The sequence below is a fragment of the Adiantum capillus-veneris genome, chromosome 24 (genome assembly GCF_014529385.1).
Source record: "Adiantum capillus-veneris isolate H3 chromosome 24, ASM1452938v2, whole genome shotgun sequence".
Classification (NCBI taxonomy): domain Eukaryota; kingdom Viridiplantae; phylum Streptophyta; class Polypodiopsida; order Polypodiales; family Pteridaceae; genus Adiantum; species Adiantum capillus-veneris.
The window spans coordinates 51,843,254-51,915,342 of record NC_140954.1 but is presented as its reverse complement, the minus strand read 5'-3'; the positions used below and the strand labels follow the sequence as shown (position 1 = coordinate 51,915,342).

Here is a 72,089-nt window from a genome sequence, read left to right as displayed (position 1 = left end):
CAAAGGAGAAGAGGGCAAGAAGAAGGAGAAGGGTTTTCACATGGGTTCTCCCTCTCCCACTTTGAATTAAGGGAAAGAGGGGAAGAATAATGTAAGAGGCTATTCTCGTGGTCTCATCGTGTTTTGTCATTGGTAGAAGCAGGGTGTTGACCATTTTGGGTCGTGCAAGTTTAGCAAGGTTGGAATAGATCGGATTTGGGAGTCTATTTGAAGCCAATTGTTCAATTATTGGTTGGGAATGTGCAATCAAAGGATAAATTGACATACCATGTTTATGGGTGTTTTGTATTATTTGGGTATGTGAAAATCATCAATTAGAATCTTTTATTGGCTTCCCTTTTCATATAGATATCTCTCTAATAGGTATCAAATCACACTTATTTTGTGCAAGTAGCTATTATTATCTACGTCTACATTGTTTCCTCTATGTTCCCCCCCTCTTGCATTTCTCTCACAATCCTAAACGTCCCACCTACCTAGTCACCCTTGGAGAACCGCATACTCCAACATTGTGTAAAAATAAGAGACATGGGAGCATACATAGCATGTGTGGGTACAATATGCTGCATCTCTTTTTGGTTTTTCATTTTTATATATATATCTATATCTTTATATCTATCTATATATATATATATATGGGAGAATAGTACGATACCTGTAAAAAGGTATATTCACACATGTATAGGGTGAAAGTATGGTGACCTTTATTTCGAAAAACTCTACGTGCGAGACGAAAATCTTCAACATGCCAAAGCTTATAGAGATTTCATCATTGATCTTCCCAATGGTCTTTAGAATATAGCTGTTGTCTTCAAGGTTTAGTATGTTCTAGGACTCAGGGAAACTCTCATATCTGTTTGTGAGCTTACTTCTATAGGAATCGAAGTGACATTTAATCTCTCTCTCTCTCTCTCTCTCTCTCTTAAGTAAACTGAGGTGCTCGAGAGATTAAGATTTCAATGAAAAAGGATCCAAAGTACAAGATGTACACAAAACGGAGGCCAAGGCCAAGATCAAGGCCACGAGGCACCGACCAATTAGTCAGCAAAGACAGTACTCAGTAGCACATGGATCTCAAAATGCCACATAAAAAAATGTTTGCTTGTAAGCTCTAACGGTAGGGGTGAGTGTGGTGGTACTTTCGCCCGGTCACACGGCTATGGCTGCTCGTAGAGGCTCAATGATTGTGGAGGCCGTGACGAGGACGATGATGGCCTGCAATATCGTGATGACGAGGGGCATGTGCTTTGTTGGGATGATGATTATGATGATCGTCATCATGATGGCGGTGGTGATCATGACCATGATGATGATGCCCATCATCATCATGATGGCGGCGGTGATCATGACCATGATGATGATGAGGATGAGGGGCAGGTGCATGCTCCATATGGCCGTGGTGGTGATGGGACATATAACCGTGGTGGTCCATATGGTCGTGGTGATGCTCACGGTCCATATGCTCCTGATGATCATGGCCGTGGTGACGATTATGGGCCTGGGCGTGCTGATGGGGAGGATAAGCGTTCATGTCGCCGTGGGGATGGCGCTTCTCATCTGCATGAGCAACGGCTCCGTCCATAACCAGAGAAGCAGCAGAGATGAGGAGGAGTAGAAATAGGGAACCATAAATCTTGCTGCTGCTGCAGGTGGCCATGCGGCCCAGAGCGATGGTGATAGACGAGACTGTGCGATGCTATGTACTTTGTATTATAAGGGTGATTCTCTTGAAGTCGGCACTCGAGACACTTAATGCCCACTTTTTGTGAATCCTTAAAGCCACCACGTGTCATTGAATTTAAATTTTACAAAAACCATCGCTGCCATGAAAAGCTCTAAATAAAAAAAAACTCCATGAGAAAAGCTACCAAGTGAATAAAATAAAACAAGCACGCTGCGTTGGTCCCTTGTTCTCAAAGCAGTTCAATATTCTCCACAAGCAATTCCAAGGCAGCTCAGAGCTTTTAGCAGAGAGTGTGAGGGGATTAGTGGCAGAAATCTCAATGTCGAGGGAAAAGCATTGGGGATTATTGTCACTAGTGCTAGTCATGGTTTGATAAGCCGTTGGCTTCAGTAGCACTCCTTGTCCAACTTTGTTGATAGCAAATCTGAAAATTGATGAGGCAAGCATTTTCGAACTATCTGTAGACAAATAGAAACATCTCTCATGACCAATTCAACATAGAATATGGTGTCTGTGGGAGTTGATTAATGTGCATCTCCAAGGAGACGCAGCAACATTGCAGTGAAGGTCAAGTAGTCAATCATGTAGGTGCCTATGCTGTCGACCAGGATCAAAAGAATAGTCAAAGAGTAAAAGCAGAAGCTAATTCTCTTTTTCACACAAAGAGATTTGATGATGGAGAAGCCGAAGAACACGGACTGCGGAGTAATGGCATTATGCGGGTGCAGCTGAGATTAGCAACAACAATATACTGCATCGTTTCTCTTGAGCAGCTACATACGAAGCAGGGAATGCTGGTGGTGTGGATCTGAACGCCCAACAATTATAACTGCTTCGGAGCTCCCTTCTTGCAAATAACCATGATTTGGTGGTGGATCCTATGAGCAAAGGTCCATGTACACAATAGCTATCATATCAAGTTCAGATGGCTGCAAATGGCAGCCATCAGTTTGGTATTGTAGCCAACACAAACCCTCATTTTCCCTTGGAGGAAATTAGCAACTCCAAGGTAGGCAGGGAATATCTATTCACATATTCTCAAAGGTCTTTTGTGTAGCAAGCACTACAAGAGGCTATTCATATTAGCGAGGCTCACACAGCGACGCTCAAAAAAAAAAATTCCCGGCGTCTCTATGAGCGTCGCAAATTTACAAGTAAATTTGTGACGCTCATAGCGACGCCGGCTGGGGTAAAAAAAATAACAGAGAGCGCCCAAAAACTCAGATCTCAGATCTGAGTTTTTCGGCGCCCTCAAGCAAGGAGCAGGTAACGCTCTCCCTCTCTCTCTCTCTCTCTCTTTCTTCTCCACACACACACACACACGAGGAGAGGAAGGAGAGTCAGGTATGCTCCTTCCCTCTCCTCACTCTCATGTTCCCTTCCCCTCTTTCTCTCTCCCTCTCACACACACACACACACACACACACATAGTGTTTTTGAGAGAGAGAAGAGAGAGAGAGAGAGAGAGAGAGAGAGAGAGAGAGAGAGAGAGAGAGAGTACAAACATAAACAAAAACGCACACACACATACATAAACAAAGAATGCACACACACATTGAGAGAGGAAAAGAGAGAGAGAGAGCATGCATAAACAAGAAACGCACACATTGAGAGAGGAAAAGAGAGAGAGAACATGCATAAACAAAAAACGCACACATTGAGAGAGGAAAAGAGAGAGAAAATATGCATAAACAAAAAAACGCACACACATTGAGAGAGAAAGAGAGTGAAACTAATTTAACGTCGTAGGAAACTAATTAAAATTAAAAGACCTAAAGATCTAGCCAACGAGGAGTTGAACTCAAGACCTATTATTCAAGAGGGAAATGGCATAACCAATCTATCATACTTGGCATGGGTGATAGAAAGGTTATACCATTTATCTCTTTTTATTGGCACACACATCCACACACGCACACACACACAAGAAGAAGAGAGTTATAACATCGTAGGAAACTATCCTAAAAGACGTTAAAGATTAGGTTAGATGTAGACTTACGTTAAATTAGATTTAGGTTTATTTAAGTTAAATTAGATTAGATTTAGGTTTATTTTTAGTTAGATTTACGTTTATTTACGCTAGATTTAGATTTACGTTATATTAGATTAGATTTAGGTCTCCATAGACTGCGATGCCTGCATGAAGCGGGTGAAGAAAGCCCTCAATGGAATATAGGGTATTGCTGCCTTCACTCATGGTGGGCTCCGTCGATCCAAAAGTACAGGTGAAATGTCTTCAGAAGATAGGGAAGAAGGTGGATCTTCAGGGCGGCAAGAGTCACTACATCCCCGACAATGACCATCTAGACAACCTCTAGTCATTCAACAACAACTTCAAAGTTAGTAACAAGAGCAAGAACGGTCCAAAGGGCCAATTGCTGTCGTCAGATGTGGATGGAGATGAGGCAGCGTCACCGCCGGAAGTTAACTCTCACATCTTTAGTGATGAGAATGCCAACTCTTGCCGAGTTATGTGAAAAATTATGTGTTAAATCAGTTTTAAGGTTCTTATAATCCCTGTTAGTTTAGTTCTTTGTTTTTAATATAACATAATTAATTTATGTTAGATTTAGATTTATGTTATATTAGATTAGACTTAGGTTTATTTAGGTTTACCCCACACACACACACACACACACACAAGAAGAAGAGAGTTTTAACGTCGTAGGAAACTATCCCAAAAGACGTTAAAGATTAGGTTAGATGTAGACTTACGTTAAATTAGATTTAGGTTTATTTTTAGTTAGATTTACGTTTATTTAGATTTACGCTTATTTATGTTAGATCGAGTCCACGCAAGAATTACTTACGGTTTAGGGTTAAGAGTTAGACGAACAGTGAAAAGATCTACTGTGAAAAGATGTTAAGATGCTGTGAAGTGCTACAGCTAGATAAGAGGCAAAGGGGTTTTGTCCACTACATGCAGTATCATGTAGACGTGGGTCTGTAGATTTCTTGTACCCACAAATATAGGTATTGACCAATAAAGACATTACGTCATTACGTCATTGTATTTAATGGTCTTTGCGTCATTGTCTACTCTATTCATTCAATATTAAGTTTAAATATTCGTGTGTTTAATGCATGTATGGATGATGAGGAGTTTCTTTCTTCTTTGTCACCGCAGCGTTCCTACTCCATCCGCATCTCCCTCTCTTTCGGAGCATTCGGCGCGCTCCGAAGCTTCGGTGTCGACGAGACGATCTTCACACTCGTCTAGACACCGGCGCTCTAATGGTGGCGGTGGCGGTTGTTGTGGGGATTCTGCCGCCGATGCCTCCACACCGCCTCGTGTTCGACGAGGCTCTTTACCCTCCCCTTCTTTGCCTGCCCCCACACCAGCCACAGCATCGTCATCTACGCCAGGTTTCGTGCGGCTGACTGTTCCTAGCAGCTACACACCTCTGCCTACTCCGCCAGGAGCCACCCCACTCGACACTCCTCGCTTCGGGGCCCAGACGCCGGTGGAGACACCTGACGTCCGTACCCCCATCGACACGCCGCTAGAGACCCCTGCCACGACACCCAGGTTCATGCGTCACCGGCCAGAGGGCTTGCCTTACTCCGTCGACTTCAGCGGCGGCATCATCATGGATGATGACGGCAAGAAGGTGATCTCGCACATGCGTGGTCTTTGCTCTCAGCTGTTTAGACACTACATACTAAACAAATGGAGTGAAGTACCAAGTGATTTAAAAGCCAGAGTCATCAGCATACTTCATGATGAGTTTCCCGTTCCAACACGGGATCAGCGCTTCAATGAAGACCTGATGAAGATTCGAATGCGTTCCGAAGTGCAAAAAGCAATCAAGCATGGGTGGAACAGGCCAAATTGGATGGCCAAAGAAGATTGGAAGAATGCGAAGAAAGCAGCGCGCGAGAATCCCGACAAGTGGAAGCAACAAAAGGATGCAGCCAGAGCGCGAGTAGAGGCAGGAAGCTCGCACCACTTGGGGAGCGGTGGATGGGCATCATTTGAGGCCGATTTTGTAAGTGTTTTCGCATTGCTCTTTATGTTTGATAGTTTAGGGTTTATGAGTTTTTTAATTCTAACATAATGAAATCTTTGTATGTTTTGACAGTGGCCGATGACAGGACGTGATCCCACACCGTACGAGCGCGAGTACGCAGGCAGGAAGGGCTTAAACGCCCTGATGGACATTCTCAGTTCTCACGGCGGCATGGTTAGTATTAGGGTTTACTCTTTTCTATTTTTTGTATTGTTTTATAAATGTCGTTATATGTTTATACTTACTGAAAGTTGTCTTATTGTCTTTTTTTGCAGAATCCGACAGATACGCTGCTTGGACGCGATGAGACGTCTGACTAGACGACGCCACTTTAGCCGTAGCTAGATAGCATTAGTTTAGGGTTTCTCATAGCTTATGTATCATGAGACGGATTTATACGTCTTTTTGAACCATGTATATTATTACATTTGTCACCACACTTCATTTTGCCAATCAATTCTTTATGCCTATGATGTTGTACAATTGTCATTATTACATTTGCCAATCAATTCATTTTGCCTATGATGTGTACAATTGTCAATTTTGCAAACAATGTGTCTTGTGGGTGACTATATTGGGTCTATTATCTACCCTTGCACTTTTTAAAAAAAGTGAATCAAGTACAATATGGTTGATGGGTGGCAGGGCATTCAATGCCATGTCACCAAAAAAAATTCTCTCGGGCGTTGCTATAACTGTCGCTATTTATGGCTCTGTAGCATCTCTATGAGCATCGCTATAGACTTCTGTGTAAACGTCGCTATAACCATCACTATGAGCGTCGCTATATAGCGACGCATATAGCGACGCTCTCGTAGCGACGCTATTAGCGACGCCGGGGGTTATAAAAACCCAGTGTATTTCCGTCGCTAACAGCGTCACAAGAGCACACAACCTCTTGTAGTGAAGCGATCGAGGTAGAGACTCCATGTAGCAGGTAAAGTATGCCGAACAGGCCGAGTGCAATTATTGCCAACAAGACTCTGAGATCGATAACTCCTCTAGCACTTTGCATTTGTATAAGACCTTCCTGAATTTCCTCCTGATCTTTGTAATACACTAGTATGTAGGCTTTTTTCCCAAAAACATTTCCACTTGAAGCCCAAGTGACATGAAGTCTGTTGTGGTTAATCCTCTAGCCTTTGGATGCATTGTTCTATCATTACTACACTATCACCTTCAGGCGGTGTTGAAGAGAATTGCTACTTGATTGAGACCTTGATTAAAACCTCTTGGAAATAACACGCATCAAACGAAATTACAAATCTGACTTGTGTTTCCTTCAATCGCAGGTTGATGTGTTGAGAAGTATAACATGGGGCATTTACAAGTCCTACTTAGTCATAGCTTGCCACAATGCCTAGTAGGCAGTTGCATGCAAGGCAGTATGGGATTCATAACTGCTAAATATGAAAAGGTCCCCGCCACTTTTTGGCTTTGTTTTGAAGGCGAATGAAATCGAGTAGAATGCCACCCGTACTAATGTCCATGAGTGTCAGATAATAGTAGTTTTCCAAATGCGTGCTTGGATTATTGATGAACGGATTGAATATAGTACCTTCTGTGATGGGGATGCCAATCTAAATATGCCCATTATCATGTGCAGTTAGAAAACACAATACATAATGTTGGTTAGTCAGCAAGGAGGTAAGAAGACATAATTGATGCCCAACGCAGCTTAAGGGGGGGGAGAGAGAGAGAGAGAGAGAGAGAGAGAGAGAGAGAGAGAGAGAGAGAGAGAGAGAGAGAGAGAGAGGAGAGAGGAGGAGGGAGGGAGGGAGAGAAGGTAATACTTTTCAAAGGACATCGCACATAAAGTTACATCTATGTGTTTTGTGTATGGCAGGGAGGACATATATTCACAGCATTGCAAAGTTCCAATTGCACAAGCATGACTCTAGCTCGACAACACTACACGGTCCGTTATTTGCATCCAGTTTTCCATGCGCAAGTGTTTTCTTGGCGCAACACATAAATCCTACAGGGCAGGGGATGGATTTCGTTTCTTATAATTTTTGGAGAGACCACAATGCGAACTCTCCAACATACTTTTGTATGGAACCTTTGTATGAGGTGAATTGTATACTTTGCATTTTCAATCTATGACGTTTCATTGCAAGATATATGATATGTTTCACTATTCACATTGCTTTTTTGAAGCTTAACTCAAATATCGGCCTATAGAGTGGAGAACCGAAAAGCATCGCTACAACATTGCACGTCAGTAAAACACATCATTTATTGTTGCAGTCCACTCATGCTTTATCTATTTGCTTGTTTTAGAATTTTCCGCATTACTTCCTTTGCTTCAGTTTATTTGGATCTCATTGAAGGAACTATACACTCGATGTGGTCTATTGCAATAGTGAATTCCCCTTGTGCATGTTTACTTTAGCTCTAAATAATCGATACCATACTAGGTGTCTAAATAATTGATGCCATATTGTATATGTCTTCATTTCTCCTGTACTAGGTTTCAATATGAAGTTCTCAAGACCTAGAAGATTATAGTCCAAGCGTCAATAAGCTAGCGAGAAAATTGCAACCAACTTGAAACTAGCTTATCGTCCATATGCTAGGTCATGGTTTGAAATTACCGGATAGTATAAATATTGGAGCATGTAATGTGATATCTTTGCTCACAATCTACAAAATATGTCCCTCATGCACTATAGCAATAAACAAGGTTGACATACAAATAAAATAGACACTCCTACTGCCCTCACTTCTATATTATTGTCAGGTGCTTTGCCATCGGCGCGAAAACAACAAGACTTAGCAACATTGCATCTACAATCCATTACCAGTTCAAGATACCAACCACAAATCAACAATATCCCCTCTCAATTCATGAGATTGATGAGCAGTATTTGGACATTAAAGAAGCAAATATTATAATTATAGATGAGCTATACATGTTAACCCAAACAACTTTTGACCTTATCGTAAGACAAAATGGCAATGTAACAAGCAGTACATTGGCATATTCCTTCAACAAAAAACGTCCTCTCTTGCTCAATGATCTTGCCCAACTATCCCCAATTTGTACTTACGCACGAGAGCTTTGTAACACATGCCATATCACAAGCTCGGTCCACTGGCTACATGAAACTTTGAACAAGATGTCATGTTCTATACGACATGCAACGGACCCTGAATTGCTTTAGTTCTGGACCATTGTTTGTGAAACAAAACCAACGGTAGATGAGATCAATTGTACCTTGTGTGCATGTATTATAGATGAAGCGCATGCGAATGACTACATCATCAACTCTACTACGATGACTTGTACTCATAGATCAGATGTCCAACAATTTAAGAACCTTGCCTTGAATAAGTTGTACAATCAAACTGACATTACAAAAGGTGAAATGAAGACGAACACCAGTACCATAAATGTCCTTTCGTCATGGATGCTTGAGAGTCATCGTTGGTATCATCGTCTGCATCATCGCCTATGCCATCATTTGCATCGTCTCTAGAAGACTCTAGAAGAATCTAGAAGGATCTAGAAGATTCTAGAAGTATCAAGGAGATTCTAGAAGCTTGGAGAATATTCTAAAAGAATCTATAAGTTTTTGGAAAGCTCTAGAAAGTTGAAGAAGGATCTAGACGGTTCTAGAAGGTAGTGTGTCTTTAACCTCCACACTTAATTCTTCTCTATTGAGTGATGAACTGTAGAGATGGAATAATTTTTCCATTGATAATGGATACCTACTCCACAAGGGGACAGCTTGTGTACCGAGATGGACACAGACATTCGGCACAAAATTCTTTATGAATGTCACAATAGTCCAAGCACAGGGCACCCAGGCATGAAGAAGACTTATGCTCTCATAAAAGGACAATTTTACTAGCGACGTTTGCACGGCTATGTCCAAGACTATGTCTTGGATTTGCCAGAAATGTCAAGTATATAAAGTAGAGTGCCTGAAGGTAGGTCTCTTGCATCCATCAGAGATTCAGAATGGTAAATGGGAAAGTATCTCTATGGATTTCACTGTCGGTTTTCCAACCATTGTACAAGGCCATGAATTGGTATGGGTGGTCATATATCGATTGACTAAACTATTCGAGTTTATTCCAACCAAGTCAACAATTAAGACTCTAGAGTTACCTAAGTTATTTGTGGAGAATTCGTACATGTTGTATGGATTGCCAAGTAGCATTGTCAATGATTGTGATCCCAAATTTAACAATCATTTTTGATGGCCTTGTTAAACCAACCTAAGTATAGAAGATCATCTTAAAATGAATGATTGCACTGAAAGAGTCAATCAGATGCTAGAGGATATACTACAAACATACATTAACAAGAAGCAATCAGACTGGGAAGACTATCTACCTATTCTTGAGTTTGCTTACAACATTTCTAAGCCTGTAAGAACTAGATTTAGTCCTTTCATGCTAATGTACAATTATTATTTACAATGGTGTTGGTGGCTGAAAATCTCCAACAAGTCAAGGATTTTATGGAAGACCATATGGATATGCTAAAACTGGCTCCTCAAAATTTTTGACAAGTACAGGATTGGTATACACTGATGAGAATCATTGGCAAGTTACCTTCACGGAAGGAGAAGAGGTATTTTTTTGTGTGCCAGAGCATTCAAAAATTCTAAAGACTAGGCCAACACCTAAATTATCTCCACAATACTACGGGCCTTTCAAGATACTCAAGCAAGTTGGTGACCAAGCCTACAAACTCTCATTACCTATACACTCTCGTATTTATCCGGTACTTCATGTAAGTTGTTTACATAAACGCTTGCATGGGGATGATAATGTCATTGAACAACAGAGTTTGGTTGATTTTGTTGAACCTCCTCCCAGCCGCATGAACCCAAGAAAATCTTAGACTACCATGATTTACGCATGCATCATCATGTACGCTGACAAGATTAAGTCAAGTAGAAAGATCAACCTGAAGAAGGCGCCACCTAGAAAAACATTAGTGTTCTTAAGAAGAAGTTTCCCACTTTTTTTTTAAAAGAGGGAGTCACTTCTCCAAGGGGGGAGTAATGTCATGCCCAGAGAAAACCTAGGGGGTCAAGGACCTGGGCCAAGGGTCGACTACTAAGCTGGGTAGGGAGCCTTAGAAGGCTAAGGGATATATAAAGGGCAATAGGGAAGATGGTTCTCTATAGCAATTCCCACGGATCCTTCAGCTTGAGGATTAAGCGTAACATGCATGCTGATCGAGGTATCAATGATCTTAAGGCTGCCAGCAAACTAGGAGAAAGGTACACAAGAAGAACATCTAGAGCATGAAGAAGGTGGCCGTTGAGCCTACAAGGAAAGGTGGGTCATGAACTACACCGGTTAGCCATCCATGCTTTGACCACAAAAGGTGCTTTCCACATCAACTTGTGAACCTACACTCTTCTTTTTGAGTGGTGGACTAGAGCTATTGTGCTTGTGCTAAGAGACAAGCTCATGAGATGAGTTGTGAGGGGCAACTTGAAGGCCATGTTTGGAAGGTAACTAAGAGGTAGGTGAAGAATTTTAGTATTAAGATGTCAAGCCTTATTTTCAAAAATAAGGGATGCATGTGCGCACATATGAGCAGAAAATAGAAAGGATGATTTATTGGGTTTTTTGGCCTTAAAGAAGAAAATTAAGATGAACTAAAAGGGAACCAAAAAATAAAGGTCACTAGGCCTATGGAATTTAGAGATTTGGTGCCATGATGGAATTGGAGGGTAGCATTCATTGTGCAAAGAGAGATAGAGAGAAAGTATATAGACTCAAAGATACAAAGAAACACTAGTGTTGAATTATGACTCATATACATTGTAGAGTAGCATTCATTGTGGAAAGAGAGATATAGAGAAACTATATAGACTCAAAGATACAAAGAAACACTACAGTTGCATTATGTCTCATATACAATGGAGGAGCCATCGATATAGGCCTTGAGGATTCCTTACATCAGCTAGTGCATTATGGAGGTGCATGATTAAGTTTAGGAGACTGTTTAGGCCTTCAATGCGAAGGATAATCAACATTGACCATACCATGGAATCATAATTCATAGATTGTGATGTGACTTGAGTCAATATTAGGGGTAATAATATCGGTTTAAGCACAATGGAGAGTTTTATCTTGAAAATTTGCAAGGCCAAGACTTCAAAAAGCATATGAAAAAATTTATTCATCAAATGCATATTGGTTTAATTCGTTGAAGAACCTTGATCCACAACATGCATGGTACATCAAGGCTGCAAAACACATACTCTTTAAAAATTCCTTATGTGAGCACTTCACATCACAATGGTTGGAAAGGAAAACAAAGAAGTTTTTGAATGAGCTCTAATTATGTGGGTTTTATGACTGCAATAAATCAAGGAAGTGTGAAAATTTGATACGATGGTTGACGGTTTTTCCAATTTGTGGGCTAATTTTGGTGCTTTCGTGATGTACGACAAATTCGGGGCTAGATGGCTCTTTTTGGTCCAAATCAGTCAAAAAACGATGAAGATATATGGAATTTATGCGGTTTTGATGTTATGGGATGTGTGTCATTTGATGCAGCGCTTGGTGGAAGTGGGTAATTGTAGAACAAATTTAGTAATCAGGTTGTTAGCAACAAGTTCAAGAAGTTTTTGGGCTTTTATGGGATTAGTATTTTGGGCTCTAAGAGAGTAGGTTATGGCCAATGGACCTATTTTATGCCAAATGCAGTGCTCAGGTTGTGGGAAACAATTTCACCATTTTTTTGCGCTTTTCTAGGGTTTAGTTTGGGATTTGGGAGAGGAGGTTATGGCCAATGGACATATTTCAAGGTCACTTGTATGGTTGTTATTGGGAGCTCAAATGGGAGAGTGCTTGGAGTTCACTGCATGTCACTCTAGAAAATCCACATGCAAAACATTGCATAAGAACACACTATATGTTGTGGAGAAGGCACTTTCCATCGGCATCACAAACTGTGAGGCATTCTTGGAGAGCTCACAAGGCTTTCAGCTATGGTAAACGAAGCCCATGCGTGCAGAGCTAGGTTTTTTTCGTGGCTATGCCAAATGGAATTCCCGAGAAGTGGTCAGAGGCCACCAGCACTGATGGTAGTTGAAGTCGCCCCTTTGGGGCTTGATCATACGCAAGCAGCCCAAAAAGGGCCAGCTCTTTATGCCATGAGATGGGGAATATTCATGTAAGGTATAAAAAGGGGGAGGGGTCTTGACACAACATCGTGACGACCCACCCTAACAAGGTTGATGGATGTTGTGGTTGCGACAGCTTGAGAGGCTAAAAATTTAAAAGGGGCAAAATGCTTTTTTCTGTGCTATTTTGGGAGAAATTTTTTGTGCTTAAAAGGGTCTTGTGGCATAGTTGGGGAGATATTTTTTTTGAGAGGCAATGCTTTGACGAGGATGAAGGAGGTCAAGTGTGTGGGTGAAAGGGAGGGGCAATATCTCTCTCTCTCTCTCTCTCTCTCTCTCTCTCTCTCTCTCTCTCCTCGCTTAAAGCACAATGGAGAGTTTGATCTTGAAAATGTGCAAGGCCAAGACTTCAAAAATCATATGAAAAAATTTATTTATCAAATCCATATTGGTTTAATTCGTTGAAGAACCTTGATCCACAACCTTGATCCACAACATGCATGGCTGCAATACACATACTCTTTAAAAATCCCTTTTGTGAGCATTTCACATCACAATTGTTGGAAAGGAAAACAAAGAAGTTTTTGAATAAGCTCTAATTATGTGGGTTTTATGACTTCAAGAAATCAAGGAAGTTTGAAAATTTGGTTCACGGTTTTTCCAATTTGTGGGCTAATTTGGTGCTTTCGTGATGTACGACAAATTCGGGGCCAAATGGCTTTTTTTGGTCCAAATCAGGCAAAAAACGATGAAGATATATGGAATTTATAGGGTTCTGATGTTATGGGATGTGTGTCATTTGATGCAACGCTTGGTGGAAGTGGGTAGTTTTAGAACAAATTTAGTGATCAGGTTGTGAGCAACAAGTTCAAGAAGTTTTTGGGCTTTTATGGGGTTAGTATTTTGGGCTCTAAGAGGTTAGGTTATGGCCAATGGACCTATTTTAGGCCAAATGTAGTGCTTAGGTTGTGGGCAAGAATTTTACGATGTTTTTGGGCTTTTCTAGGGTTAGTTTGGGATTTGGGAGAGGAGGTTATGGCCAATGGACCTATTTCAAGGTCACTTGTATGGTTGTTTTGGGAGCTCAAAGGGGAGAGTTCTTGGAGGTCACCGCATGTCACTGTAGAAAATCCACATGCAAAACATTGCATAAGAACACAATATATGTTGTGGAGAAGGCACTTTCCATCGGCCTCACAAACTGTGAGGCCTTAAGCTATGGTGCACGAAGCCCATGCGTTCGGAGCTAGGTGTTTTTCCTGGCTATGCCAAATGTCACTCTTGAGAAGTGGTCACAGGCCACTAGCACTAATGGTAGTTGAAGTCGCCCCTTTGGGGCTTGATCATATGCAAGCAGCCCAAAAAGGGCCAACTCTTTATGCCATGAGATGGGGAATATTCATGTAAGGTATAAAAAGGGGGAGGGGTCTTGACACAACACCGTGACGACCCACCCTAACAAGGTTGAATGGATGTTGTGGTTGCGACAGCTTGAGAGGCTAAAAATTGAAAAGGGCAAAACGCTTTTTTCTCTGCTATTTTGGGAGAGATGGCCACAAGCAAGCAAGGAGGAGAAAAGAGGTCTTGTGGCATAGTTGGGGAGAATTTTTTTTTGGCAAGCAATGCTTTCACGAGGATGAAGGAGGTGAAGTGTGAGGGTGAAAGGGAGGGGAAATATCTCTCTCTCTCTTCTCTCTCTCTCTCTCTCCCCCACCCCCCCCCCCCCCCCCCCCCCCTCCCCCCCCCCCAATGAAGGGGAGTAGGGTTCTTGCTATGTCAACAAAGGAGAAGAGGGCAAGAAGAAGGAGAATGGTTTTCACATGGGTTCTTGCTCTCTGAATTAAGGGAAAGAGGGGAAGAAGAAAATAAGAGGCTTTTCTCATGGTCTCATGGAGTTTTGTCAGTGGTAGAAGCAGGGTGTTGACCATTTTGGGTTGTGCAAGTTTACCAAGGTTGGAATAGATCGGATTTGGGAGTCTATTTGAAGCCAATTGTTGAACTATTGGTGGTTTCTTATTGGTGGGGAATGTGAAATCAGAGCATAACTTGACATACCATGTTTATGGGTGTTTTGTATTATTTCGGTGTGTGAAAATCATCAATTAGAATCTTTTATTGGCTTCCCTTTTCATATAGATATCTCTCTAATATGTATCAAATCACAGTTATTTTGTGCAAGTAGCTGTTATTATCTACATCTACATTGTTTCCTATATGTTCCCCCCCTCTTGCATTTCTCTCACAATCCTAAACGTCCCACCTACCTAGTAGCCCTTGGAGAACCGCATACTCCAACATTGTGCAAAAATAAGAGACATGGGAGCATACATAGCATGTGTGGGTACACTATGCTACATCTCTTTTTGGTTTTTCATTTTTATATATATGTCTATATATATATATATATATATATATATATATATATATATATATATATATATATATATATATATATATGTATCTATATCTATATCTATATCTATCTCTATATACATATATATATATATATATATATATATATATGTATCTATATCTATATACATATATATATATACATATATATATATATATATGTATATAGATATATATATATATATATATATATATGTATCTATATCTATATCTATATACATATATATATATATATATATATATATATATATGTATCTATATCTATATCTATATCTATCTCTCTCTCTCTCTCTATATATATATATATATACATGGGAGAATAGTACAATACCTGTAAAAAGGCATACTCACACATGTATAGGGTGAATGTATGGTGACCTTTATTCCCAAAAACTCTACGTGCGAGATGACAATGTTCAACATGCCAAAGCTTATAGAGATTTCATCATTGATCTTCCCAATGGTCTTTAGAATATAGCTGCTGCCTTCAAGGTTTACTATGTTCCACGACTAGGGAAACTCTCATATCTGTTAGTGAGCTTACTTCTATATATATATATATATATATATATATATACATGGGAGAATAGTACGATACCTGTAAAAAGGTGTATTCACACATGTATAGGGTGAATGTATGGTGACCTTTATTCCCAAAAACTCTACGTGCAAGATGACAATGTTCAACATGCGAAAGCTTATAGAGATTTCATCATTGATCTTCCCAATGGTCTTTAGAATATAGCTGCTGCCTTCAAGGTTTACTATGTTCCAGGACTAGGGAAACTCTCATATCTGTTAGTGATCTTACTTCTATAGGAATCGAAGCGACATTTAATCTCTCTCTCTCTCTCTCTCTCTCTCTCTCTCTCTCTCTCTCTCTCTCTCTCTCTCTCTCTCTCTCCCCTTAAGTAAACTGAGGTGCTCGAGAGATTAAGATTTCAATGAAAAAGGATCCAAAGTACAAGATGTACACAAAACGGAGGCCAAGGCCAAGATCAAGGCCGCGAGGCACCGACCAATTAGTCAGCAAAGACAGTACTCAGTAGCACATGGATCTCAAAATGCCACATAAAAAAATGTTTGCTTGTAAGCTCTAACGGTAGGGGTGAGTGTGGTGGTACTTTCGCCCGGTCACACGGCTATGGCTGCTCGTAGAGGCTCAATGATGGTGGAGGCCGTGACGAGGACGATGATGGCCTGCAATATCGTGATGACGAGGGGCATGTGCTTTGTTGGGATGATGATTATGATGATCGTCATCATGATGGCGGTGGTGATCATGACCATGATGATGATGCCCATCATCATCATGATGGCGGCGGTGATCATGACCATGATGATGATGATGATGATTATCACCATGATGAGGATGAGGGGCAGGTGCATGCTCCATATGGCCGTGGTGGTGATGGGACATATAACCGTGGTGGTCCATATGGTCGTGGTGATGGTCACCGTCCACATGCTCCTGATGATCATGGCCGTGGTGACGATTATAGGCGTGGGCGTGCTGATGGGGAGGATCAGTGTTCATGTTACCGTGGGGATGGCGCTTCTCATCTGCATGAGCGACGGCTCCGTCCATAACCAGAGAAGCAGCAGAGATGAGGAGGAGTAGAAATAGGGAATCATAAATCTTGCTGCTGCTGCAGGTGGCCATGATGCTCAGCAGAGACAATGGAGAGTCTAATGCTGTGGCCCAGAGCAATGGTGATAGACGAGACTATGCTACGCTATGTACTTTGTATTATAAGGGTGATTCTCTTGAAGTCAGCACTCGGGACACTTAATGCCCACTTTTTGTGAATCTTTATTACTTGGTGAGCCAAAGGCTCTTTTGAAGCCACCACGTGTCATTGAACTTAATTTTTTTTCAAAACATCGCTGCCATGAAAAGCTCTAAATAAAAAAAACTCCAGAACAAAAGTTACCAAGTGATTAAAGTAAAAAAAAGCACTCTGCGTTGGTCCTTTGCTCTCAAAGCAGTTCGATATTCTCCACAAGCAGTTCGAAGGCAGCTCAGAGCTTTTAGCATAGAGTGTGAGGGGATTAGTGGCAGACATCTCAATGTCGAGGGAAAAGCATTGGGGATTATTGTCACCAGAGCTAGTCATGGTTTGATGAGCACTCCTTGTCCAACTTTGTTGATAGCCTATCTGAAAATTGGATGAGGCAAGCATTTTGCAACTATCTGTAGACAAATAGAAACATCTCTCATGACCAATTCAACACAGAATATGGTGTCCGTGGGAGTTGATTAACGTGCATCTCCAAGGAGACGCAGCAACATTATTGTCGAAGGTCAAGTAGTCAATCATGTAGGTGCCTATGCTGTCGACCAGGATCAAAAGAATAGTCAAGGAGTAAAAGCGGAAGCTTATTCTCTTTTTGACACAAAGAGATTTGATGATGGAGAAGCCGAAGAACACGGACTGCAGAGTAATGGCATTATGCGGGTGCATCTGAGATTAACAACAATAATATCTACAGCGCTTCTCTTCAGCAGCTACATACAAAGTAGGGAATGTTGGTGGTGTGGATCTGAACGCCCAACATTTATAACTCCTTCAGAGCCCCCTTCTTGCAAATAACCATGATTTGGTGGTGGATCTTATGAGCAAAGGTCCATGTACACAAAAGCTATCAGATCAAGTTCAGATGGCTGCAAATGGCAGACATCACTTTGGTATTGTAGCCAACACAAACCCTCATTTTCTCTTGGAGGAAATTAGCTACTCCAAGGCGGGCAGTGAAAATCTATTCACATCTTCTCAAAGGTCTTTTGTGTAGCAGGCCATCGAGGTAGAAACTCCATGTAGCAGCTAAAGTATCCCAACAGGCCGAGTGCAATTGTTGCCAACAAGACTCTGAGATCCATAACTCCTCTAGCACTTTGCATTTGTATAAGACCTTCCTGAATTTCCTCTTGATCTTTGTGATATACTAGTATGTAGGCTTTTTTCCCAAAAACATTTCCACTTGAAGCCCAAATGACATGAAGTCTGCTGTGGTTAATTCTGTAGCATTTGGATGCATTGTTCTATCATTACTACACTATCACCTTCGGGCGGTGTTGAAGAGAATTGCTACTTGATTGAGACCTTGATTAAAACCTCTTCGAAATAACATACATCAAACGAACTTACAAATATGACATTGTCTTTCCTTCAATCGCAGGTTGATGTGTTGAGAAGTATAACATGGGGCATTTACAAGTCCTAGTTGGTCGTAGCATGCCACAATGCCTAGTATGCACTTGCATGCAAGGCAGTATGGGATTCATAACTGCTAAATATGAGAACGTCCCTGCCACTCTTTCGCTTTGTTTTGAAGGCGAATGAAATCGAGTAGAATGCCACCCGTACTAATGCCCATGAGTGTCACGTAATAGTAATACTGCTCAAAGGACATTGCACATAAAGTTACATCTGTGTGTTTTGTGTAGGGCAGGGAGGACATATATTCACAGCATTCCAAAGTTCCAATTGCACAAGCATGACTCTAGCGTGACAGCACTACAAGGTCAGTTATCTGCATCCAGTTTTCCATGCGCAAGTGTTTTGTTGGCGCAACACATAAATGCTACAGGGCAGGGGATGGCTTTAGTTTCTTATAATTTTTGGAGAGACCACAATGCGAACTCTCTAGCATACTTTTGTATGGAACCTTTGTATGAGGTGAACTCTATACTTTGCATATTCAATCTATGATGCTTCATTGCAAGATATATGATATGTTTCACTATTCACATTGCTTTTTTGTACCTTAACTCAAATATCGGCCTATAGAGTGGAGAACCAAAAAGCATCACTACAACATTGCACGTCAGTAAAACACATCATTTACTGTTGCAGTCCACTCATGCTTTATCTATTTGCTTGTTTTAGAATTTTCCGCATTACTTCCTTTGCTTCTGTTTATTTGGATCTCATTTAAGGAACTATACACTCGATGTGGATCAACATCTGCACATGTTAGTTACACATGCAACTCTTTGCAGATGGTTGCTAGCCAATGCATGTGATGTTTTATAGTAGTGAATACACAAGTAGTGAGTGCATATGGTGTATTGCAATAGTGAATTCACCTTGTGCATGTTTACTTTAGCTCTAAATAATCGATACCGTACTAGGTGTCTAAATAATTGATGCCATATTGTATATGTCTTCATTTCTAATGTACTAGGTCTCAATATGAAGTTCTCAAGACCTAGAAGATTATAGTCCAAGCGTGAATAAGCTAGGGAGAAAATTGCAACCAACTTGAAACTAGCTTATCGTCCATATGCTAGGTCATGGTTTGAAATTAGCGGATTGTATAAAGATTGGAGCATGTAATGTGATATCTTTGCTCACAATCTAGAAATATGTCCCTCATGCACTTTAACAATAAACAAGGTTGACATACAAATAAAATAGACACTCCTACTGCCCTCACTTGTATATTATTGTCGTGTGCTTTGCCATCGGAGCGGAAACAACAAGACTTAGCAGCATTGCATCTACAATCCATTACTAGTTCAACTCAACAATATCCCCTCTCAATTCATGAGATTGATGAGCAGTATTTGGACATTAAAGAAGCAAATATTATAATTATAGATGAGCTATATATACATGTTAACCCAAACAACTTTTGACCTTATCGTAATACAAAATGGCAATGTAACAAGCAGTACATTGGCATATTCCTTCAACAAAAAACGTCCTCTCTTGCTCAATGATCTTGCCCAACTATCCCCAACCATCCTTGATTGGGAGACACCCACCTCAGTAAGAGATGTCCAAAGTTTCCTTAGATTTGCAAATTTTTATGGTATCTTTATCCATGGACACACCAAGGTGGTTACATAACTCACAAGGTTGACAGGTCATAATAAGTTTTTTTGGGACTCGGAGACCGTGACAACTTTTTAGACTCTCAACAAAGCTTTCACGACCGCACCCATTCTAATTCACGTACATCCTTCAAAGCCTTTCATCCTAGAACCAGACGCTTCAAATTTTTCCCTTGGTGTAATTCTATCCCAAGTAGGTGAGGACGGTAGAGTACATCCACTGTATTTTCATTCCCGCAAGCTCTCAGCTGTAGAAATCAATTATGAAATCCATGAAGAAGATCTCTTAGCAATCATCGACTCCTTTGACACTTGGTGTCACCTACTTGAAGGAGCTCCTCATAAGATCACTGTCTATACAGATCACAAGAATTTGGAATACTTCATGGAATCCCGTGTCTTGAATCATCACCAATCTAGGTGGAGTGGTATCCTATCAAGGTTTGATTTTCTTATCTCTTATAGGCCTCGCCGTCAACAAGGTAAGCTAGATGCATTATCAAGAAGATCCTTCCTTGCACCTAGTGAAGGCGACCCAGCATTTGATCAACAAGAGACAATGATTTTAAAACCGGAGCAGCTTAAGCTAAACGCCACCATAAGCCAAGCTCATGAAGATTCTACTTTTCTTTCTAAGGTGAAGACGCAAATTGCCAAGGACCCACTTTCTTACAATATTAGACAACAACTACAAGGACAAGGGGTTTAATGAGGACTTTCAATAAATTTATGGACTAATTTACTATAAGGGTCTTCTCTATATTCCGACAGAATCTACACGCTTGGAGGTACTTCAGCAGCAACATGATCTTCCATCAGTAGGACATTTTGGGGTTAATAAGACAATTGAGCTTCGTGACTTTTGGTGGCCTTAAATGTGGAAGCTTGTCAAGGAGTATGTAGGCACTTGTGACACTTGCAATAGGTCAAAGGCCCCTCGTCATCATCCTCATGGGTTACCCCATCCCTTGCCCATCCCAAGCAAACCATGGTCATCCATCTCCATGGATTTCATTGTAGAGATACTCTTGTCACAAGGATGTGACTCCATTTTAGTAGTCGTGGATCGGTTTAGAATAATGGCACACTTCATTCCAACCACAAAAACCATCATTGGTGAAGGTATAACCAAACTCTTTCTACAACACATCTATGGTTATCACGGATTATCAGATGACATAGTTTCTGATCAAGGCCCACAATTTATCTCTAGCTTCTGGAAAAGCTTATTCAAGCTACTCGGATTACAAATCAGCCTCTCCTCCAATCACCCACAAAGTGATAGACAAACAAAGAGAGTAAATCAAGTTTTGGAGCAGTATCTCCATTGTACTATCAACTATCACCAAGACAACTGGGTTGAGCTCCTACCGCTAGAGGAATTCTCCTATAATAACAATTTCCATGCCTCCACCCATCACACTCCATTCTTTGCTAATTATGGTTTACATCCCAAACAGGATATCCACAGGCACCATCAAGTCAAGAATCCAGCTGCTATTCATCTTGCACAACAGTTATCTGCAATTCACAAAGAACTTACAATTCATATCAAAGAAGCTCAATCCAAGTATAAGGAAAGTGCATATCTACATCGCCTCCAACATCCAAAATACAAAGAGGGGGATACAACATGGATCGTTCGGCGTCATCTGCGTTCATCCCGTCCCTATCAAAAGCTCGATTATTAAAGCCTTGGCCCATTTAAGATTATCCGTCAAGTCAATCTAGTCACCTATCGACTCTAGTTGCCCTCATCCATGAAAATCCATCCGGACTTTCATGTCTCATCCTAGAACCTTGTAACACATCTAACATCCTAGAAAGAGTCCTACAACCACCTCCTCCAATTGGGATTCAAGGACATGACGAATATGAGGTCGATAAAGTCCTAGATTCTCGAGTTTTGTTTGGCATGTTACAGTACTTAGTGCAATGGAAAGGCTATGATGTTAGTGAATGAACCTGGGAACCAGCACACAATCTTCAACATGCACTTATCAAAGTCCAAGAGTTCCATCAAGAGCATCCATAAAAGCCCTAGCCAAGGAACACCACCGCTCCTTATAGAACTCGTTTCTAGAGGAGGGGGTAATGTCATGGATGCTTGAGAGTCATCGTTGATGTCATCATCTACATCATCTCCTATGTCATCATCGTCCGTATCGTCATTAGAAGACTCTATAAGAATCTAGAAGGATCTAGAAGATTCTAGAAGCTTGGAGAAGATTCCAAAAGAATTTAGATGTTTTTGAAAAGCTCTAGAAAGTTGAAGAAGGATCTAGAAGGTTCTAGAAGAACAAGAAGGAACAAGAAGGTTCTAGAATCTTGGAGAAAATTCCGAAAGAATCTAGAAGTTTCTAGAAAGCTCTAGAAAGTTGAAGAAGATTCTAGAAGAACTAGAAGGAACAGGAAGGTTCTAGAAGATTCTAACCTCCTCAAGCACTAGTATAAATAGGGGTCTTGGTCCACAAGCCCCTTTATCTTTCCACCAACAGTTGTGAGGCTCCTATGAGGAATGCCCTTCTAGTTCTTGTCTTATGTTCAAGTATTGTCCTTGCAATCAAACCTTGTCTTGTAATCAAAGTCTTGTATCTAGCTCTCTTAATAAAGTATTAAGTCTTGTAATCAGGATTAAGCTTATCATCAAGTCCCAAATTTTTGTAGATTGTGAGCGCCTCCTCTTGCTCTCTTCTAGCTCTATAACTGCTCATAAAACCTTTAGTAGTGGCTCCTAGACCCTAAGTTCAACGAGATGGATTTGATCAAAATTAGCGTACACTACATGATCACTGAAAACATCGACTTGAAAATTGGTGTGGAAAACGGTGCAATGATGCCATAACACAGAACACAAAAGGTGAAGTTACATGTATCACTTTTCTCATTCATTGTATCGGGAATAACTACAAAAGAAGAAAGGTAAAACTCAAATAACTACAAAAGAAGAAAGACAAAACACACTCAATATCCACCTTCAAAAGTGCGAGCCGACATTCTATGCTACCAATCATTCGATAAAAAAATTCTTTTTGAAATACTTTCCGTTTGCGAGAATTTACAAGTAGCATGAATACTAGGAAAAACATTTATCATTAGACATAGTGGTGCAACCTTGCTTGGATATAATCTCAACTGTAACCATCCCTATAATCTCTAATAGTTGATGCACTTAACTTTGTCTCCTCCCATAAACATTATGGAATTTTTCAAATGTATGGCCCTTTCATGCAGTGCTGCCCTTTCCAAATTAGTCATTCTCTTCTTCCCTTAATTGCTAGATGCTAAATGTCAATTTTAATGTCTTGCTATATTCTATAGATACTTTATAGAAAGGCCCACGAAGCAAGATTAGTTTTGTCGATAAGTAGACTATTCGCTACAGAAAGGTTTGAAAATTGAGCTACTACTTTCCCATTGTTTGTGTGATATGAAGGGCATACTCGTAAAGTTTTTGTTGTCCAAAAGTTTGTGCAAGTATGGCATCGATTTCTCAAAACAAATAGTTTCTTTTTCTCAAATACTAGACATGAGAACACTTTTACCTCCTAGGTTAGTGGCTACCTAGACCATCTCGTTGAGCTACATGTGCTTAATATACTTTCTCAATGTCATCAGAAGGTTCCCATACTTGGCATGTTGGTTCCCTTTTAGGCTTAGATCTCTCTTGTGCATGGAGAGATCATTAATGTTGTTGTGTTGGGCGATGGCAATGAAAGAGAATGTAGAGTATTGTGCTACTTAAAAGGGTGCTTGTCCCACAGTGAGCACATTGCTCCATAGCATATATGGGTCCCACGAAAAAACATGCAAAACAAAAAACCTATCGTTAAAAAAAACTGGTTTCTAAAGTGGTTGTTGGGTCTACCTTAAAATATGTAGCTATAACTCCTAGACTCATCAAAAGGGTTTTAAAAAAAAGTAATAGGTTGACATCGACATAAGAGGTTTTAAGAATAACCTTTCATTGTAAAATAATCTACAGGTTTTTAAAGAATAAGGTCATTCATTTCATAAAATATGCATGTGAAGAGGGGTCACTTCAATGCTCGTTGAATGCATGTGCAAAAGAGGGTCACTTAAATACTCATTGAATGCATGTGCAATAGAGGGTTTTCTAATAGTGGAGGCCACGCGATCAAGTAAATGCAATTTCTACTTCTGTGATTTGTAAAGAAAGATTTCAAATACTTGTCCACTTTTCTCTATTCTCATGGTCATTGTCTACTATCAAGAACATTGCTTTGCCTTTTTGTGTGTTCTAAACTAGTGTATGTAGAAGTAAGAAACCGTCCTGATCATAAAACGATGAAAGTTTTATAAATAAGAAAAAAACATATTCTCAACATGTTAACTGGTTTTAATGATTCAAACTACACACTCCTTTAGTCTTCAACTAAAATTCAGCCACATTTGCAGGTTCTTAAGTCCCTTGCTATTTACATTGAGACTTCACCAGATGTGTAAGATTGTCAATTCCAAAGTTTGACACACTTTTGAGAGTGTTTAACACACTTTGGTCGATAATGATGCATATAATCCTCATTATTGGGTTGATGAAAATCTTTTGCATCATGCCTGAATTCACGATATTTAGGTCAATTTTTGGTCTTCTTCCATTGTTGATGAGGATTCCAAGGTTGTTGATGATTATGTGGCTTCTTTTCAAAGTTTTTTTTGTGATTTCTAGTTGCAAATAGGACCCATGGACTCTTGAGAATCAGAGTCGTATTCTCTAAGAGTTTCCTATTGCTTAATCTTAGCCACAAGATTCTACAGGTTCAATTTTCAACTATTTCTTGAGTAGTTATAAATGTTCTCCAAGGTACAAGGAGAGATGCTAATAAAAGCATAGGTTTCATCTGCTTTGAGATAGCTAGTCCAAATATAAGGACTTCATCAAGTAAAACCTATCAAGTTTCCAAGAACTTCAAGGATGATTGACCTTCTGACATAGTAGTGCTAACCAGCTTCTTGATAAGGTTAACATGGCAAACAAGGTCAATATGATTATAGCATTTCTTAAAGAATATCCAAATAGCATGAGCAGTAGGAAGGGTTCTTACCATTTGAACCTCCCAATCTCACTTTTCTAATATACGAGTGTGTTGAAATGGAGGGAGAGAGAGCAGGTAGATGAGAAGAAAGAGAGACGACTCCACAATCTGCAAGCCACAAAGTGTGTGTAGAGCACACACTAAGTACACATATATAGTGGGGACTGTTAGCTATATATAGAATAGGGGTTGATATATATATAGCTCCAACACCCCCACTGAAATAGGAGTCCCTAAGTATGGATGAAAAAACCCTTGGGAAAAACCCACAACACCATATACATGCATTGTTATATTAACAATCCAAAGTTTACAAAATTCATTTTTCAGGAGCTACATCACTCCATATTATACAATGTGCGCTTTTAAGAATCTTTGGGCCGCTGCAATATCTTTGAGCCCATATACACACTTCTTCACGTGCCTTTCATCTTGTAAACAAAATCAACTCAAGAAACATATCAAGACCTGAAGGTTAGAAATAACCACATCACATTGTCCTTAGAGATGGTTCACGACGCTGCTCTAGAGACGAAATAGCAACAAACATAATGCCAATGCAATCACATGTGAAGATGACATAAAAACAATTGTAACATCAATGTAACCACATCTGCACACATATATACAAATCTAGCATGTAAAAAACACATTGGGGCCCCCAAGATATCAACTGATAGTTGTCATCATCATGGCTTTACATACCATGAAATCAAAGACCATGCAAAAAACATTTGAAATAGGAATAATCATCATGGATTTACGTACCAAGGGATCGAAGACGCTTTAAACAAATAAAACATTTGAAATAGCAATAATTATCATGGATTTACGTACAATGACATCAAGACGTTTCAACGCATCAAATAAAATAGCTCCAACAGTTTCAACAAATCAAAGAAAAGAAATCATCATCATGGATTTACATCCCATGGCATTGTGGTTCTCACCATGGTAGTCCCAAAGTCATTCTACCATTTGCTAGACATCTTCGACCACTGCAAGAATTAGTAGGCTGTCACATAATAATCAATTATAAACAGATGACTCCATGGAACAATTGATTCATAAGGCAAACCTCTTAGACAAATAAACAATCGTCTTAAATTAGCTAATATAGACATTCACAACCTCTTAGAAGAAAAATATATGGTCACTTACGATTGGTTCTTATCCATAGCCGGTGAAAATAATAAAAACTTGAGATTCTCTCGGTTTTTAGGTCAAAATTTGAAGCTTTTGCACTAAAACTTGTGAAAAACTCTTGAAGCGAAGAGCAAAGTGTGAACGACTGCACAATATGTGCCAATCACAAATTTGGGGTAGTATTTTTGGGCTATGATTTATCGTAGTGCTTATAGAACATCCGAGAAAATAATATCTAGCTAGCACTTCTCTATTTTGTGCCGGGAAAATCTCACAGCTTTGTGCAGCCCCCAACCTTCTGTGTAACTTCCCCCACCCACATGCGTCCGAGGCCAATCTATATTCCACCCATAGTACTACTAGCCACTCAAATTTATAGGTAAACAAATAAAGTACACACTCACAGGTTGTTGTTGTCTCATCGACACACACAGTTCTTGTAATTGTATCACAAATCAGTTGAAGGGATAGGTGCTCTTCACAGTCTCCTGGTGCCACCCATAAGGGTATTCCTACAATATGGCTACTCTCTAGAACCCAAAAATACCAGGGGTTGGTATATATAGCTCCAACAAAATGAACCCATCCTCCATTATTTTGTCGATGGGTAGACTACTGACGTCGTTGGTCCTACAATACTAAACTACACAAATGCCTAAAAATTGAGCTACTACTTTCCCATTGTTTGTGTGATATTGAGGGCATACTCATATTTTTTGCTAGACACGACTTTGTGAAAATACGGCATGGATTTCCCAAAATGAACAATTTTTTTTTGCTCAAACACTATACATGAGAACACTTTTACCGCCTAGGTTAGTGGCTACGTAGACCATCTCATTGAGCTACATGTGCTTGGTGTGCTTTCTCAATGTCATTATACGGCTCCCATACTTGGCATGTTGGTTCCCTTTTAGGCTTAGATCTCTCTTGTGCATGGAGAGATTATCAACGTTGGTACAGCTAAGTTATGCCGGTCCAGAATAATGACTATAGCCTCGCTATGGAATCATGCAGATACAGGTCAAAACGGTGGAGTCGGTGCCATATGTCGGTAGCGACAAGCCTGATCATGATGTGTATGCCAGATGTGGCAATTAGCAGGTCAAGTATTGGTTTTTGGTCACTAATGGTCGAAGTGCTTGCAGATGCATGAACATGGTCTTCAGCTCCTCTATGGTTCGACCATTGGCTTGTCAATTTGAAGGTTTTTGCAGATCCATTTCACGTTAAAGCTAGGATGAGGCCATCTACCATGATTACATTTAGGGTCGAAGCATCCAATGCTTGTAGTGGCAATATCTACGAACATTAACGAGATGGTTTGGTTCTAGAACGCCAATGGTTATCTTCTTGAGGCCGTAAAAGCCGGGTTGTCTTCAAATGATGGTAAAAGTTTCAAAGCTTTTGGAGGTAATCGGTATCCGGTGGGAATGGCAGCTAAGTTGCGAGTTAAGTTTTTTTTAAAGCTTGCCATGCTAAAAAAAAAAAACGAGGGCGTGCTGCAGTTCATGAAGAGAGGGCTGCCAGTTGCATGGAAGAAGGGTGCATGCAGTGGAGGGGAAGGCCAGGTCGTAGTTCCAAGAGGGGAGGGCGCCATCTGTGGCATGCAGGGCGTGAGCACTGAAGAAGAGAGAGAAGGGTCGTTTGTAGGAGGGGGCCCGAGTGCTGCAGAGGAGGAGGACCTCCATGAGGAACGGGACCAACTGGAGGGCCGGAGCTGGGGTATAGCGCATGAGGGGAGGTTGGAAAGGGAGGATTTGGTTAGGCTTAGCAGACAGGAGGGCACTACTCTCGGGGCTTGCAGTTGGTGGGAGGAACATAGGGTCTGCAGAGCTGAGGGATGGCCATGGGTATGAAGCAAGAAGGTGGCAAGGGAGACAGTTTGGAGGAGCATTCAAGGGCGTGAACAAGACAGTATGGTGCTGCAAAGAAGAGAGAGAAGGGTTGCAGGCTTCAAGGGTTACACATCAAGGGAGTCAAGAGGCAAAAACAAGGAAGAAAAGGGCGGCCTGATGAGGTTCATAGAGCTACAGAAGGGGGCTATGTGACGTAGGAGGAAGGGGCCGCCAGGGCTTGCGAAGGTCAGCATGCAGAGGAGTTTGCCATGGTTGAAAGCGGGTCACTCATGTAGAGGTCGCAACGGCATATAGCAACAGATTCTGAATTTCTTGATGAGGGTAAGGCCGTTTGGGGTATGCAGAGCCGCCAACCGAGGGGGATAAGCTAGAAGGGATCATAAGCACAGGGTCTCAGAGGGGCTTGGAGAGCTACAAAAGGTACTGCAAGTCGAGAAGGATAGAGCAGCTAAGTGGACTGAAGTTTTGCCAAGCAAGAGAAGCCGTCGAGGACCAAGTACAAGGAGGATCAAGCAGCACGAAGCATCACGCTATGAAGTCATGGACTATTGAATTTGCCATCATTGTATTTGATCAAGTTATGTGATACATAGTTGGGTTGTGGTTTTTTGTCGAGTTTGCCGCCAATATTATCTTCCTCGTGTTTTTTGCCGTATGCCTGTGGTAGCGGTGGCTCCGGGATTGTGTGTATGTGAGCAAAGAGGGAGGTAGAGAGATCGTGCGGGCAGCTTGTATGTGTGGTTGAGGCGTGTGTCGCCTCCCTGGGTGAGTGCATTTACAAATTGGGCAGTTGTATGCATCCATTGGTGTCGGGTTATGATGGTTTGTTGATGGGTTTCTTGTACTGAAGTGCTCATGTGTGAGTGTGTGTAGTTGTGACTGCTCGAAGGCGGTCTATATTGTGAGGGTCGGTATAAAGTGTGCGTGTGTGCGTGATTCTGTGTGGGTTATAGGGGTGCGGACTATTACCTTGGGCTATAGAGAGGCAGTGGATTGTGTACCGGGTGTTGTTCCCATTTCCCCCATCCCAATGTTGTTGTGTTGGGCGATGGCAATGAAAGAGAATGCAAAGTATTGTGCTACTTAAAAGTGTTCTTGTCCCATAATCAACACATTGTTTCATAGCATGGGTCCCATAAATTGCTACCATATTGATTTGCTACTTCAAACATCCACAAACTTCTAGTAGGCACTTATGAAATGGAGAAAACATGCAAAAATCAAATACCTAGTGTTGAGAAAAACTCAAGTTCTAAAGTGCTCATTGGGAGCACATTTGCTAAAAAAAACTCAGTTTCTAATGTACTCATTGGATCGGTCTTAAAATATATAACTATAGCACCTCGGTTCATCAACATGAATTTTTAATTTTATGAAAGTAAGAGGTTTACATTGACATAAGATGTTTTAAGAATCACCTTTGGAAAAAAGTCTACAAGTTTTGAAGGAATAAGGTCACTTATTTCATAAAAATAGAAGGTTTTATTCTAAGTGAATGCCGTGAGCTTAAGTAAATGCATTTTCTACCTATGTGTTTTGCAAATAAAATTTTCCAATACTTCTCTATATTTCTCTATTTTCATGGTCATTGTCTACTATCAAGAACATTGCTTTGCCTTTTGGTACGTTCTTAACAAAATGTCTGTAGAAGGAACTGTCTTGACCTTAAAATGAAGAAAGTTCTATAATTAAAGACATCACATAAACTCCACATGTTAACTAGTTTTGGTGATTCAATTTTTCCTCCTTCATGATTGTGTAAAATTTAATGGCACTCCTCGAGTCTTTAACCTAAAATTCAACAACACTTGCACACTCAAGTCCCTTGCTATTTACGTTGAAATTTCACCAAGAGTATAAGTTTATTGATTCCAAAGTTTGACACACTTTAAGAGTGTTTAAATACCGAAGTAGCTAAGAAGAAGCTAATTCTAGAATCTAATCAAAAGGGTGTAAAAAACACCAAGGATTTAGAGACTAAGGCACAAAGTAAATGAAGAAAATCAAGCATCAACAATTTCAAGAAGAAAAAAGGCTTCATGAGGCCACCCATAAGAGGTGTAACTATCACACCTTCTCAATAGAAGGATATTTCGTGACTTCAAGAATTGTCACATTTTTATCTATACACGGTTATCATTTAATGAATTTCAATAGAATATGTACAAACTAAAAAAAAAGGTTCTCTATCATTGCAAAAAACTCACAAGGGAGGGATTTAAATACCCCTAGAATGCATGGGGTATAGCAATTTAAGATATTGAAGTTTCCGTCGTATAGCATATTAAAGATGGGGTCTCTTAAAATGTGGGTGTTCCCAAACAAAATTGAATGATTAAGACCAGAGTGGGAATCTAAAGCAAGTCAATGTTGGCACAATTAGAGTTATCTTTGCATCACCAATTGTGTGCTAGAGAGAGAAGCTATGAAGGAATCCTACAACTTCTTAGATAGGTTCTTTGGCTATAAACAAGAGTGAAGTGTGATGCAACCATAGTTGCGTGTCTTTGTTTTAACCTACATCACAAGCATGTAGACCACTTGTAGGCTAAAGAAGTTATCTAATGTCATGTATATAGAATTTCACATTGCACATGCCAAAACCACACCTACTCAAAGCAAAACCAAATTAGCAGAAAGGCTTTTACTTAGAGGATTAATTTCATGACAAAGACTTTCTTGAATGTGACATGGTCAAATGTGCATCAAATCACCCCACCAGTAGCATTGCACTGTGTTGGAATGCCACTAAACAGTAGAATAGAAAATCTCGTAGTTGGCATGCATTTAAGAAAAACTTATTTTTATTCCATTTTTTACCCACATAGTATAAAGCTAAATCACTCCACAAATGGGATTTAATTCATCAAGGTATAAATGAAGTTGTACATGCCTACACTAATCGTTTTTGTTAATGTCTCATCCATCTTACAAGCAATTGACCATGTTAGCCGCAAGAAACAAAAGTGTAAGTACATATCTAGGCTTTAAAATATTTGTGCTTTCACTTGTGCAATGTGATTTTGTGAATTCAAGGTGATTTGTATCTTCAAGTTGTGTGAGTTATACTTGTTTGTGAAAGCGGTTTATTGTGTCTTTCATTGCCAAGTTCTTGTTCATTGTAAGAGGGAATGGTGTTGAGAGGTGCCCCGCCACAATCCTTAGATAATATGTGTGATATGGCAAATGTTAGAGCTCACTAAATATGGCTTTCGTTTTGAGCAAGCTCTGCAATAGCATTGTATCAAACAATCTCCATTTGCAAGTTGCAAACTAGGTATTACATAAAATTCCTTCCTCCCTCCCTTTTATCTGCATCATTCTTGGTCCACTTGTTGTGCATCTTTGTGTGAATCACTTGTCTGTGATTTTTTCTGCCTTTCTTAGTCATGAAAAACGTCTCTTGCGTCCTTATTCACATCCGTAACCTGGTTGTGCCCCTTTTCTTGTTTGGGTTTTGTTGTTGTTTTGTTATTTTCTTGTGTGCTTACGGTTGCTCCAACACCAATTGAACATCATGGGAGCCTTGAGGAGTGCTTAGTGCTTCTCTTGTTGCCCGCCCCAAACTGCCTTAATTTTTGTGCCCCCACTAAGAAGGGCTTTTGTGTAAGTTATTGTTTCATATTGCATGAATACTTATCCTTTAGCGTTCAAGTAGCCTTTAGCGTAATCAAATAGGTTGCATGAATCACAAATGATGGATTCATTCCTATTGCAAGGGTAAAGGTACACTTAATTGTTAGCACAAAGCTACAATTCCAACATGTAATTCATAGAATTTTAGGTCCTCATAGGCTAGTTGAAATAACGCATCAGTGAATCCTTTCAGCTAGGTGCAATATCAATTTAATGTTTATATATTTGTTCTATTGTAAGGATTAGGTCATGCATAGATCATGGATAATGGGCCAAAAAGATAGATTTATCCTTTTCATTTTACACCATAGATTAGTATAAACATTGTAATTAATATGAAGATCCAATTTTAACAACGTTAAGATTTTTAAAACTAAAAAATCCATGTAGATCCTCATCGTTCATATCGTGCCTCTAAAGAGGTACAACATCCACTTCCTATTACCCTACACATCCTCTGGTGTGTGCAAACTTCAGCAAATTTTCAATCATAAATTTGTAAACACATAATCACTGTCCCACAATAACCATACCATATAGCTAGAGAAAGTTTCAATCTACTGTTATTTGAGAACGATGGGATCCAAGTATTTACAAAAATGATCTAGATTGCGTTGATGTGCCTAACTATAAAGAGGGTTGCAAGAAAATTCAAGCTAAGCTTGAAGCTTTTGTAGATGAGTGCTGCCTCGAGAATGATCACAAGATATTATAGGTTAAAGATGATGAAGAAGTTTTCAGATCTTTCTATGCAAATGTTAGAATTGTGGATCATTTGCCTGGCTGAAGTTGATGACTTACAAGGTCTAAAAATGCATGACAATTTAAAGAGCTTGGACAATTCCAATGCTTGAGGGGGTGAAGTTGCATTACCAATGTTGCTACGTGTAATAGAATTCTACATCAGTTGAGCAAGTTGCATATGGAATATGGCAATATCCAAAGTTACTTGATGCTATAGGGGATTTGGTGATTTTGATGCTATATGGAATTTGATGTTTCTTGATATTATAGACGAACTAGTGCTATGCTTTGATCCAAGAGGATATCGTGGTGCTTATGATTTATGCCAATGTTCTGTATGCCATTTGTTTTGGGAGGAGATAGATATGAACATGTTCTGGGGTGGTTGATTTAAATGCCATATGATCTAGGTGGTGTTCATGATGGTTTATGGGTTAATGGATGCTTATGTTCTACGTACTAATGGAATTTTTTGGTGTTTTTCCTATGATCCTATAGGAGGGTATGCTCACATGAAGTTGCAGATTGGGAGATTGTAGATGGTATGCTTATAGTAGGGCAATGATTATGTGCTTACAAATTTATTCTTTAAAATTTTTTGAAGTTTGCATATACTAGAGGATGTGCAGGTTTAGAGGGATTGAATGTTGTACCTCTTTATAGGCACAAGATAAACCACAAGGATCTATGTGCATTTTTGGGTTTTGAAAATCTTAACGTTGTTGAAAATGGATCTTTCTATAAATTACAAAGTTTATACTAATCTGTGGTGTAAAATGAAAAGAATTTATCTCTATTTTTGGCCCATTAACCATGGTCTATGCATGAAATAATGCTTTAAATAGAACAAAGATATACACATCCAAATTGATATTGTACCTAGATAAAAGGACTCACTCATGCGTTATTTCAGTTAAGCACGAGGACCTAAATTCTATGAATTACACGTTGGAATTGTAGATTTGTGCTAAAAATTAAGTGCACCTTTTGCATTGTGCAATTAGAATGAAAGGGTCATCTGTGATTCATGCAACCTACTTGATTACGCTAAAGGCTACTTGAACGCTAAAGGATATGTATTCATGCAATATGAAACAATAAATTACACAAAGCCCTTCTTAGTGGGGCACCAAAATTGAGGCAATTCGGGGCGGGAAACAAGAGAATCACTAAGAACTCCTCAAGGCTCCCATGCTGCTCAATTGGGGATGGAGAAATCATAAGAACACAAGAAAACAACAAACCCAAATAAGAAAAGAGGCACCACCTAGCTATGGGTGCAAACTAGGATGCAAGAGAGTCTTTTCATGACCAAGAAAGGCACAACAAATCACACACAAGTGATTCACACAAAGATGCACAAAAAGTGGACCAAGAATGACGTAGAGAAAAGGTAGGGAGAAAGGAATGAAGTTTATGAAATACGTAGTTTGCAACTTGCAAATGGAGGTTGTTTGATACAATGCTATCGCAAATCTTTCTCAAAACTAAATCAATATTTAGTGAATTCTAACCATTTCCATATCACACATATTATGTTAGGGTTGTAGAGGGCACCTCTCAACACCATACCCTATTACAATGAGCAAGAACTTGGCAATGAAAGACACATTAAACTGCTTTCACAAAACAAGCTTAATTTACACAAATTGAAGTTACAAATCACGTTGAATTCACAGAAACACATTGTACAAGTGAAATGATAAATATGCTAAAGCCAAAACATTTCTATGAAGCACCAAAACCTCAACTTGTTGATAGTAAAGAGCAAGTACAATAGTGGTTTGAGATATGATGTCATTGAATCATTATTTTACTATTTATTGTAGTAGCTGACATGTGGAAAAGGCTTGACTGATCTAGGCCTATGAAAACGGAAATGTATATTATGTACATTTCATTATTCAAGTGCTCTTTTATGAGCTTTGGCCATTTATAAAACTGGCCAGGCAGTTTGTACTCACATTGACCATTCAAAAAATCTATAGATCAAATATGTGCAAGAGTAAAATGGTCACTCTTGCACGGGGGGAGATTACACCCAGCGTCCGTCTTATTATTCTCTCCTCTCCTCTCTTCTCTCTCGCCATGCCGACATAGTACTGCACTCTAGGAGGTGCATTTGCACGTGCTCTTTCGCTTTCTCCCTCTATATTTCTGTATGTTCGTGTACGATTGATTATATGCTCACAGGAGGTATTTGAGGTATTTTGTTGGGATGTCGTGCTTCCGTTTGTAGCAGTGGTATCAGAGCTGTAGGAAACACTCTTGCATGTTGTGGAGAGAAACAAAGGAAGATGTAGGATCCAACTTATGGCTATGGAGATGGTTAACACATCCATTTATCAAAGCTAAGTGCACTCACGATATCATTATTGATGTACATATTTTTCCTTTATCATTTCTAGATAGGTTGCATCTTTTTATCAAGTTTCATGTTTGTGTACGATTTAGTAGTTCATATTTAGGCATAGTTATTTAAATCAAATCATTTTATTATGAGAATTTTCTATTCTTGATATGTTAGTAAGGATTTCAATAGTGAAATTGTGAGTGCGCGAATGTGGTGCATGTACAGAGAGTGAGAAGAAGAGAGAGAGAGAGAGAGAGAGTACACAGGATGTGGGTGGAGCTCCCAAATCTCACTATATGAGCACTATGTGAGAATGAGTGAGAGCTCCTTATTCTTTGTATGTATAAAGAATAAGGAATAAATGTGGACAGCCGGACGCTGGCCGGCGGACATGGGCTATCATAAAATATATCTAACTTTACCAAATGATTTTCTCATATTAAAATTTTCATCTAATGTGGGAGAATAAACGGAAACAAGAGTTAGAATAGAGACATCTGCTTCTAGACCTATCTCAACACGAGACCAAAAGGAGAGATGGTTGCATCTCAATAGGGGTCCAAAAAGAGATGGTCTACCAAAGAGCAATGTGCAATAAGTGCTTCTAGAATTATCTCAGCAGGGGACCAAAAGGAGAGATGGTTGCATCTCAATACGGGTCCAAATGGAGGTAGTCTATCAAAGAGCAATGCGCATCTACTGAAGCTTAAAAGACCTTAGGGTTAGTTTCATTAAAGACCTCCAATAGTTAGAGTTAAAATTCCTTTGACCTTAGGCAAGCTAGGGCTGAGCATGAGGTGGGAACCCAACCCAAGCTTGAGGTTCTTGTCGTGCTTGATGACTAAGGTGCGTGCTTGATGACTAAGGTCCTTGAGATGATTGTCATGCTTGATGACTAAGGTACTTGAGGTGCTTGTCATACTTAATGAGGAAGATTCTTGAGAATCTTCCTATGCATGAGGAGTAAGGTGCTTGAGTCAACAAGAGACCCCACAAACTTAATGAGGAAGGTGCTTGAGAAGCTTCCCATGCATGAAGGGTAAGGTGCTTGAGTCAAAAAGAGACCCTACAAACTTAATGAGCAAGGTTCTTGAGAAGCTTCCTATGCATGGGGGGTAAGATTCTTGAGTCAAAAAGAGCCCCTACAAACTTAATGAGGAAGGTTCTTGAGAAGCTTCTTATGCATGAAAGTCCCAAATTTAGAAGAATCTTTGACTGAACCTTCCACTCACCCAAAGGGCACCCCTTTTCTCAAAGGGTACATGGGACACTTGTCAGACTCTCCCTATGCTTAACCACATGGTGTGCTTGAATGCTATTGGTTGGGCTAAAGAGGGATCCAATGAGCTTCTAGTTCCACCCAAAAAATATCTAGATATTTTCAAGCTCTCTCTCTCTAAGGGGTAAGGAGGACACTTTTCCAAAGACTACCCATGTACTTGAATGCATGCTGCATGTGATTGGCTAGGGGGGAAGAGGTATCCAATGACCTTGAAACATGTGTAAAAGCTACAGCTCTCCCCAAGCAAGCAAGGGGGGTTTTGGGGGGATATACACCACATACATACTCATTTTGTGGATTCATTCTCACTTGGTGAAAGTTGAGGAACTCCACCTCCTTCTCCAAGATTGTGAGAAGTGAGAGTCTACACCAACCTTCTTGGCTATGGAATTCAAATCCAGCCAAGATCCATCCTTCAATGATTAAGCTTGTCATCTTCTCCATTTTCATTACTATGGTATTATGTATGCTAGCAAGAAGAGTGATAAGAAGTGAGGAACGATTTCTTTCTCCTATGGAATGTTTCTTCTTCCTCTTCCCTATCCTCATTCTCCGCTAGGTCTCTCCACCTTCGAAGGTGTTTGAGGCCTTGGGATTGAGGATTGGGATAGTTAATGCTTTCTACAAATTTTATGTTATGTTTGTGATGCATGAAGCTTTCCATCTTCATTGAATCACCTAGGTCACAAGGAACACAAAGATTGTATTGTACCAAGTCTCTCTTGATGGGAGAAACTATAATACAAATGCCTATTTGAGGGGGAATGGCTCCATATGAATCAGGTCCTCAACTATTGTCATGTTCTCTAAACTCTCTCTCTCTCTCTTGAAAAAGTTTTGTTCATGCCAATTTAACTAAGTACCATGTTTATGTTTCTACCATCAATTAAATTCACCCGCTATGCTCACAAAGTAATCTCACAAAGTGCTTCACCTAATTTCCTAATTTCGCTACTCTCAAAGTTCATAGGCCATTTCCATTACATTGCTATCATAACATTTGGTTTCTCTTTTCTTGCTTAAGAAGAGAGGTCCTTAAGTATCCTATTAATGGTTGAATTTGTTAATTATATTAGGGTAAGTGGGGCTGGGATCTATTATTGGTTTTGTTGAGCCCACTATGTGGGTTATGGTGCACACCTTGGGAGCTTTGGTCTTAATAATGGAGTCTTTTTAGACTTTCCTATTGCTTTACCATTATTGAGCCATAAGAAGTCCGAAAGGAGCTATCCCTCCGCAACTTCGCTATGTTAGACTCACTCCACTACTCTCTATAATTAACCAATTCGAGCCGTGTGTGTAGATACTTAAGTGCCTATTTTCAAAGTCTAAGACGAGTAGAAACTAAGGTTTTGAATTTCCAAAGCATACACTAAGTAAACACATAAGTTTAATTAACATGGCTGACAATAACTATGAGAGTAGAATGAACATTGATAACTTTGATTTTTCACATGAAGTTTCTAATGATGATTCCCCCATGTTTGTTAATTATCTTGTTCCTAGGTTGCAACAAGCTATGGGCAACCCCGCTTTGGAAGACGAAGTTACTCAACAACTTCATGCTTATGGGACCTCCTTTCCTCTCAAAGAGGAGAGAGAGATTAGGAGGACTCTTGATGAGACCCCCAAAAGAAGACTCTCTCCGTACGAGAGGAGGAATCCACAGAACAAGAAAATAAATGATTTCTAAGTTCCTTCGAAGATGTGGCTCCACAAAGACGGAGGACTAAATGATCGCCAACTCCTCCCAAGAGGAAACAGTTAACCCATAGTCCTTCTCCTCATCACTTCAAAAAGGGAAGAGAGGAAACAAAGGAAGAAAAGGACAAGAAACAGGTGTACAATATAATGATTTGAGGTTTGCATATTTGAATTTAGGTGGTATAATGATATCTTTTTGTGGTAAACTTGAATTTAAAATCAATTTCGCGTGGAATATTTTAAATTTAAGTGGTAAAATTTAAATTTTTATAAAAAGGTTTGAATTTTAAAATTTGGGCGGGATATTTTAAAATTTAGGCGGGATATTTAAAATTTGGGAGGGATATTTTAAATTTAGGCAATTAGATTTTGAATTTTAAATTTAGGCGGGAAGGTTTTGAATTTATAGCGAGATCTCCCTTACATAAGAGAGTATAGGTTGGACAAGTGGTGCACCTTAAAGCTACAGCATCCATGCTACTGGACATGATAGGTAGGGAATCTAGTTGAATATTGTATGTATAATATATATGTAATAGATCTAGCTTGGACAAGTGGTGGACCTTGGAGCAAAACCCCATGTAAAACATATCATGCACATTCCAAGTGGTGAGAAAAAATATCATTTAAGATATAGCCTTATAGGTTGGACAACTGGTGGACCTTAACACCAAGATATTCTTAATGTAATGACATAGAGTGGAAAACTGCATGCTGAATCTTGAGACCAAACCATGCTACTAGTGATAATAGCTTGGATAAGTGGTGGACCTTGAAAGTAATCCCCCATCTACGAAATATCGTGGGTTTAAGGTATTTTGATGGAGCCTAGCATCTTGGAGACATGGTGCAGCTTGCTTCTCTTCATGTTTTATTGGAGCCTATCTTGGACAAATGGTGGAGCATCCTTCTCTCCATGTTTCAATGGAGCCTAGCTTGGACAAGTGGTGGACCTTAACACCCAAATATTCTTAATATAATGACATAGAGTGAAAAAGTGGTGAATCTTGAGACAAAACCACTCATGCTACTAGTGATAATAGCTTGGACAACTGGTGGACCTTGAACGTAAACCCCCCATGTTTCAATAGACTTAGCTTCGACAAATGGTGGAGCATCGTTCTCTCCATGTTTCCATGGAGCCTAGCTTGGACAAGTGGTGGACGTTTGTTTCTCTCTATGTTTCAATAGAGTTAGCTTGGACAAGTGGTGGACCTTGGAACCAAACCCCCATGTAAAACCTATCATGGTCATTCCAAGTGGTGAGAAAGAATAACCGTAATGATATATCCTTATAGGTTGGACAAGTGGTGGACCTTAACACCCAGATATTCTTAATATAATGGCATAGAGTGGAAAAGTGGTGAATCTTGAGACCAAACCACTCAAGCTACTACCAATAATAGCTTGGACAAGTGTTGGACCTTGAATGTAAACCCCTCATCTACGACATATCGTGGGTTTCATGTTTTTCGATGGAGCCTAGCATCTTGGAGACATGGTGCAACTTGCTTCTCGTCATGTTTCAATGGAGCCTATCTTGGACAAATGGTGGAGCATCTTTCTTTCCATGTTTCAATGGAACCTAGCTTGGACAAGTGGTGGACCTTTGCTTCTCTCTCTGTTTCAATAGATTTAGCTTGGACAAGTGGCGGACCTTGGAACCAAATCCCCATGTAAAACCTATCATGGTCACTCCAAGTGGTAAGAGAGAATAACCTTTAAGATATAGACTTATAGGTTGGACAAGTGGTGGACCTTAACACCTACATATTCTTAATATAATGACGTAGAGTGGAAAAGTGGTGAATCTTGAGACCAAACCACTCATGCTACTAGCGATAATAGCTTGGACAAGTGGTGGTACTTGAATGTATACCCCCCATGTACATAATATCGTGGGTTTAAGGTATTTCGATGAAGCCTAGCATCTTGGAGACATGGTGCAGCCTACTTCTCTTCATGTTTCAATGGAGTCTATCTTGGACAAATCGTGGAGCATCCTTCTCTCCATGTTTCAATGGACCCTAGCTTGGACAAGTGGTGGACCTTTGCTAATCTCTATGATTCAATAGAGTTAGCTTGGACAAGTGGTGGACCTTGGAACCAAACCCCCATGTAAAACCTATCATGGTTAGTCCAAGTGGTGAGAAAGAATAACCTTTAAGATATACCCTTATAGGTTGGACAAGTGGTGGACCTTAATACCCAACTATTCTTAATATAATGACATAGAGTGAAAAAGTGGTGAATCTGGAGATAAAACCACTCATGCTACTAGCGATAATAGCTTCGATAAGTGGTGGACCTTGAAGGTAAACCCCCCATGTTTCGATAGACTTAGCTTCGACAAATGGTGGAGCATCGTTCTCTCCATCTTTCAATGGAGCCTAGCTTGGACAAGTGGTCGACCTTTGTTTCTCTCTATGTTTCAATAGAGTTAGCTTGGACAAGTGGTGAAACTTGGAACCAAAACCCCATGTAAAACCTATCATGGTCACTCCAAGTGGAAAGAAAGAATAACCTTTAAGATGTAGCCTTATAGGTTGGACAAGTGGTGGCCCTTCACACCCACATATTCTTAATAAAAGTGGTGAATCTTAAAACCAAACCACTCAGGCTACTAGCAATAATAGCCTAGACAAGTGGTGGACGTTGAATGTAAACCCCTCATCTATGAAATATCGTGGGTTTAATGTATTTCGATGGAGCGTAGCATCTTGGAGACATGGTGCACCTTGCTTCTCGTCATGTTTCAATGGAGCCTATCTTGGACAAATGGTGGAGCATCCTTCTCTCCATGTTTCAATGGACCCTAGCTTGGACAAGTGGTGGACCTTTGTTTCTCTCTATGTTTCAATAGAGTTAGCTTGGACAAGTGGTGTACCTTGGAACCAAACCCCCATGTAAAACCTATCATGGTCACTCCAAGTGGTAAGAAAGAATAACGTTTAAGATGTAGCCTTATAGGTTGGACAAGTGGTGGACCTTAGCACCCACATATTCTTAATAAAAGTGGTGAATCTTGAGACCAAACCACTTAGGCTACTAGCAATAATAGGTTGGACAAGTGGTGGACCTTTAATGTAAACCCCCCATCTACGAAATATGGTGGGTTTAAGGTATTTAGATGGAGTCTAGAATCTTGGAGACATGGTGCACCTTGCTTCTCTTCATGTTTCAAAGGAGCCTATCTTGGACAAATGGTGGAGCATCCTTCTCTCCATGTTTCAATGGACCCTAGCTTGGACAAGTGGTGGTCCTTTGCTTCTCTCTCTGTTTCAATAGAGTTAGCTTGAACCAGTGGTGGAGCTTGGAACCAAACCCCCATGTAAAACCTATCATGGTTACTCTAAGTGGTAAGAAAGAATAACCTTTAAGATATAGACTTATAGGTTGGACAAGTGGTGGACCTTAACACCCAAATATTCTTAATATAATGACATAGAGTGAAAAAGTGGTGAATCTTGAGACAAAACCACTCATGCTACTAGCGATAATAGCTTGGACAAGTGGTGGAACTTGAACGTAAACCCCCCATGTTTCAATAGACTTAGCTTCGACAAATGGTGGAGCATCGTTCTCTCAATCTTTCAATGGAGCCTTGCTTGGACAAGTGGTGGACGTTTGTTTCTCTCTATGTTTCAATAGAGTTAGCTTGGACAAGTGGTGGACCTTGGAACCAAACCCCAATGTAAAACCTATCATGGTCACTCCACGTCGTGAGAAAGAATAACCTTTAAGATATAGCCTTATAGGCTGGACAAGTGGTGGACCTTAACACCCAGATATCCTTAATATAATGACATAGAGTGATAAAGTGGTGAATCTGTTCAGTATGGAGCCTGATTTACCCTTGTAATTGTCTGTGGTAAAAGCGCACATTTGTAAGGCCCCCATTATGAGGAGAAGCCATCGTGCGTGAAGGAAAATCACTCACCGGAAACCAAAATTTTCACGGACAAGAATCAGGGGCAAGAAATTTTCACGGACAAGAATCACCGGAATATTCCTTTTCGCCGGAATATTATGGCCGGACGGCGTTCGGAAAGTGGTCGGAAAACAACCGGTCGGTTGGGCGGTGGCCGGTAGTCAATGGCCAATGGCCGGTGGCCGGTGGTCGGAAGTCAATGGCCGGTGGCCGGTGGCCGAATTCAATGGCCGGTGGCCGAATTCAGAAGCGGACTTGTCTTCTCAAGGGCGGCCACACATGGGCGGATTGGAGGGTCCGATTTGGACTTATTCGCACAAGGGCGGCTACACATGGCTGTCTCTCATAAGAGAGGGCAGCCCTTTTGGCCTATAAAAGGAGGCCATTTCTACACACATTTCATAGTGTGAAGTTGATGCAACAAGGTGAGTGTGAGGTGGTGAGAGTGAAGCAAGGCGGGAGCTCCATTAAGGGTATAATCCCTTTGTAAACTACTTCTTGTTTTGAAGTACCAAAGCCATTGAGTGGCTGCTTTCCCGTGGACGTAGCCCACATTGGGTGAACCACGTATATCGTGTGTACTCTCTCTCTCTCTCTCTACACTATAATCTCGTGTATATAAATTTGTCTCTCTCCATTAAGTAATCTACTCAATTATCTATTTAGCTACGTCTTATTTCCTAACAGAATCTTGAGACAAAACCACTCATGCTACTAGCGGTAATAGCTTGTACAAGTCGTAGACCTTGAACGTAAACCCCCCATGTTTCAATAGAGTTAGCTTCGAGAAATGATGGAGCATCCTTCTCTCCATGTTTCAATGGAGCCTAGCTTAGACAAGTGGTGGACCTATGCTTCTCTCTATAATTAAATAAAGTTATCTTGGATAAGTGGTGGCACTTGAAACCAAACCCCGATGTAAAACCTATCATGGTCACTCCAAGTGGTAAGAAAGAATAACCGTTAAGATGTAGCCTTATAGGTTGTACAAGTGGTGGACCTTAACTCCCACATATTCTTAATATAATGACATAGAGTGGAAAAGTGGTGAATCTTGAGACCAAACCACTCAGGCTACTACCAACAATAGCTTGGACAAGTGTTGGACCTTGAATGTAAATCCCTCATCTACGACATATCATGGGTTTAATGTTTTTCGATGGAGCCTAGCATCTTGGAGACATGGTGCAGCTTGCTTCTCGTCATGTTTGAATGGAGCCTATCTTGGACAAATGGTGGAGCATCCTTCTCTTCATGTTTGAATGGAGCGTAGCTTGGACAAGTGGTGGACCTTTGCTTCTCTCTCTGTTTCAATAGAGTTAGCTTGGACAAGTGGTGGAGCTTGGAACCAAACCCCGATATAAAACCTATCATGGTCACTCCAAGTGGTAAGAAAGAATAACCTTTAAGATATAGACGTATAGGTTGGACAAGTGGTGGACCTTGAATGTAAACCCCCCATCTACGAAATATGGTGGGTTTAAGGTATTTAGATGGAGCCTACCATCGTGGAGACATGGTGCACATTGCTTCTCTTCATGTTTCAATGGAGCCTATCTTGGACAAATGGTGGAGCATCCTTCTCTCCATGTTTCAATGGACCCTAGCTTGGACAAGTGGTCGACCTTTGCTTCTCTCTGTGTTTCAATAGACTTAGCTTGGACAAGTGGTGGAGCTTGGAACCAAACCCCCATGTAAAACCTATCATGGTTACTCCAAGTGGTAAGAAAGAATAACCTTTCAGATATAGACTTATAGGTTGGACAAGTGGTGGACCTTAACACCCACATATTCTTAATATAATGACATAGAGTGGAAAAGTGGTGAATCTTGAGAAAAAGCCACTCATGCTACTAGCGATAATAGCTTGGACAAGTATCGGCCCTTGAATGTAAACCCCCCATGTACAAAATATCCTGGGTTTAAGGTATTTCGATGAAGCCTGTCATCCTGGAGACATGGTGCAGCTTGCTCCTCTTCATTTTTCGATGGAGCCTATCTTTGACAAATGGTGGAGCATCCTTCTCTCCATGTTTCAATGGACCCTAGCTTGGACAAGTGGTGAACTTTTGTTTCTCTCTATGATTGAATAGAGTTTGCTTGGACAAGTGGTGGACCTTGGAACTCAAACCCCCATGTAAAACCTATCATGGTCACTCCAAGTGGTGAGAAAGAATAACCTTTACGATATAGTCTTATAGGTTGGACAAGTGGTGGACCTTAATACCCAAATATTCTTAATATAATGACATAGAGTAAAAAAGTGGTGAATCTTGAGACAAAACCACTCATGCTGCTAGCGATAATAGCTTGGACAAGTGGTGGAACTTGAACGTAAATCCCCTATGTTTCAATAGACTTAGCTTCGACAAATGGTGGAGCATCGTTCTCTCTATCTTTCAATGGAGCCTAGCTTGGACAAGTAGTGGACCTTTGTTTCTCTCTAGGTTTCAATAGAGTTAGCTTGGACAAGTGGTGGACCTTGGAACCAAACCCCCATGTAAAACCTATCATGTGCACTCCAAGTGGTGAGAAAGAATAAACTTAATGATATATCCTTATAAATTGGACAAGTGGTGGACCTTAACACCCAGATATTCTTAATATGATGGCATAGAGTGGAAAAGTGGTGAATTTTGAGAGCAAACTACTCATGCTACTAGCGATAATAGGTTGGACAAGTCGTGGACCTTGAATGTATACCCCCCATCTACGAAATATCGTGGGTTTAAGGTATTTCGATGGAGCCTAGCATCTTGGAGACATGGTGCACCTTTCTTCTCTTCATGTTTCAATGGAGCCTATCTTAGACAAATGGTGGAGCATCCTTCTCTCCATGTTTCAATGGACCCTAGCTTGGACAAGTGGTGGACCTTTGCTTCTCTCTCTGTTTCAATAGAGTTAGCTTGGACAAGTGGTGGAGCTTGGACCAAACCCCCATATAAAACCTATCATGGTCACTCCAAGTGGTAAGAAAGAATAACCTTTAAGATATAGACTTATAGGTTGGACAAGTGGTGGACCTTGAATGTAAAACCCCCATCTACAAAATATGGTGGGTTTAAGGTATTTAGATGAAGCCTAGCATCTTGGAGACATGGAGCACGTTGCTTCTCTTCATGTTTCAATGGAGCCTATCTTGGACAAATGGTGGAGCATCCTTCTCTCCATGTTTCAATGGACCCTAGCTTGGACAAGTGGTGGGCCTTTGCTTCTGTCAATGTTTCAATAGAGTTAGCTTGGAGAGGTGGTGGACCTTGGAACCAAACCCCAATGTAAAACCTATCATGGTCACTCCAAGTCGTGAGAAAGAATAACCTTTAAGATATAGTCTTATAGGTTGGACAAGTGGTGGACCTTAACACCCAAATATTCTTAATATAATGACATAGAGTGAAAAAGTGGTCAATCTTGAGACAAAACCACTCATGCTACTAGCAGTAATAGCTTGGAAAGTGGTGGACCTTGAACGTAAATCCCCCATGTCTCAATAGAGTTAGCTTCGACAAATGGTGGAGCATCCTTCTCTCCATGTTTCAATGGAGCCTAGCTTGGACAAGTGTTGGACCTTTCCTTCTCTTTATGATTCAATAGAGTTACCTTGGACAAGTGGTGGACCTTAGAACCAAACCCCCATGTAAAACCTATCATGGTCACTCCAAGTGGTACGAAAGAATAACCTTTAAGAAGTAGCCTTATAGGTTGGACAAGTGATGGACCTTAACACCCATATATTCTTAATATAATGACATAGAGTGGAAAAGTAGTGAATCTTGAGACCAAACCACTTAAGCTACTACCAATAATAGCTTGGACAAGTGTTGGACCTTGAATGTAAACCCCTCATCTATGACATATCGTGGGTTTAATGTTTTTCGTTTGAGCCTAGCATCTCTGAAACATGGTGCAGCTTGCTTCTCGTCATGTTTCAATGGAGCCTATCTTGGACAATGGTGGAGCATCCTTCTCTCCATGTTTCAATGGAGCCTAGCTTGGACAAGTGGTGGACCTTTGCTCCTCTCTCTGTTTCAATAGAGTTAGCTTGGACAAGTGCTGGAGCTTGAAACCAAACCCCCATATAAAACCTATCATGGTCACTCCAAGTGGTAAGAAAGAATAACCTTTAAGATATAGACTTATAGGTTGGACAAGTGGTGGACCTTAACACCCACATATTCTTAATATAATGACATAGAGTGGAAAAGTGGTGAATCTTGAGACAAAACCACTCATGCTACTAGTGATAATAGCTTGGACAAGTGGTGGCCCTTGAATGTAAACCCCCCATGTACAAAATATCATGGGTTTAAGGTATTTCGATGAAGCCTAGCATCTTGGAGACATGGTGCAGCTTGCTTCTCTTCATGTTTCGATGGTGCCTATCTTCCACCAATGGGGGATCATCCTTCTCTAAATGTCTTAATGGAGCCTAGCTTGGACAAGTGGTGGACCTTGGAACCAAACCCCCATGTAAAACATATCATGGTCATTCCAAGTGGTGAGAAGTAATACCCTTTAAGATCTAGCCTTATAGCTTGGACAAGTGGTCGACCTTAAAACCTATATCTTCTTAATATAACGACATAGAGTGGAAAAGTGGTGAATCTTGAGACCAAACCACGCATGCTACTAAGGATAATAGGTTGGACAAGTGGTGGACCTTGAATGTATACCCCCCATGTACGAAATATCATGGATTTAAGGTATTTCAATGGAGCCTAGCATCTTGGAGACATGGTGCAACTTGCTTCTCTTCATGTTTCAATGGAGCATATCTTTGACAAATGGTGGAGCATCCTTCTCTCCATGTTTCAATGGAGCCTAGCTTGGACAAGTGGTGGACCTTTGCTTCTCTCTATGTTTCAATAGATTTATCTTGGACAAGTGGTGGGCCTTGTAACCAAACTCCCATGTAAAACCTATCATGGTAACTCCAAGTGGTGAGAAAGAATAAAGTTTAAGATATAGCCTTATAGGTTGGACAAGTGGTGGACCTTAGCACCCAGATATTCTTAATATAATGACATAGAGTGGAAAAGTGGTGAATCTTGAGACCAAACCACTCATGCTACTAGAGATAATAGGTTGGACAAGTGTTGGACCTTGATTGTAAACCCCCCATGTACGAAATATCATGGGTTTAAGGAATTTCAATGGATATTAGCATCTTGGAGACATGGTGTAGCTTCCTTCTCTTCATGTTTCAATGGAGCGTATCTTGGACAAATGGTGGAGCATCCTTCTCTCCATGTTTCAATGGACCCTAGCTTGGACAATTGGTGGACCTTTGCTTCTCTGTATGTTTCAATAGAGTTATCTTGGACAAGTGGTGGACCTTGGAACCAAACCCCCATGTAAAGCCTATCATGGTCACTCCAAGTGGTGAGAAAGAATAACCCTTAAGATATAGCCTTATAGGTTGGACAAGTGGTGGACCTTAACATATAGATCTTCTTAATATAATGACATAGAGTGAAAAAGTGGTGAATCTTGCAACCAAACCACTCATTCTACTAGCGTTAATAGGTTGGACAAGTGGTGGAACTTGAATGTAAACCCCCCATGTTTCAATAGAGTTAGCTTCGACAAATGATAGAGCATCCTTCTCTCCATGTTTCAATGGAGCCTAGCTTGGACAAGTGGTGGACGTTGGAACCAAACCCCCATGTAAAACATATCATGGACATTTCAAGTGGTGAGAAATAATACCCTTTAAGATATACTCTTATAGGTTGGACAAGTGGTCGACCTTAACACACAGATCTTCTTAATGTAATGACATAGAGTGGAAAAGTGGTGAATCTTGAGACCAAACCACTCATGCTACTATAGATAATAGGTTGGACAAGTGGTGGACCTTGAATGTAAACTCCCCATGTACAAAATATCGTGGGTGTAAGGTATTTCAATGGATCTTAGCATCTTGGAGACGTGGTGCAGCTTGCTTCTCTTCATGTTTCATTGGAGCCTATCTTGGACAAATGGTGGAGCATCCTTCTCTCCATGTTTCAATGGACCCTAGCTTGGACAAGTGGTGGACCTTTGCTTCTCTCTATGTTTCAATAGAGTTAGCTTGGACAAGTGGTGGACCTTGGAACCAGACCCCTATGTAAAACCTATCATGTGCATTCCAAGTGGTGGTAAATAATACCATTTTAGATATAGCCTTATAGGTTGGACAAGTGGTGGACCTTAACACCCAGATCTTCTTAATATAATGACATAGAGTGGAAAAGTGGTGAATCTTGAGACCAAACCACTCATGCTACTAGGGAGAATAGGTTGGACAAGTGGTGGACCTTGAATTTAAACCCCACATATACAAAATATCGTGGGTTTAAGGTATTTCAATGGAGCCTAGCATCTCGAAGACATGGTGCATATTGCTTCTCTTCATGTTTCAATGGAGCCTATTTTGGACAAATGGTGGAGCATCCTTCTCTTCATGTTTCAATGGACCCTAGATTGGACAAGTGGTGGACCTTTGCTTCTCTCTATGTTTCAATATAGTTAGCCTATATTAGACAATTAGTAGACCTCGAATCTCTCCATGTTATCTAGAGCTGAGCTTGGACAAGTGGTGGACCTTACTTCTCCCTTCCCTTAGTTTACTAGCTTAAAAGATTACTATGTATACCTGCTTAGATCTAACTTGAACAAGTGGTGGACCTTGTATTCACACAAACTTAATTCATTACAAAAAAGTATATGCTAAAATAACATTTGTTTTTTTTTTTTTCAGGAAAGATGGCTCCAAAAAAACAGGTTGCAAGGGTTGCTGTCTCAGTTGACTATACTTACAATGATGTTAGGAAATGGTATTTGGACATACATGGTATAGAGGGTGCACAATTTCATAAGGTGCATCTATTTATTGCCAAAAAGGAGAATGACAGCTTGTTTGAAGATGTTGGACAAGTTGTGGAAGCATTTGTCTCTGTAGTTGATAGTCATCGGGAGGTGGAATGCATTGACATTCTAGTTCCAATGAATCTAGAATTTCAACTATCTCCAGGAGCATATGCATTGGAGCGCATGTCTAGAAACAAATAAGAGACAATGTTTTCTCGAGGATGGAAGTTTGCAGAATCAAATCCAAACATCACAGCAGATCAACTTCAAAGCTCCATCATTGCCACACTACAACAAAAAAAGGTGAAAGCTTCACGACCACCATCCACAAAGAAGCAAGCAAAAGTGCAAAAAGTAGAAGCTAAGCGAGCTAGTTCAATTTTGGATGTAAACAAGGCATCTTTGGCATCCTCATCAACAGAGGGTTCAATGTCAAAGATGAGAATTGTGGATTCAGATGTTTTAGAAGCTGAGGCCATGAAAGGACAAGAAAAAGATACAGGTGGAATGAATAAGTACATAAATTATTTTCCTTTCCAATATAGGGAATTCGATATCCCTATTCAAAATTGTTGGCTTGCTCCTGATCACTATAATGCACGTATTATGGATAAAAAACACACTGAAAGTGTGTTATTTGGATTTTCACGGAGTACGACCAAGCCTGCAGCATGTGCATATTTGATGCCTGTTCGAAATGCAAAATCAAAGAAGGGGACTCCTTTGGCAGTAGAAGAGGTAGAGGAGCAAAAAATTAAAGATTATCATTATTGGTTTCTTGATGGGCAGCATTCAATCTATGCTGCAAAAGTTTTGCTTCACAATGAACAAAACAACAAAGAGATATTTGAAAGACTGATTAGAGTGTATAAATTTAGAAAGGCTCGCATTGTTGTGAATGCTCCTCCATTTGTTGCAACTGTTATATCTGCCATTGCAAATGAGGAGGCTCAGGCATTGTATGTCAAGCAACCTTACAGCCAAATATTGAGACATTTACGGAGTCAATGGATCTTCTCAGGACGACCACCAAAGGCAGCAAGTGGAATTGCAGAGGGACATGCATCTCGTGCCGGATGGGATGTAAGTTATTTTCTTTGTCTTTTTGATAGTGTTTAATTAACAAATCTTGCTCAATAGTTTAATTATTTCTCTATTTCTTTTTAGGCTTTTCTTCGATTGGCAAGAATGAGTGCAACAGCAAGTTGGATTGCTAAACAGGCACACATGGTCACGTACTCTGATTAGTTTATGATTGCTGGATAGAAATCATTGAAAAGCTAGAAGAGGAGAATAAGAAACCCCCAACAACTGTATTTAGATACCTTTGTGGCCTTGAGGAATCAGAGGTAAAGACTATTCAAGAAGAGATTAGAGATGAGAAGATTTTACTGTCAAAGAGTGCAAAGGATGGTGATGCAACTGACATGTATGATCGAATCAAGCAGTTGAAGCAAGACAAATTGATTCAAGATGCACTTCTTGAAGGCTTCAACAATTTGAATGAGTCTTCACCATGTAAAGACTGGGAGGAGGTGGTCAAAATGTATAACATCAATGATGTTGTTTATAAAACAATTTTAATGCTATGCGAGGAATGGATCAAATCTAGTTTGACGCGTGGAACAAAGAAAATGGCTTTTCCAGATGGAGCAATAAAATACATGCAATGGGCAATTCACCTTCAAAAGGAGAAAACTGATCCTAGAGATTTGCCATGGTCAATCTATGTGGTGAGCCTACAAATGGAAGGCAATCTCTACTTGATGCGCCACTTCAATAATAAAGTGCCTATTGGCTTATGTGTTTTAGATATGACAAAAAACGTTGGAGGCAATTTGAAGTGGAGTGAGGAGACATTTAACAATGCTTTGGATGGGATCTTGGCTATTGCTGGAGGGTCAACAGATCCTGGATTTGTCTTTCTTGCATTTGTGGATTTCACTAACTTCACAAAATTGCAATGTGCCTTTCACGTCATGGGAGATAATCTGAGCTACCATTGTTGTGGTGCATTGCATCACTTTCCATCAGCTCCTTGCAAAGGAACAATTCAATTCCTAATAGTTATTGCCTTCTTGGGACAAGGCAATGCATTTGAAGACCTGAGAAGAAGATCAGAGGAACATCCCATGCCAATTGATTGTTCTCTTCTTCAAGTAGCAGATAACGATATGTCAGATTTGCAATATTTGGAGGCCAAAAAAAGAGCTTTGGTCAAGCACTACATTCGTACATATTGTTTTGAAGACCGCAAGCTTGTTGATGTTTTTGGTGATGGCTCCTTGGTTGCACAAGAAGGAATACAACAGAAAAAAGAAGTTATATGCTTAATTGATAGTGTGGAGGAGGCAAAAAACGTGGAGACCATGCTGATAGACTTTGCTAAGTCTCATGAAGATATAGAAAATGGGCTAGACTTCAACAATACACTTCGCAATCAGATGACGTTGTGCCTGTTACAGAGGAGTGCTCTCCACAAAGAGAAGAAGAACAACAACAACAACATCCTCTGTCAATGGAGGACTTTTTGGAAATGGAGACACGTATGTTTTGAGTTTCTTGTGCATGTTAGTGTTTCTTGTTACTGATTTGATACTCTTAATGTTAGATTTTGCTTTATATAGTATTGATTGAGTTTGTATTTTTTATCTCAAGCATTCAAGGTTTGAATGTAAATAATAAATTACTTGAGTTTTTGAATGGTGGATCTTTAGACTAAAACTATAACATTTACTACTCACAAAGACTTAATTACTTAAGAGCTTGAACTCAATAAGTTTTGGATCTTTTATCAATACCCCCTTGATATGATACATTAGATCGTAGCATGGTTAAATGGTGATGCTTCATAAATTGAACCTAGCTTAGACAGGTGTTGGAGCCTAAATTTAAACTAACCTTGCTAGAAGGGAGCTTATGTTTAGACTTTGAGAACTAGCATAAGTAATCAATTAGAGCATAGATTAGACATGTGGTGGTGGCCTTAGAGATCAAAATCTTAATGAGCTTGGAAAGGTATTTAAGTACTACAATTTACTTAGTTTTAGTACTCACTAAAGGCATAGCTTGACAAAAGGTGGACCTTACATGGATCCTAATCTCAAGAGGTGTGGTAGACCTTCAAGCCAAGATCATATAGCTTGGACATGTGGTGGACTTTGCATGGAGACTAGTTTCGACAAGTGTGGTACACCTTGTAACCAACACCCATTTGTTATATTAGCTTGGACAAGTGGTGGACCTTGCTTTTATGTTTCAATGGAGCATATTTTGGACGTGGTAGACCTTTTTTCTCTCCATGCTTCAATGGAGAGAAACATTAGCTTGGACAAGTGGTGGACCTTGCTTTTATGTTTTAAAGGAGCATATTTCGGACAAGTGGTAGACATTGTTTCTCTCCATGGTTCAATGGAACCCACCTTAGACAAGTGAAGTACCTTGAAACCAAACCCCCATAATACAACCTACTAAATAGGTTGGAAAATTGGTGGTATATGAAACCATCCATGATAGAGCATAGTATAGGTGAAAACGTAGTGGTCCTTATATCAATTACCCATGCATAGCTTGGACAAGTGGTGGACCTTGATTCTCTCTATGCTTCAATGGATCCTATCTTGGACTATAGATATATCTTACTTATTTTCATGCTTCAATGGATTGTAGCTTGGATAAGGAGTGGACCTTCAAACAAAACTCCACAGCATAGCATATATTAACAATTCATGGGTTTTATAGATATTTTCTTGCCTATTTTGGAGAGTTGGTACACCTTTATTCTCCATTCTTCAATGGATCTGAGGCTGGACAAGCGGAGCTGGAGAAGTGGTCAACCTTAAAATGAAACCTCCCATGCTACAACCCATCATAGATAGTATATGTAGTGGACCTTGAAACTCTTTTATGTCCCTAGCTTAGAGAAGCATTGCACTCTTTATTATCTCCATACATGAAGGCAAGGTTGGACAAGTGGTGGACCTTCAAACCAGAATCTCTATGCAATAATAGACAAGTGGTGGAGCTTGTTTTCTCCATGTTCCAATGGAGCCTATCTTAGACAAACAATGGAGCTTGCTTCTCTCCATGTTTCAATGGATCCTAGCTTAGAAAAGTGGTGGAGGTTTGATTCTCTCCATGTTCCAATGGACCATAGCTTAGAAAAGTGGTGGAGCTTTGATTCTCTCCATGTTCCAATGGACCATAGCTTAGACAAGTGGTAGACCGTGAAAAAACCCCCCGTATACAACATATTATGGGGTTTTCATGTTTCAATGGCACCTAGCTTGGAAAAATGGTAGAGCTTGCTTCTCTTTATGTTTCAATGGATCCAATCTTAGCCAAGTGGTGGACCTTGAAACAAGAATCCCCCCCCCCCCCCCATGTACAACGTATTATGGGTTTTGAAAGCACTGGGAGAAAATAATAGCTTTGATAAGTGGTGGACCTTGCTTCTCTCCATGCTTCAATGGAGCCGAGGTTGTACACATGTTGGAGAGAAGATGGTTGCCCATGAAATAAGACCATGCATGCTATAATCAATCATATGTTGTACACATGGTGGACCTTGCAATTGTTATATATGCCTAATTTGGACAAGTGGAGGACCCTTGATTACCTCCAGATATCAACAACAAGCCAAGTTTGGACAAGTGTAGTACCACCAAACCAGAATCTCTATGCTACAATAGAGTATAGGTAGGACACGTAGTGAACCTTGATATCAAAGCATCCATGCTACTAAAGATGATAGGTTTCACATGTGGTGGAACCTTGTATCAATGTTCTATGTGTAGTTTTTGACTACTTATAGACCTTGAAACTAATCCCTCTAGGCTACAAGAAAAAAGAGATGGATGAGGAGGCTAGACTACTTTTGTTGCATCAATGCATCCCATGTTACCACATATACTATAGGGTTCTTGGATAAGTGTTGGATCTTGTGTCAATGCTCCATGTCTAGCTTGGACAAGTGGTGGACCTTGGTTCTCTCTATGCTTCAAATGGGCAATAGATTGGAGACACAATGGCCTTTTTTTTCCAATGATTTTATTTTTTGGAAACCTTGGAGGCACCATGTAAGAGGCACTCTAAGTCTTCCATACAATAGACCTATTGGACTATAAAATAATGATATCTTTCTTTGATATTGTCATTATTTTATGCATAATATTTTCTTCTTTTTGCAGACACAAAGGAGTTAAGTGATATAAAAACTAGATGTATTTCACACTATGATTGGCATGAAGATCCTTTTGGGACACCAACTTTTCCTATTCCCAAAGATGTAATTTTCCATATTAACGGTGTGGATTTTGAAGTGCGACTTTCATGTATTGAAGGAGCTGGTTATGGGCTATTTGTGCATACTACCCTTGAAAGTGGTTTGACTATTCTAAACTATGGAGGGTATAAGTATAGATTTCAAGACTGGAAAAAGATATGAAATTTTTTTCCAAGAGATTATAAATATTTTCTTCTAGAGGATCCAAACATAGAAGAAGAGGAAGATCAATCATACATTATTGGTTGTGTAGAAGAAGGAAACGTGTCGGGCTATATAAATAGTTCTCACAGTACAAATGTCTGTCCCAACGTACGCTATACATTTGATCCAAATTTTCCACCTTGGCATAAATGCACCTCTTCACACATCAAGTCAGAAGAATATGGCCATGTATGCATTGAGACTATTTGTCAAGTTGAAGCAGGAGAAGAGTTGTTTGCTGGTTATAACTTTACTTGACATTGTAAAGTATTGTACATGGATGGAAATCTCAAGTACATGCATCATTTTCATTTTTCATGGATGAAATCTCAAGTGAATATAACATTTGATTATTGTTTAGTTTATGCTCAACGAGAATCTAAAGTGCTCTTATGCTTTGTGTGTTGTCTAACTCATTTGACTACCTTGGCCATAGAATCTTGATTCTACTCTAGATTTATGATAAATCTTACCAAAATTTAATCAATGTCTAGGTTGGACAAGTGGTGGGGCTTCAAACATTACTGTCTTAAACAAGTGGAGTTATCTTACTTGAATAAGCGGTGGCCTTTGAATCCAAATCTAAGCCAAATCTCTAATTGTTTGCTTGTAGTCTAGGTTGGACATTTGGTGGACCTTGTATCCATGTTTCCTCAACAAGGGTGGCTTTTAGTTTTCACTTTAAGTACTCATCTTTAATAAAGTGTAGGATGGAAAATGTTGAGTTAGTAGATTGTATTTTAGACAAGTGGTGTTTGGTGTATGAATGCTGAAAATGGTTGCAAGGATTCTAACAACGACTTTACCTTAAATAAATTTCTTACTAGGACTTCTACATATAAATACGGTGAATAAAATTCTAGTGGTTTTGAGATACCATTTGTGTGTGTGTTTTCTTAGATTCACAAACTGGGATGGATAATGCTCCTATGGTTCAGTCAACAACTATAGAATCCATAGATTCTATGGTTTCTAAAGTGCCCAAGATGGATGATATTTCTATACTAGAGTCTAGTGTTGTGCAACTTGAGCAAGCTTCCAATAATGAGAACCAAGAAATCGATGCTTCAAAAATGCAACATACATCAAAAGAGACTGAAAAGTCCACTCACGAGCTATTGCCAATTGGTACTACGTCATGTAGCGTAGATGTTGAGAAATCCATGCTTACAATTATATTGGATTTAAATGGTCTATTGTTGAAACGTTCCCCTCAACCATCCTCACACCACAACTCAGTGCAAATGGATTCAAAAAGATATATTATACTCAGGCCAGGTTGCATCCAATTCTTGAAGACTATTTTACAGAGGTTTAATGTTGCAATTTGGTCGACAGCTACTAGGAATAATGTTTATCAAATCCTTGCAGCACTAAACAACTTAGCTGAGGATACATTGCCTTTCTTTGCAATTTGGTCGCAAGATGTTTGCTACACCGCTCAAACTCAAAAATTGTTTAGACCCGACAATCCAAATGTTGAGGCAATGTTCAAGCCTCTAGCCAAAATTGCCATGGGGTTTGAATGTGATCCACAAAGAACAGTGCTTATTGATGACTCTCCTTACAAGGGATGTATTTCACCAGAAAACAATTGCATTTTTCCACCACAATTTGATGCTGAGAAGATGGTTGACAATATGCTCTTGGAGGAGCTACTGCCATACTTGATTCAGCTTGATGAGAGAAGGGATGTGCGTGATTTAATTGTTTCTAATCGTTATGGACAACCTATAGTGACAAATGATAGTAAATACAAACAAATCATGGAGTATTAGAAGCAGAAAAATGATGTTTGGTCAGCTAAGGTGTTCTTTACAAGAAGAATACCACCTGCAAAAGGTGACAGGGATGAAACTATCATTGAAAATGCAAGTGACACAAGCCACCGCAATGAAATGAGAAGAGCCCAAATACAAGAGATCTTAGCAAAGGAGCGTACACCCATTGAAAGCATGAAGGCGTCACAATTGACCACTTTAGCTAGGCAATTGGGTTGTAACACAAAAGGAGTTTTGAAGGCAACCACAGCAAAGGCTTATATAAATAAGGTGAAAGCTGAGAACAATCTTCTAAGGCTGGATAGAAAGCAACCCTAAGGTACTAGTGACATGTCATATATTCTTGATACACATACTTGAACACTCATGTGCATGGTATCTAACAAATCTTTCTTTTTATTCCTTCCTGCAGGATCTTACAAAGGATACTACTAGATGAAGCTCAATCAATAGAGATTTTGATATGTTTGCTCAAAATAATGAAGCAGTCACCTACATTTTTTGTTTATCAATTTCTTGAGAGACTTTCTTTTAGTTTGTAATCATCAAATGAAATGAAAAGTATCCTTCTTATAAGATTGCTGATCTTTTTCTCGTTCAAAACTTTCAATTGTGATTTATAGTTTTGTTAGCATGAGATTTTGCTTTTTTAGTTTGAAAAAAACTGTCAAAGATCCAAGTCTTTTTGGCTTTACTTAAGTTATTAATTGTGAAAGATCCAAGTATTTTTGGCTTTACTTAAGTTATTGATTGTCTATGTAATAGTCCTTAAAACAATATCGAATGGTTTTCTTGCTCCCATGTCTCACATTGGTCTTTAGGTAAGACAAGTGGTGACCTCGAAAGTATGGTCTCATATCTCAATCAAGTGAAGAGACATGAAGCTTAAATATCACTACTATGTATCTAGTGTTAAACTCCATCAAGACAAAGATACTAGAGTGCCAAATTGCAGTCTAGTTTAAGTGAAAATCCATTTGAGCTAAGGTAAAACTTATAGTGTCTCATTTTTCTAGGATTCTACCCCATCAAGGAAGTTAGAATCTAGCACAAACCAATTAAGACTCTTTTGGAGCCTAGATAGGACAATTTGTGGAACTTAAGAGACTTATTATTGAGTTAGAGTCTAGTTTAGATAAGCAAAAGATCTTCAAACCAGCACTTGACTTTCTTACTATTCAATATTCAAAGTCCCTTGAGGCTAACAAATTACATACCTACTTGTAACCTAACTAATGAGTAATTATATAGATCTAAGCAAGTATATATAATGAGTCTTCAAACTAATAAACCAAGGGAAGAGAGTAGCAAGGTCCACTACTTGTCCAAGCTCAGCTCTAGACAACATAGAAAGATGCTAGTTCTACTAATTGTCTAATTATAGGCATGGAGAAATGATAGAAGGTTGAACACTTGTCCAACCTATCATCTCTAGTAAGATGGGAGGTTTGGCCTTAAGATTCACCATGTAACCAACCTATACATCATTGTATTATGAAGAGTAGAAAAGCAAAGCTCCACCACTTGTCCATGCTAGTTCTAAAATCCACATGGAGATAAGCAAGCTCCACCATTTGTCAAATCTCTCTTCCATTAAAACATGAAAAAACTAAGCTATGTTGTACAGCGGGGACTTTTTTCCAAGGTCCACCACTTGTCCAAGCTAGGATCCATTAAAACATGGAAATAAACAAAGCTCCACCACTCGTCCAACCTTTAGAGTTGCAAAGTGTATGGGTTGTCTAAACTAGACATGGGAAAATAATTGAAGGTCCACCACTTGAAACATGGAGCGAAGCAAGCTCCACCATGTCTCCAATATGCTAGACTCCATTGAAACACCCTAAATCCATGATATTTTGTACATAGGGGATGTACATTCAAGATCCACCACTTGTCCAACCTAGTATCCCTAGTAGCTTTATAGCTTTGGTCTCAAGATTCACCACTTGTCCACTCTATGTCATTGTATTAAAAAGGATTGGGTGTTAAGGTCCACCACTTGTCCAACCTATAAGGTTATATTTTAAATGGTTTTTTTTCTCACAACTTGAACTACCCATGATATGTTTTACATGGGAGTTTTGTTTCAATGTCCACCACTTGTCCAAGCTAACTCTATTGAAACATAGAGAGAACCAAAGATCCACCACTTGTCCAAGCTAAGCTATATTGAAACATGGAGAGAAGGATGCTCCACCATTTCTCCAAGATAGGCTTCATTGAAACATGGAGAGAAGAAAGCTCCACCATGTCTCCAAGCTAGGATCCATTTAAATGCCCTAAACCCATTTTATTTTGTACATGGGGATTTTTATTTCAAGGCCCACCACTTGTCTAACCTATTATCCCTAGTAGCACAAGTGGTTTGGTCTCAAGATACACCACTTGTACACTCTATGTCATTATATCAGGAAGAACTATGTATTAAGGTCCACCACTTGTCCAACCTATAAGGTTATATCTTAAATGGTATCCTTTCTCACCACTTGAAATTCCCATGATATGTTTTACATGGGGGTTTCATTCCAAGGTCCACCACTTGTCCAAGCTAACTCTATTCAACCATAGAGAGAAGCAAAGGTCCACCACTTGTCCAAGCTAACTCTATTCAAACATAGAGAGAAGCAAAGGTTCACCACTTGTCAAAGCTAGGCTCCATTGAAGCATGGAGAGAAGTAACCTCCATCATTTTTCCAAGATAGGTGCCATTCAAACATGGAAAGAATCAAGATCTACCCTGTCTCCAAGATTCTAGGCTCCATTGAAACACCCTAAAACCATGATATTTTGTACATGGGGTGTTTACATTCAAGGTCTACCACTTCTCTAACGTATTATACCTAGTAGCATGAGTGGTTTGGTCTTAAGATTCACCACTTATCCACTCTCTGTCATTATATTAAGAATAACTGGGTGTTAAGGTCCACCACTTGTCCAACCTATAAGGGTATATCTTAAATGGTATCCTTCACCACTTGTCAAGGTCCATCACCACTTTTCCAACTTGTAAGGTTATATCTTGAATGATATTTTTCCTTATCACTTGTAATTTCCATGCTATGTTTTACAAAGGGGTTTTGTTCCAACACCCACCACTTGTCCAAGCTAACTCTATTGAAACATAGAGAGAAGCAAAGGTCCACCACTTGTCCAAGGTAGGCTCCATTGAAACATGGAGAGAAAGATGATCTACCATTTCTCCAAGATAGGTTCCATTGAAACATTGACAGAAGCAATCTCCACCATGTCTCCAAGCTAGGCTCCATTGAAATACCCTAAACCCATAATTTTGTACATGAGGGCTTTACATTCAAGGTCCACCACTTGTCCAACCTATTATCCCAAGTAGCACGAGTGGTTTGGTCTCAAGATTCACCACTTGTACACTCTATGTCATTATATTAAGAAGAACTATGTGTTATGGTCCACCACTTGTCCAACCTATAAGGTTATATTTTAAATGGTATCCTTTCTCACCACTTGAAATGCCCATGATATGTTTTACATGGGGGTTTCATTCCAAGGTCCACCACTTGTCCAAGCTAACTCTATTAAAACATATAGAGAAAGAAAGGTCCACCACTTGTCCAAGCTAGGCTCATTGAAACATGGAGAGAAGGAACCTCCACTGTTTCTCCTAGATAGGCTCCATTGAAACATGGAGAGAAATAAGCTCCACCATGTCTCCAAGTTGCTAGGCTCCATTGAAATACCCAATACCCATAATATTTTGTACATGGGGGGTTTACATTCAAGGTTCACCACTTGTCCAACCTATTGTCCCTAGTAGGTTTGGTCTCATGATTCACCACTTGTCCACTCTATGTCATTATATTAAGAGGAATTGGGTGTTAAGGTCCACCACTTGTCCAACCTATAATGTTATAGCTTGAATGGTATTTTTTCTCACCACTTGTAATTCCCATGACATGATTTACATGGGGGTTTTGTTCCAAGGTCCACCACTTGTCCAAGGTAAATCTATTGAAACATAGAGAGAAACAAAGGTCCACCACTTTTCCAAGCTAAGCTGCATTGAAACATGGACCTTAATACCAAATTATTTCTAGTAGCATGAGTGATATTTTGTACATGGGGGGTTTACATTCAAGGTCCACCACTTGTCGAACCTATTTCCCTAGTAGGTTTGGTCCCAAGTTCACCACTTATCCACTCTATGTCATTATATTAAGAATAATTGGGTGTTAAGGTCCACCACTTGTCCAACCTATAAGGTTATATATTAAATGGTATTTTTTCTCACCACTTGTAATGCCCATGATATGTTTTACATGGGGGTTTTGTTCCAAGGTCCACCACTTTTCCAAGATAACTCTATTCAAACATAGAGAGAAATAAAGGTCCACCACTTGTCCAAGCTAGGCTCCATTGAAACATGGAGAGAATGATGCTCCACCATTTATCCAAGATAGGCTTCAGTGAAACATGGAGAGAAGCAAGCTTTACCATGTTTCCAAGCTAGGCTCCATTGAAACACTCTAGGGGGTTTTATTTCAAGGCCCACCACTTGTTTAACCTATTATCCCTAGTAGCATGAGTGGTTTGGTTTCAAGATTCACCACTTGTACACTCTATGTCATTATATTGTGTTAAGGTCCACCACTTGTCCAACCTATAAGGTTATATCTTAAATGGTATCCTTTCTCGCCACTTGAAATGCCCATGATATGTTTTACATGGGAGTTTCATTCCAAGATCCACCACTTGTCCAAGCTAACCATATTTAAACATAGAGAGAAAGAAAGGTCCACGACTTGTCCAAGCTAGGCTCCATTGAAACATGGAGAGAAGGAACCTCCACCATTTCTCCTAGATAGGCTCCATTAAAACATGGACATAAGTAAGTTCCACCATGTCTCCTAGATGCTAGGCTCCATTGAAATACGCAAAACCCATGATATTTTGTACATGGGTGATTTATATTCAAGGTCAACCATTTGTCCACCCTATTATCCCTAGTAGGTTTGGTCTCACAATTCACCACTTTTCCACTCTATGTCATTATAATAAGAGGAATTGGGTGCTAAGGTCCACCACTTGTCCAGCCTATAAGGTTATACCTTGAATGGTATTTTTTCTCACCACTTGTAATGCCCATGACATGCTTTACATGGCGGTTTTTTTCCAAGGTTCACCACTTGTCCAAGCTAATTCTATTGAAACATAGACAGAAACAAAGGTCCACCACTTTTCCAAGCTAGGCTCCATTGAAACATGGACCTTAATACCAAATTATTCCTAGTAGCATGAGTGATATTTTGTACATGGGGGGTTTGCATTCAAGGTCCACCACTTGTCCAACCTACTTTTCCTAGTAGGTTTGGTCGCAAGATTCACCACTTGTCCACTCTATGTCATTATATTAATAATAATTGGGTGTTAAGGTCCACCACTTGTCCAAGCTAAATCTGTTCAAACATAGAGAGAGACAAACGTCCACCACTTGTCCAAGCTAAATCTGTTCAAACATAGAGAGAGACAAACGTCCACCACTTGTCCAAGCTAGGATCCATTGAAACATGGAGAGAATGATGCTCCACCATTTATCCAAGATAGACTCCATTAAAACATGGAGAGAAGTAAGCTCCACCATGTCTCGAAGATGCTAGAGTCGATTGAAATACCCAAAACCCCTGATACTTTGTACATGGGGGGTTTACATTCAAGGTCCACCACTTGTCCAACCTATTATCCCTACTAGCATGAGTGGTTTGGTCTCAGAATTCACCACTTGTCCACTCTATATCATTATATTAAGAAAATTTGGGTTTCCATATCTAAATGGATCTTTGCTTGGATAAGTGGTAGACCTTGAGACCTAAATACCCATTCTACACTAGAGCATTGGTTAAGCCTTATGCACTTCAAGCATACCTTTAACAAGTAGTAGTAGTTATTAGTTGAACTAAGTCTAGTTGACCTCCATGGTATTGAGACTAAGAGAGAGTGTAGCATAAAAAAGAGTCATGATTTTAATTTGACTTTCTTTCTATTAATGAGTAGATCATAGATGGATTTTGGTATCTAATAAAACCTTAGGGTAGACAATGTAAAACTCATGTCTATTGTTGTGTTTTCATTAAGTGTTCTTGTTCTTTATTTTCAGAACCATTACAGAAAAATGGATTGGCTATATGCTGGCATAAATTGAAGAAAACTATTGAATTACCCATCCAACCTCCTCCAAGACCTTGTCCAAGGAATGAATCACCTCCTTATCACCTACCACTTGCTTTCAAGGACATCAAAAGAGTACTTATCTTGGATCTAGAGGGGTTACTTCTCAAGACAATTGAAATGAAACATGGAGATTCTATGCCATCTTGGGCTCAACACATGCAACTTGTGGAGGATAAAGATGAAGTTTATCATGTGGTGCGACCAGACGCACAAAGTTTTTTGGATTTTTGTGCTGAATACTTTGAGCTATGGATATGGAGTTGCTATAACTTAACAAGGGTGCAACGCATCACACAAAAATGTTTTCCTGAGCAGTATACCAAGTTCAAGGTGTTTATGAGTAACAAAAATTGCCAAAATCCAAATATTATGTTAGGATTTACAAGGGTTTATCACAAAAATTTGAGTGATATTTGGAATTACCATAGATAGAAACCCCAAGCACACTAATGATAGGCACACACTAGTTACATTGGTGTTGGCCTCTCCAATCACCACATGTCAATCACGCCACTTCATCAATAGCTACACGCACAAGGTGAATGGTACTAGAGTTTCATAAAACCTATCTACCCACAAGAAAACAATAGGGCACACACACTAATTACAAGAGAAGATCCAAATTAATCAACCTAATTAGTGATGGTAAATATTACAAATCAAATGCTTATGAAAAAATAGGAGTGGTTAATAGCAAGAAGTACATACCTCTCTCAAATCTAGAAAAATGAGAGTGTAATACTACTTCATGGCATAATGAAATGTAGAGAAGAATTAGACTAATGAGGATTAGATTGATCAAGAAGAGCTTACTCTAATTACAATGGTTAGCACTAGCCTCTTAAGCATAAACATGAAGCTCAAGGCTAGGCCATAGAGTGAACACTCCAGAGAGAGGGAGCTCTCAAAAGTGGATCCTCAAGAGTAGATACTCAAGAATGAAGCCTCCTTGCATAACGGCTTCCTTTTAAAGGATTTCACCACAATCCCTTCTACTATGGGTTTAAGCTTGAGCCTCTAGCTAGCATTTACAACTTTGGAACTCCAAATGAGCCCAAGACTTATACAAAGTGAGTGGGAAATATTATGACATAATATCTCTAGCTTGATGCATAACCGGTGTAGCCTATGTTAGCCGACCCCGCTGGTAACATCCCCCCCTTCCTAATTTGGCGCACGTCCTCGTGTGCCAGTGAAGCAAGACACAGTGACATGGTAGAAAGCAAGTCCATGGAAGAAATGTTTAGCTGTAAAACATAAGAACAAGTAATGAGCATCAAAGGCCAACAAGGATAAACATGATGCACAATGAACAACCATGTAAAGTGAATTTTTTTCTTCCAAAATATGGGTGAATCATAGTAAAAAACTAGACAACATAAAGCAAAAAAACAGCTAAACTATTGTGAAGATTAAACCACTTGAAATTTCAGTTTTATGCATGAAACACAAGCAATCAATTATGACCCTAGGATAATGCAAGTTCATAAACCTACTAGCCTAAAAACTATGTGACCACTCTTAAAAAATATTCAAGTCTATCATGTCTATGGGCTATTAAAAAGCTCCTAATTTATTAGTACATTGTCACAACTTTTTTGAAGCTCATGGAAGTTTTGGTTTTTCTCATTCATAGAAAAAAGTAAAGCACAATACAAGGCTACCACCCCAAGCAAAGTCTAGGTGCGACTCTCGGCTCTTTGAACCCTCAAACAATACCTTAATTTTTGATGACACTCCATATAGGGTGATGTGGAGCATGCCAGGGACATATCTTATATTTCCAAAGATGTGGAGGCAAACTTCCGAGCAACTTCAAAACTTCTTGCAGAGAACCATAATTCCATGGTTGGTAGGATGGTTGTATGCAAGAGATAAGAGAGTCTATACATACAACACAATTGTAAATCAGTATAGTGATTCTGAGACAAATTATGTCCTTGGTGTGTACTTGTCAACACGAAAGAATTGAATAAATATGGCCATAAGATGCTTTTTTAATTCTAGTGTGTATCTTTCAACATTTGTATAATTTGATATAGTCTTTATTATAAAAAAACAAAGGTGTGTCAATTTTATGAACACTTGAATGGAGTGCACCCTACTCTAAGGGGACTTCAATGTACTATTGGAGTGCATCCTATTGTAAGGGGACTCTGATGTATTGCTAGAGTGCACCCAAACTTTTGGAGACTCATTTTTTATTTGATTGGGGCCTATGTTGGGTCATATAGTAAAAGAAATTCATTTTTTGTCAATTCATATCGAGGTTGCATTTATTTGTAACTATGAGAGAATTGATGTTTGATGTCAAAATAAAACTTGTAAGTATGGATCAGAGAATTCATGGACTTTAAATATGTGAGAGGGATCTTTTTCTTGGGCACAAATGTTTGCTTCAAGAATTTTGTCATTACATACTTTACGTGAAAGAGTTTTAGAACCTAAAAGACTTTGAAAACAAAACTATGGAATCTAAGTGCATGTATTCTTGAATGGCTTGAAAGTTGATGTATACATGCATGTCGCCTTGATGAAGATTTAGATCTGACAAGATGCAAAGCTAGAATTCTTGGACGTTACCTTTGTCAATTTGGTAATAACATATTTAACTTTCTTTTATTATGGGTGGAAAATATATTATTATGTGCATTTGGAACCTAATTGCTTGACCTTCAAACCAAGATTCCTATGTTATTTTCTCATATACTTTTTTGTAATGAATTAAGATTGTGGATACAAGGTCCACCACTTGTTCAAGCTAGATCTAAGAAAGTATATATACTGAGTCTTCAAACTAGTAAACCAAGGGAAGAGAGAAGAAGGGTCCATCACTTGTCCAAGCTTATCTCTAGACAACATAGAGAGATGTTAGGTCTACTAATTGTCCAATATAGTCATGGAGAAATAATAGAAGGTTGATCCACTTGTCCAACCTATCATCTCTAGTAAAATGGGAGGTTTGGCCTTAAGATTCACCATGTAACCAACCTATACTTCATTGTATTATGAAGAGTAGAAAAGCAAAACTCCACCACTTGTCTAAGGTAGTTCCAAAATCAACATGGAGAGAAGAAAGCTTCACCATTTGTCCAAGATAGGTTCCATTACAACATGGAAAACCTCATATATGTTGTACATGGCAGCTTTTTTCCAAGGTCCACCACTTGTCCAAGCTAGGATCCATTAAAACATGGATAGAAACAAGGCTCCACAACTCGTCCAACCTTTATAGCTGAAAAGTGTACCGGTAGTCTAAACTAGGCATGGGAAAATAATAGAAGGTCCACCACTTATCCAATATATTATCTCTAATAGCATGGGAGGTTTGGTCTCAAGATTTAGGAATTGGCTAACCTGTATTTCATTGTATTATGATGAATTTGGTTTTAAAGTCAACTACTTATCCAAGCTATAAGTTTATATCTTGAATGGTATTCCTTCCCATCACTTAGAAAACCAATGATATGTTGTACATGGGGGGGTTTGTTACAAGGTCCACCACTTGTCCAAGCTAGTTTCATTGAAACATGGATGAAGACAAGCTCCACCATTTGTTAAATCTCGACTCCATTGAAATCTAGAAAATCCATTCTATGTTGTACATGGGGTTTTTGTTTTAAGGTCCAACACTTGTCCAAGCTAAGATCCATTGAAACATGGAGTAGAGAAACACTCCACCACTTGTCCAAGCTAGGAAACATTTATAGTAGTTGGCTTAGTTTGAAGATCCACCACGTGTCTAAGCTAACTCTATTGAAACATAGAGAGAAGCAAAGGTCCACCAACTATTCAAGCTAGGCTCCATCGAAACATGGACAGAAGCAAGCTCCACCATTGCTCCAAGATAGGCTCCATTGAAACATGGAGAGAATCAAAGGTCCACCATTTCTCCAAGCCAAGCACCATTTGTCCAACCTATAAGGTTATATCTTAAATGGTAATCTTTCTAATCACTTGGAATACCCATGATATGTTTTACATGGGGGTTTTGCTCCAAGATCACCACTTGTCCAAGCTAACTCTATTGAAACATAGAGAGAAGCAAAGGTCCACCACTTGTCCAAGCTAGTCTCCATCGAAACAAGGAGAGAAGCAAGCTCCATCTTTTCTCCAAGATAGGCTAGCATGGATAAGTGCACCTTGAAACCAACCTTCCTATGAGGCAATAGAGCATATGCTACATATTTTATGTATGCCCCATGCCTCAAATTAAGAAGTTATAGATTAGAAGTGGACCTTGCTTGAATGTCACATGCAATAAATTAAGGAAAAATAGCCAAGTGGATTGTATTCCTCAATGGATCCTTGCTTTCACAAGTTGTGAACCTTGAGTCACTTTTACATTAACTTGGACAAGTGGTGGACCTAGAAACCAAGCTCTCCATGTTGAGATAAGTTGTAGGTAGGACAGTAGAATATAGACAACGATAATGGATGCAATATACTCGTCTCTTAATAATCCAATTGATTGAAACCATGGTATTTTAGTTGTTTTCATTGTGTATTGTATGTGCATAAAGTGGAATGAGACCTTAAGAAAACTCAAATTTTTGACAAAATCTCTATATTTTGTACATGATATATTGAAAGTTGTCCAACCTGGGAATTGGGATTTTCCCACTTTACCTAATATGGTCTTCTCTTTCTCTCTCTCTCTCTCTCTCTCTCTCTCTCTCTCTCTCTCTCTCTCTCTCTCTCTCTCTCTCTCTCTCTCTCTCTCTCTCTCTCTCTCTCTCTCTCTCTCTCTCGGATAATCTCTACAGTGGTCGCAAACACACATTCAGTCACACACACCCACACATTCACACATTTTCCTTGAGCCCTGACAAAAAGGAAGTTATATTTACTTTCGAGAGCTATGTATAGTCTAGTAGACATGCTCTTATCTTTCTAATAGGATCATATATTTGACTGGACCCCTACCACACTCCCTTTATCAATGGAACTTTATGAAGGAGAATCTTGTCATGCACATGGGTAGAATTAAATGTGGGATGCCTACCCTTGGTGGTGAGCCTCCTATAATAATGAATAAAAAACTGGACAGCCTTGCATAATAGTTTCACAAACATACACAAACACACACACACACATGCACACACGCGTTGATACATATTCAGGCAAGCTATGAAATCTCCTATAAGCTCTCCCGCGGTAGAGGCCTACTTTCCTTAATACTTGCATCAGAGGTCACACCATGTAGCCTTGGTTATCTAACCTTCTCAGCACCTCATATTAGGAAAGTTGGGTATCTACTCCTGGCTTGCCACAGTTCTCAAATTTCTTGCAGGATACACAGAGTATTCTCCAAATACCATCCACAACAATCCTCACGCTTCATTGTGTACAAACCAAAGAGAATCAACATCATACAGGTAGGTGCATCTGCACCTACTCAGTAAATTTGGAGAGTATAATTACTTGCGGTCTTCTCTGAAATACATTTTTTTCTTGTAGAATTCTATATCTAGTTTAGATGAATAGAGACAAAAAGTCACACTAACATACCTTTGTTTGATAACAACTGCCCGGTTTTTTTTTGCTTATAATGCCATTAATCTCAAGTGAAGATCTTGTAAAAGATAAAAGCTAATGAAACCTCAAGATGAGGGTCTATATGGAAATAATAGTAAATTAATTTGTGGAAAAATGGATCAAAATACAAGGAGAATACTGGGATTTTTAAAAAATTTATGTTATACAAATATATACTCACTCTATGATGAAAAATTGTTTGTCATTTGGATTTGAAACCTTTTGCTCCCCTTTGTATGTGGAATTGATGTCACTACTTGGTTTGTATACATGCTCTGACCTACACATAATACTTTAAGTAATGGATTTACATAGATTGTGGACAAGGGTCTTCACTTTCAAGTGATTCCTTGAGCCTTAAAACCTCATGTGAGGGTCTCAATAGAGATGGCAATGACTGGAATTTTGTAAAATTTGCCTGTTGTACAAAGGAGATGCTGCCCAAATTTTTCTTTTTAGAGATCTTTAATACCAGAAGCCAGAGTGATGATACATGCTGATACCTCTCTTTGCATTTAATAATAATTGTAGGCTTTGTATGCTGACTTTACAGAACAAATTAAACAACCACCTCATATGGTACATATCGTTTGGTATCTCATTTATAGGTATATGCAAATATAAATGACATTATATATAGTATATCTTCAAGAAGCTGTTTTGGATTGGACAACCTAAACATCCACCTAGAAAAATGGTCCTATAGACATGTACTTCTATCTTTGTATGTAAGAAATCACTTCTAATGAAGCTAAGTATATAGTGGTGAATTCACAATTGTAAAGTACTTTTTGATGCTATCGGATAAATGCATAATTTTTAACACAAATGTTTACTTTGAAATTAGAATGTTAAAAGAGCCTTAATCCTCAAGTGGGGGTCTCAGATGAGATGGCAGTAAATTGGACTTTTGAGAATTGATCTAATTTACAAAGGAGATGCTGTCTGATTTTTTCTGGAATTAAATGATGTAAACATTATCATAAATAAATGTCTCAAACTTAATATTATATCTTTGTTATGGTGTTAGTTTTGTTGTGATTTTTGACACCAATAACAAGGGTAGGAAGTCGTTGACACCTGTCTTTCCAAATAATGCCAGTTCTGATAGGCTTGTGTTTCTTGGATGGTGACAGGTAGGTTATTATTTTCTTGGGAGTACAACGGCAACTACAACAATAATAGAAGATCATCAAATGTTCGATTATTTTTATTAGTGATAGATAACCCTTGTATATGATTCTTTGATGATAACATGAAATACACTATATGTCAGTATCATTGTCAGTTGTAATCTTAACTTTATCTACTTGTTATCTAATGTATACATAAGGTTTGGTTTGTTACACTTTGATTGGTCTCTAGTCCCATTGAATGGTTCAATAGTTTCTGAAATCAAACTATTGCTACATAAATCATTCTTAAACACACACACACACACACGCAGTCATAGGGCTCGGAGCAGGGAGATTAACATACCATAAAATTTATTTTTAATTTATCTTAAGGATGTGTGTAAGGATACATTCACACACAAAAGAGGCATCACAATTCTCAGGAGAAAGAGAGCGAGCTTGAGAGATCTCTTCGATGAAAGGAGAGCGGGCACGTGTGATCTCGGCACTTACACAATGAGTAAGTCTGGGCACCACTTGGAATATGATCCTCCCAGGCGGAAGCAGTCATGCCTTGACACACTAGCGACACATTTTTTGGTGACTGCTTCTTCTTGGCTCTCGGTAGTTTTCTTCTTGGCTTTGAGCATCGATGGCTTAGCATCGGCTGATTGCATCAACTTTGACACCAATTTAGGTGGCTAAAATCTTGACGAGTGCATTTGTCTGGCGACAAAAGATGACATCGACCTTGTTTTCTCGACTTCGACATAGCGAGAGCAAGAGAGAGAAGTTGGGCTCTCCTCCGGTGTAGCTTCACTAGCGACTCCCTTCCGGTCCCCTATTCTAGAGTGGATTTTCTTGGATAGACATTCCTTGACACCCCGGCTTCTTGACCTCGACATAGCAGGAGACAGACTAGCAAGAGTGGCATCGGCTCATCTCTTGTCCCCATCTTGAGCGGCGTGGCTTTGACGTAGTCTCAATAGCATTTCGACTTCGATAGAACTTCCATTTTCCAATTTTGGTGGCACACATAGGCGCATACCGGCTCCAACGGACCATTTTGGAGCAGTTTTTCCCGCAACTTTGGCTCTTAAATGATGATTTTGACCAGAGGCAGCTAGTGGTGCTTTGCGTTTGGTTTTGATTGACATGTTTTTTTAATCGATGAGGTAGTGTGCCAGTTTCCAAATGGTTTGCTCACAATTTGTGCTATCTTGTAAAGCAGACTATGTATGAGTATGTGGGGCATTCCAGAGATTGGTTTAGCACAGTTTTGTGTAGCCTATGATATGTATGCATTTTGCAGATACATCTTGAGCTAGGTATAGCTCACAGGTACCAGGTTCGTAGGTTTACAACATTTTTGGATAACAGGTCCATAGAGCTGCTCATTTAGGAGTGAGCTTGTTTTCCAGGGTTTTGGCATTTTATGTATACCATTTGTGGATCTCTTTACTAAGACACTGAGTTTCTATATGCTTTATGCAGCATTGGTGAGATTTTTTGAGTTTTCACTTAGTTCTTAGGAAAAACTCTGTTGATTTTTTTGTAGATTCTCAGCATGGTCCATGCGTATCTGTGATTATGCTCTCTAATGGTTTAGTGCCGAGTTTGACTCCCACTTTGACAGGTTTTTTTAGCTTGGACACAATTTAGTGTTCTTGTACCCACTCTCATAGGAGTGAAGATACCATATGCTTGTGTGGCTACAGACTTTGCCAGTCACAGGTTTCACATTTCTTTTGCATATTTTTACGGGTAGTTTCTCTTGTGGGATGCATTTTGAGCTAGTTTGCTCACTACTTGTGTATATGGTTATACGCTTTACACTCATTCAAGTTTTTTATCCGAGATTAAATGCTTGCAGATGTAGCAGATTGTGGAGCTCGTTTTATGCATATGTGAGCATCGGTTTTGATGTGTTTGATTATGGTTTCCATGATTGTGTAGTGGTCAAATTATCTCCCACTTTGTTGCCAGTTTGGCATGGTTTATGGTAGAGATTGTACTTGAATTTTTTGCTAAGTTTACAGGGGAGACTCTGCCAAATTTCTCCCAAGATTTCTTGCCATAGTTTGGTTTCTTGGCATCTAGTTCATAGATATGTGTGATAGTTTAGAGTCGACAGTGATGACTCGTGAGAGACGGTGGTCTCATAGTTGCTGAGATAAATGCGATGTTGGCATTGTGGTCACACATGGCACATTAGGCACCGTTGTTTCATACATATGAGACAACAAGAAACATGTATGTGAAATGGAGATGAGCACATGGGAGGCAAGTACGTCCAGGTTTTCCAAGATTTTGTCAGCATTTGGGCATTTCATGTATGACCTACTAGTGTTGAGGCCCTACCTAGAAGCTACAATGGGAGCATTTGCAGTAGGGATAGTCAATTGAAAGATGCCTGATGCTAGCATGATGGATAGTGGAGTTTTGCAGACCATAAAGAGTTGTCTATGGGATTTACATGTAGGCTTTAACGTGGATACGCATGCTTACCTATGATTAGAGCCAATATGACTTCTTGTACATCAATTGAGCGAGCCAATGGGTGTAGATTGAGAGATTCTCCCACTTGTTTATTTGTAACACTAGAGGTTTAGGTAGTAGGATCCATTGACGAGAACATTCACCTTTAAGTAGGAGATTGTTGGGGTAAAGGCGTCTGTGCCTTTGCCCGGCCACCTAGGCTATGGGTGCCCACCCAGTGCTCACCTTATTGTGTATATACAACAATAAGGACTAGCTCATTTTGAGCCCTACTCCACTCACTCAATGTCTACTCTCTCCCTCTCCCCTTATTGCATGCACACACGACACCACATCTGCACTCTACATGCATGCATGTGTGCATGTGTGCACATGCACTCATCAAGAGGAAGACTTGCTTTAGATTAGTTTATGCCCCTAAGACTCATGTGGCTATGGAAAGAAATATACATAAAGAAAGTATGCAATATGCATAAATGAACTAGCAAATTCAGTTACCTAGGGTTCTTATGGAGCCTTGTTCCCCCATTACAATGGACAACTACACAATTTTCTCAGATCAAAAATCAATCTTAAGGCTAGAATCTTAGCCTTACTTGGGCTTCTTAGCTCCCCCATTACAATGGACAAATACACAATTTTCTCAAATCAATAATCGATCTTAAGGCTAGAATCTTAGTCACAACCTTTTCAGATAGATAGTTGTTGGATCCATGATTGCACTTGATAAGCAACTTGTAGGGTAATGATCCTTTTAATCACCCTAGCATAAGATTTAATCTAGCAAAATGGAACAAAAGAAATAGCTCCTAGAGAAACTAGCTCCTTAAGAAAATATACGTCATGCCAGA

The 72,089-nt window shown here is 39.6% G+C and overlaps 1 protein-coding gene across 1 annotated transcript; it reads left to right on the top strand.

The window, feature by feature from the left end:
• The first annotated feature begins 27,760 nt into the window (after positions 1–27,760).
• On the top strand, positions 27,761–29,244 carry LOC147426369 (uncharacterized). The gene has a single exon (XM_086498659.1). It carries the CDS (start codon positions 27,764–27,766, stop codon positions 28,109–28,111), a length of 348 nt encoding a protein of 115 aa, XP_086354785.1. The 5' UTR covers positions 27,761–27,763; the 3' UTR covers positions 28,112–29,244.
• Positions 29,245–72,089: the final 42,845 nt, after the last annotated feature.

Excerpts from the sequence above, each read along its gene's own strand:
- LOC147426369 (XM_086498659.1), top strand. The coding sequence starts at position 27,764 with ATGAAGAGAGGGCTGCCAGTTGCATGGAAGAAGGGTGCATGCAGTGGA.